This window comes from Crocuta crocuta, unplaced genomic scaffold, assembly GCF_008692635.1.
Source record: "Crocuta crocuta isolate KB4526 unplaced genomic scaffold, BGI_CrCroc_1.0 scaffold175, whole genome shotgun sequence".
In the NCBI taxonomy this organism is placed as follows: domain Eukaryota; kingdom Metazoa; phylum Chordata; class Mammalia; order Carnivora; family Hyaenidae; genus Crocuta; species Crocuta crocuta.
In genome coordinates, this window is record NW_027530988.1 from 915,685 (window position 1) to 986,375 (window position 70,691).

A 70,691-nucleotide genomic window follows, 5' to 3' on the forward strand; every position below is an offset into this window, starting at 1 on the left:
TTTATGGTAACATGCACTTCCAGAAAGTACCACCCGTGCCCACTTAACCTCTTGACTGCTCAAAGATTCAGAAAAGAACAAACTATTTTACTTCAAAGTATAAAATTTGTTATTGGAAACTGTATCCTTTCAAGAGGATCAGCTGAAAACAGACATATACAAATGTTATTGAAACACAAGATGGGTAGAAGCAGCTTAAAGTAAATAAGAAATCCCTTGAAAATAAAGTAACCAGAAGGCCTAAAATGAAAATCACCAACATAATTTTTGAAAATAAAAATTTAAAAACTGTACCATGGAGACATTTGTAAGACCCAAAGAGTCTCAAATCTTATAAAGAAACGGGAAATACACATCCAAGGTGAATGTAATCACAATTTAGGGTCAGCAAGGTATCAGGATGGAAGGACACAGATCATAAGAAATGGAGCTATTAACTTGGAGCCACTCAAGAGATTTCCTGAAGAAGATCAAAATCCTAGGCCATCTTCTATATCTTCACCATTCTCAATGCCAAATATGTGGCCACTCTTTTTGTTTTCCCAATTACTGAAGGAAAAAGCACTCGCACTTCAATCAGGGGTATGGACGTTTGGGGGCAAACATGGCTGGTAAAGTGAGCCTCTCTGAATAATCAAGGAAAGTAAAATAGGCAACTATAAAGGCTAAAAAAGCATGTACGTATATTCAGGGGCTAAAGGAGAAACTACAAAAATTATGTACTCATACGAAAGAAGCAAAGAAGAAAGGTAAGGAAGTGAGGGGCTGATTGAGAGGGAAACGCTACTGGAGGTGGGGGTGGCGGGGACCCGGGTACATTACCTGCTCATACTGCCGGGGTTGGTGCCAGTAAGGCCCATACAGCAAAGGGGGGAGACTTCAGGCAACTGGCGCCTCCAAAATGGAAATGAGGTGCATGCACTTGACGGAGGGAGCTAGCGGGGTGCCCTCCGGGGTGGGGATGGGCAAGAAGGGAAGANGAGGCCCGACAAAACCTGAAGGAGAAAAGGAGCTGTGCCTCACCCCAGCGGGGTAAGAGAGGTGCCTTTACCTGCAGTGGCCGTGGGGGGCCGGTTCGCCCCTCTCGCTGTCTCTCCAGCACCAGTTCCCCCCCTTCTCCTGCGCAACCTAACTTGATGCTCCCGCCCGCCCCACAACCTCATTGGCTAAACTCTACTGCCACTCACCAAAGGCGCAAGGACGCAAAACAGCGCAAAGGGCGGGACTAGAGAGAGTTTCCCCCTCCCCCGCCACCGCAGATCAGGTTGAGAACGCACGGAGAGGCCTATCCGGTTTCTAGGGCCAAGGCGAAGCCTGCAGCTTGCTTGAAAAAAAGGGGCCTGGCCTGAGGCACAGTCTCCTGCTGCGGGAAACTAGTCCTGGGGATTAAATTCCCTACCACCTACACTGTATTCTGCACACCAAAGAGCGTAAACTCGGGAGGGAGGTTTCCACACTATGTCAACTCCGCCTCCCAATGAATCCCCTACCTTCTAGCAGCCCTATCCTTCTCTTATAGTGACTGTACAGGGTCCCACTCCCCATAAAAGGGGCCAAATCGTCCCACCATAATGGAAATGAGTCAGCCCAGTTGCTGGAATATGGGGCCTTTTACATTGAAAAGATAAGCACTCTTTCTGCCAAAACCATAATGCTGGTTTGTAGTCTTCATTCACCAACCTTTGGGCAGCAGGATCACTCTCTAGAAAGTAATCCGAGGTGCCCTCTAACAATTCCCAGACCCCTCCCTTCCAAAACACACATCCACTCCTCACCCCTAAACCTGATCTCTGACCCCCACATCACTTCTCTTGCAATTCAAACTGTTTGATATATTGGTCAGTATCCACTCTGCAATGTCCCTTTGAGGCCACTCGAATTCCCAATGAAGCCAGTCAACCCCAGAAGGATGGTGCCCAAGCTTAAATCCCTCAAAAGTAAACGATTGCTAAAAACAGCTGCTTACCTCCTAACCACTAGTTTGCCCTGAAATGTAACCAGCCTCAACAATGAAATCCTATTTTCTGTACTCTAAGACACAACTGAGAAAAGAGATCAACTTGGCCTTAGCTCTCCTACTTCTAAAGATCCTAGCATTACTGGTATTGTTAGGAACACCCAAAACACTCCTGTAAATAGCAAAACTGTTTTCCCATTCGCTCAGACTTAAAACCTCAAAAGTTATCTCTGAAACCTCCTGTATCCACCATCCAAACATTTGCCAAGTCCCACTGACCTCTTGCAATATATCACACAGATTTTAGAGCTAGCAAGGACTTTGGCAATTATATCAAATCAATCCTCTTGTACAGATGAGATAACTGAGGCTTAAAGAGATGAGTGATTCAACTATGAAATTAAGAGGAAAGGCAGGATTCATATAGCTGACTCTCTTATCTCTGCTGCCACCTCTTTATTTATACAGTTGCTTGGGTAAAAAAAAAAAAGAAACTTCATAACAGATCCTTTCTCCTATGAATCCATTCTGCTACCAGATTAATTTCCTAAACTGTTTCCTGCTTAAAAAACGTTCAAAGGTTCCCTGTTACTTAAGATATAAATCTTAGGGTGCCCAGGTGGCTCAGTTGGTTAAGCATCCAACTTCAGCCCAGGTCATGATCTGACGATTTGTGGGCTAGGCCCCATGTAGGGCTCTGTGCTGACAGCTCAGAGCCTAGAGCCTGCTTTGGATTCTGTGTCTCTCTCTCTGCTCCGTGCCCCCCTGCTCGTGCTCTATCAAAAATAAGCATTAAAAAAAAGATATAAATCTTTAAGACTACATCTTGCTTTTCCAGTCTTCCCATTATTCTTCTACACGTATACTAGCTAAAATCTAAAAAACCCCAACTTACTGTTGTCATATATTTTTCTCATAGCCTAGCTAATGCCACTGCCTTCAAATTTTTCAAAAAAAGCTTCAAAAAAAGTTGTATAGTGAAAATTTGATTTTTTTCCTGATCAGCAACCAAAAGCCCCTTTCCTATATTTGCAGAATAGCTCAAGGTAGGCATCTCAATAGGAGGCTGGATCTTACCTCCCACTATAGGGGGTGGGCTATTGAAGGAGATGGGAGATTGGGGGGGCGGGGCGGGGTCCAACCTCCTCTTCCTGGCAAAGACAAAGTAACACATGTGACCCAGACTAGTTTAAGTGGACAGTCCTGTAGGGAATTTTGATTTTGCAGAGGTAATGCAAAGACTCAGAACGAACTAAACGATACTCAGCAATGGAAGACACTTGAACAGACTATTCAGTGGTGTGACCTTGAATGTTTCTAACCTCCCTTAGTTTTCAGATCATTTTCTAAACCAGACTGTCTAGCATTCACATTGATTTTGTGAGCCACACAGTATCTTTCCAATAAATCCCCTTTCTGCTTAAGTTAGCCAAAAGATGATTTCTGTTGTTTGTAACCAAGAACCCTAACAAGGTGATTAGTGCCCGAATCATAGCATTGTGGGTCATAAGGTTATGATAAGAAAGAAGGGACAGAGCTGAGCAATACTTAGGGAATAAAAATCCACAGAACCTAGAGTTTAGAGAAAGAGGAGTTCAGCCATGTTGAGTCCAACCATGTTGAGTCTGAGTTGCCTAGAGCAGTTTAAGTTAGTGATATTCGATGATAAGAGGTTGGGTTTATAAATCTAAAAGTAGGCTTGGTGATAGCTTTAGAGTACTCAGTATCTAACTAAAAGTGTTAAGAGTGGAGATTGCCCAGGGGGTATGTAAAGCAGAGGAAGTATACAAAAAACTGCATCAATACCATTGAGAGACAACAGAATGTTAGGGTCTGTGAAGGACTGAAGAATCTAAGAGAGAAGCTGCTAGTCAGCTCTAGTTAATTGTTGGCGTATGGAAATGCACATCCAAGGTTGAGAGAGAACTTCAGATTTTTCAAATGCCAGAAATAGAGTTTTATGTAAATCTAGGTTTTAAATGTAGACAACTAATTTTTTAGAAAACACTTTAAACACTCTGCAAGCTAACCAAAACATGTAGTTGGAAACACAAGTGTTGAGATTTTTGATTCAGAGTGAGAAAAATTAGGAGGAACCAGGAGAATATCAGGATTTAAGAATTGGAACAAGCGGGCAGCATACGACTCTTGATCTCAGGGTTGTGAGTTCAAGCCCCATGTTGGGCACAGAGCCCACTCAACCATTTAGTGGGGGTGTAAAATAGGTGATGGGTATTAAGGAGTACATTTGGTGTGATAAGTACCAGGTGTTGTATGAGAGTGTTGAATCACTATATTGTACACCTGAAACTAATATTACACTGTTTTAATTAGAATTTAAATAAAAACTTGGAAAAACATCTTTTAAAAGAATCAAATAAGCTACACCAACTAAGTAGGTAGAGAAGGAAAAGCTAGAGAAGCAGTGCAGGTCACAGAAGCAAACAGAGTAGAGAACTGCAGGGGGAAAGAATGATCAATTATATCAAATAAAGCAAAAATGTCTGACAATATAATAACTTTAAAATGTCTACCGGATATAACAGTTGAAAGCCTTCTTAATACCCACTTTTCATTGTCAAGCCCAAGTAATCAGTCCCTTTTGAACTTTCATGGCTTTTCTGTTAAGTACTCTTTTAGAATAAGGATCTTCTACTTTATTATTTTAGTTATGTTTGTACATGGAAGTATAATGAAGTCAGAGGGAAGTATAATGAAGTCAGAGGGAATGTGTTCAAATTTCTGTCCCACCAAATAAATTAACCTTTCTGAATCTAGTTCATTCTTCTGTACAAAGGAGAATCAAGTTACAGGACCATTAATGAGGATTAATGAAACACCTAATAGAGTATTTGGCATATAAACACTATGTCCTAGGAGGTACTCAACTAATGCTGCTGGATAGATCATTGGGAAAAAATTTTGGTTTTGCCAGTGTCTCCACCTACCTAGGAGATGCTCATCAGTCTTAGAGGGAATCACCACCCAGATTAATGGCTTCCAAAATAATTTGTTAATTTCAACAAGTTAATATCTATATTACTTGAATGTGCATTCAGGCTCTCTTCCTCTATATTAAGCCTAATTTAAGGCAAACAGGAACTAATAGTTGAGATTCTAGAGTCTGAAGATTATGTTCAACTAACTGGCTTTAGTCAGCCTAAACCTGCTCTAGACATATGTTCTAAGTCACTAGTATCCAACCTTGAGTGGTGAGAGACCTAAATTAAGACTCTCCGGGATCCAAGGAAGGTCACAAAGATTTTAGAAAAACCATCCCCACTCTCACACCCTTTTTTCAGACAGCTTCCAGAACATCAGGATGACTTTTCTGGTTTTCTTTCTACCTCTCTGGCCACTTCTGCTTTGCTACTCTTCTCCTCTACCAGCCTTTCATTGTTGAAGCTCACCAAGGTTTGATCCTAGGCCCTCTTTAATTCTCATTCTGTACTTTCTTTTCAAGAATGTCTAATTTATACATATATGGCCTCAACTATTATTATTTTCTTCAACAAAGGATCTATAAGCTTATATTTCTCATTTATATCTCTGGGCAAGAGGTCAACGCTGAACTCCAGATCTTCTACACCTACTTGCTCACTCAATGGCTTTTCTTGGTAGTGTCTCCGATCTCCTTGGCTGACTCACTTGTCCAACTCTCCCTATAAAAGGCTTATTACCTCAAGGAGGCTGATTCCTTGGTAGTCTGCCTAGTCTCCTTCACCCCCACCACCACACGTGCACACACACAGAGGGTAATCACCCTCCAGCAGTCAAAGCTGCAGAGACCAGAAATTCTCTTCCTTACCATCATATTTATTATTTTAAACTTCTACCTTTACCTCCTAAATATCCCTCAAATGCATCCACTTCTTTTTTTTTAATGTTTATTTTTTATTTTTTGAGAGAGAGACAGAGCTCTCTAGAGAGCTCGCTCTCTAGCGAGCAGGCTCCAAGCTGAGCTGTCAGCACAGAGCCCAATGTGGGGCTCGAACCTATGAACCGAGAGATCATGACCTGAGCAAAAGTCAGCCGCTTCCCCTACTGAACCACCCAGGCGCCCCTTAAATGCATCTAATTCTGTCTCTACTGCCTTTCTGGATCAATTCACCATCCTCACTTCCCTGAACTATTACTGCAACTGCCTTCTAACTGGTTTCCCTCCATTCTGCCGATTTAACTTATCCTTCAAAGATCATTTCGACATCATCATTTCAAAGAAAAGCTTTCCCTGATGTCGCAAACAAAACCAGCCAAATTTATTGAGTGCACATTACATGCCAACCACTCTTCTAAACAATTAAAATTCATTAACATATTCAATTTTATTAAGTCTGAATCTCTCTTTTTTAACAGACAAGGAAACAGGCATCAAGAGAGTAAGTAATTTGCCAACATCCCATAGATAGTAAAAAGTGCTACCACATTCAAATTTAAGCAGTGTGGCTTCAGAAGTCACATTCCTTATCACCTTACTGTAGTATGCTTTAGGTTATATGCTCCCATTATAAATTCTCCTGCAGGGGCGCCTGGGTGGCTTAGTCGGTTAAGCGTCCGACTTTCGCTTAGGTCATGATCTCGCGGTTCGTGGGTTCGAGCCCCACGTCGGGCTCTGTGCTTACTGCCAGCTCAGAGCCTGGAGCCTGTTTCAGTCTGTGACTCCCTCTCTCTCTGACCCTCCCCTGCTCATGCTCGCTCTCTCTCTCTCCTAGAAATAAATAAAACATTAAAAAAAAAAATTCTCCTGCAATATCCGTAACTTCATTTTTCTAGAGATTAAATAACTGATTATATAGTTACTTGATGTTCCTCCCCCCACCATTAGAATATAAGTTCCACAAACTTCCCTTTGATTCTCAGGTGGTAATGGGCATTTAATGCACTTTCCTTGAAGGACTGCATTTTCTTTCTTTCTTTTTTTTTTTTTTTAAGATCTTATTTTTAAGTAATCTCTACACCCAATATGGGGGCTGAACTTACAACCCAGAGATCAAGAATTGCATGCTCCACCACCTGAGCCAGCCAGGCGCCCTGGGAGTGCCTTTTCAACTTATAGCCAAAGGTGTGTGGGAGTAGGGCTGTGGAGAGGTAATGGGGAGCAAGAGCAAGGGCTTCTCTCGGACTGAAGACAATAAACGGGCAGAGGCATGTTTCCTACTGGAAACATTCATTCAGAAGAGGCATTATAAAATCTTACTTTTAGTACCTGGAGTTGACACAGCTTTTACATATAGTAAAAGGAGAATATACATAAAAGGCTATTTTCTATAGTGTCATAATCACTGTTGAAAGTAATGGAATTTTAGTTACAGCCTCACTGTAGATTTTTTTTCCCAGTAAAACTCCGGAGTTTTGGCCTAAGTCTGAGGACAGAAAATAAGAGCCTAATCTTTAAGGGTCATGGCCCTTAGGTCAAGTAAGACTGATCTGGGAAAGTACTTCTCCACTGGCACATGGTCACCAAGGTGAAAATAACATTCTGGGTTCCAGCTGAAGAATATCTAACTGGATCAATATATCTACCTTGTCTGAGGCCACTTCTGGGCATTTGGCATAAGTAACAATCTATAAAATTCAGGTAACGAAGTGCTGGTCCTCCGAATGCTCCTCCCACCCCCACACACATAGCACTCTTGCAGGTGCTTTTTCAACTAAGCCAAGTGTACATACATTTGTTCAGCCTAACAGAAAAATATAAACCTTTACTTAATTATTTATGAGGTATTATTTTCACTGCAACATTTATGTTTTAAAAAAAAAGCATATGTGGCGAAGGGAGGAGAAACATTATAAACCACTGTTATTATCACACTTGGGCCTCCAGGCACAAAAAATGACCTCAGTGACATGGGACTGATGAAAATTTAGTGAGCTAGTTTGACTTGCATTGGCTAAAAAAATGGAGTTATTTGGAAGACTGACCAAGTGAATTCCCTCTGTCGAGCTTAGTATTTCACATAATTTCATCTTCAAAATAACTTAGGGTAAATAAAAGAAACAAACTATTATTCTTTTACAAAGACAAAAATAAATTTTACATTCTCAAGGTTCTTCACTGCTTAAGGTACAGCTTTAACAAGCTACAAATGCCTATCTGTCTAATGTCATGGTCAAAGACAAGTTCTCTCACAGGAGTCAGCACTGAACTTTTCAATGGGAGGTGGCTGGCTAATGAATGGGGTTTTGAAGTCAGACAGACCAGAGTCCCACTCTTGGCTAAGTTACCTAACCTTGCTAAGTCTTATTTTTCCTCTTCTGTAAAATGAAGCTACTAACATCACATACATTTCAGGGTTCTTCTGAAGACTGAAAGATCATGTCCACTGTTTGGCACGTAGTAGGCAAATGAAAAGGGGTTTATTATTCCCTATCCAATAATTTGAAAGAGTACCATTAAAGGTTTCTCTCAAAGCAAAATCACTCCTTAGAGACTTGGCTGCGCTGGTCTACTAAGCAGAATGGTACGATACTGAAATAGATGTAAAAGTTTCACAATTAGAATAGCAGGACTGCTGGGCAAGATGAACTCTGAGAAAGCAGTGCAGCCCTTTAACCTTAGAACCACGGAACACACTTCAACCAGCACTGGTGTCTAGGGCAACATCCAGGTAATTCAATTAATCATTTTTTGTGTTCGTAGGAATGATGTCAGTGTCTTTCTCACAGTACTCCATTTACTTCACAATGCCTGTGGTTGGAACACATAGGCTAGCTGCCCCAGGATAGTTCACATGCTTCCATCTAAATGCCTCAACTTTTGACTCCCATGACTTTCAGGAAAGCAGTGAATAGAAGCAACCATTATCTATATATACTTAAGGCCTCATGAAGAAGGTACCCACCCACCCCACCCACCCCATNAGGCACTACATTTTATAGGAGAACTGATGTATAAATAAAGAGTTGACTCATGTGCTCCACTCCCCAGACAAGAGGAAAAAAGAACGAAATACTGAGTAGAAACAACAAAGAATGTAATGCTGAGTGAAAGGTCCATGCTCATGCAACTTGTAGCCCCTATTCAAAATTCCAGAAAAATCAGGGCACCTGGGTGGCTCAGTTGAGTAAGCATCTGACTTCAACTCAGGGCATGATCTCGCGGTGTGTGAGTTCAAGCCCCACACCAGGCTCTGTGCTGACAGCTAGGGGCCTGGAGCCTGTTTTGAATTCTCTCTCTCTGCCACTTCCCTGCTCACATTCTCTCTCTTTCAAAAATAAACATTTAAAAATAAATAAATAAAAATAAAAATCCAGAAAAATCTTCCTATTCAGTTTGCTTAGGTAGATGTTTTACTGATGTGTATCTAATATGCGTAACAGAAAATGTAATTTATATTCTATTAGGAAACTCTGTTATGATTTGGGCTCTAAATAGGCAGCTAAACTACTGAAATCACTGGTTTCTTCTAGAAGCAACCAAAATGAAATTCCCATGTCACTAACAGACAATGTACTTCTGAATACCCATGTCCCAAAGGAATAAATCCCAGTGATGTAGTATATCCCTAAAGTATGTCGTGGGGAGAAAAGAAATAAAAGCAAGATATTCCAAAGGTTTCTCTAATGACCGTGAGAGACAATTTGAGACCTGAAAGACTTTACAGCTCCTGAATGATGAAATTAAGAATTCAGTTAATATAGCCTTTCTCAGAAAGATACTGACAGAGTTTCAGGAGAAATGTAGACTCTCAAAACAAAAGGTGTTATTATGGAATACAAATTACTAGAATATTGCAGCATTACCAAAAGGATCAGAACTACTGACAAAAGGATTAAGTTGTTGACATACAGAGGAGGAAAAAAGCAGTCTATTTTCTAGTAATTTCAGTCATATGCCATTTAATTACCTTTTTCAAATGAAATAAACTCTGAAAATACCAAATGAAATGAAGCCATGCACAATACATTTCTATGGAAATGTACAGAAAAGATAATTCAGGGGTGTTTCATTCTTTCAATGATAAAGCCAATCTTTTCCTAAAAACTATGCATAAGAAATAAGTAATTTTTAAAATTCTTTGGTTTTGAAATCTTTTTGTACATTTACTTGACTGTGGGTGAGTGTGATGTTCTGGAAACTCTTAACAAATATACGAGTGAGAATATACTTGGGAGAGTCAGAATCTGAAGGGGCTAGAACATTGTCTAGATTCCCTGTGCTCCTCTACTGCTTGGAATATATTCCAATATATCCATTGCTGCTGACCACAAATATAAAGCAATTATCTATGCCAGTCTACTTTCTGTTTATGCCGGCAGGATTTTTATATTGTAACATACATGAGTGGGTAATAATTACTTGCTTTTTTTTTTAAGTCTCCTGCTGTAATCTAAAGGCAATAATTAAGATATTTTAAAGTTAGTCTAAAAAAAGAAACTGAACAAAAGGCATAGAATGGCAGTCTAAAAAAAAGATATTTTAAAGTTGACCACTTATGCTACATGTGACATTAAACAACCATGAGCCTAAGTGAAGGATAGAAAGTACTGGATCATGAAAGGGCAAAACAAATGTTATCTAAAGAGCTTAATGAGAAATCTCCCAGACTAATACACTTTGTAGTTTAAATGTAAAACATCCGGTAACCACAAAGACCTAGACTTACTTTGCAACATAAATACAATGAAAATCTTAAAGGCAATATGGAATAGAGAGAGAACAGACAAAAAAGCTAAATTACAACGTGAAACACTTGTACACACAAAACAAAACAGAGGTTAAGGTAAGGAAAGGTTATCCAGGACAAAATTTAGAATGTAATATAGGATTAAATAAACCTCGAGGCCAAAATAAATGGTTGATACAACTTTGTTTTATAAATATACAACTGTCACTTGAGTACCAGATACCAAAAGAACACATCTTAAAAAACAAGGGTCTCTTTGCATCTCTTAAAAGGCTTCAACAATGGGGCGCCTGGGTGACTCAGTCATTTGAGTGTCTGACTTCAGCTCAGATCATGATCTCATGGTTCATTGAGTTTGAGCCCTGCATTAGGCTCGCTGCTGTCAGCACAGAGCCTGCTTCAGATCCTCTGTCCCCCACCCATCTTTGCATTCCCCCCTCCTCCACTCTCTGCTTGCTCACTCTCTCTCAAAAATAAATAAATATATATATNGGCGCCCCAATATATATATATTTTAAAAAGACTTCAACAAGACAGAAGCAAAAAAGACACAATATGAATGAATTAAAACAATGCAAAGTTTACAAAATGGGAAACAAGGATGAAAGAAAGATCACCAACTCTGTGAGGAAAAGAATTAAAAAATTAACTGAAGAGGAGATATGAAAATTCAACCAAGTAAAATATGAAATGATACTATATCAAGGAATCGACTGCTAAACGTAGAACAGTAAATATCGGTTAGTAACAGTAGTACAAGGTAGGTCATGCAGACAGCAGACCAGGGATTTGCCCAAACGCAAGTCCAGAAGTAGAGTGACTCCTAGGGGTAAGGGCGGAGGGGCCAGAAAATATCTGTCTTGTTTATCCCCCAGGCATCATGCTCAATGTAGGCTCAGAAGACAAACAGTATCTTCAAAGCATTAACACTTATTTCAATGCTATGTTAAAACGTTACAGCCCTTCCACAGATGAGAATATCAAATCTCATTCTTTCAGCAAGCAAATACAGCCAGTTCTTGGCACCCACAAATTAATCTTAGGTAGTAATTTAGGTTAAAAACATCTCACCCTTTTCAAAGGAGATGGGTACATTGGTTTCTTTGAAAGACTGATTTCCCCCCATCATCCTACCTGACCTATCAGAACCTCTATCTTACCTATCAGACCTTTCAAATAAAATGTGAAGTTTTTTCCTGTTATAACCAAAACTCTGCAGTGGTGGTGGCCACAATGCCAAGATTCTTCCATCTCATCACCTGGCGGTGCTGCAGAGAAGGCTGTCCCAGAAAATACAAGATCTGCTTCCTAGGGATTCACAATTGGTTCAGTAGATTTCTCTCTATTTCTATCATTTTCTATCCATGTCAGTTTCCAAACTGACAAAATCAAAAGGCCAGATGCACAGGACAGATCGAACATGGGGAAGGTGTGAACTGCCCAAATACCCATACATTGCTCCATCAAATCCCCGATCCCAATCCATTACTCCTTCACTACTTCGCTTTTAAACCTTCCCCCAGACCTGTGCCATCACACTCGCCCACCCTCTCTTGGGGCCAATGTCCTTCAGTACGCCTTGCAGACCCATTTGTGTCTGCCATTCTTGCCACCCAGGTCTCAAATAGAAAATGTTTTCTTTACCATAACTCTTTTAAGAGGCAGGATGAGTCCAAAATACCACGATTTGTTCTGCAACCTACTGGTGACCACCACAAAAGAAATTTCTAAGCAGAGGCATGATCTAATTAACCAACAGAGGAGGAACTTACTCAAATCCCAAACTCCCCCCTCTAGCTTCTACAGTGTCCCACACCAGACAGGGCCTCAGCCCATTCTAAGGAAAACACTGTCAGAGAATCCCTGACTGAACGCAAAGGCTCGCCAAGTGTAAATAATCTGTGCATACTGGTGTGAGAGTAGGATGCAATAGTCACCAATAATGCAGCTCCTGTGGCTTGAACCTGGGGCGTTCCACTAGGACAAGACATAGAGTTCTAAGTCTCGACTCCTAGCTCACTATGCTCAGTCACTGAAAAGAGACTGGTCCGCCTGTACCCCCATACACCTTCACTATACACCTCTCTGAAGACCTTAATCACTTCAGAACTGTCCCTTAAGGGCAGGAGCCGCTGCACTTGCACAGCTGCTGCAATGGCTGGAAAATTTCCTGCGACACTAGAGACAGGTAAATAAAGAAACTGCACTCGCTCCGAGGCAGGGGGAGGGGTCTTCTGCTAGAGAAGAGTTTACATAATTCAACAGAAGACCAGTAAGCTCTGCAGACCTGTCAATGTCGATGCCAAATCTTGAGCTCCTCTCCCCACCATCTCGAAACACTCTCCAAAAGCCCGATCTTCCCTTCCAGAGCCCCAAGAAATCACACCTAATAATGTGTAACAACGTGCACACTCTCACCCTAAGCTTTCCTACCCCACTTTTGTTATTAAAATACAAAAAAAAAAGCCAAAAAAGAAAAAAAGGGGGGAACCCTAACCTCCCACTTCTGAGTCCAAAGTATGGAGTAACCAAACGGAGCCGGGGAGTTTTTTCTCCGCTTAAGGGGCAAGGAGAACAAGGAGCTGCCCCACATCGACACCACGCCCTGTACTGCAATGACAAGCGCTCAAAACCCCACAGCGGCAGGGCAGCCCCCTACGCGGCTCGGCCCAGCTCGGGCCCCACGGCCAAGCAGCCGCCCTCTCCCCCGGCCTTTCACAAAGGAGAATGGTTCAGTCCAGAGCATCACCCAGCACCTGATCCCTCACAACTGGGGGACGGGCAAGGAGCGGGGAGCGAGGAAGAGAAGGAGTTATTGAAAGCAATTCTAAGAGCTTTAGTTTTGCAAGGACTGCTGGACAAGCACTGATGAGCAGGCATGAGCGGGAAGCCTACCTGAACAAGTCCTGGTGCTTCCTTTCCAGCCAGCGTTTCAACTCACCCTTTCGGAGAACAAGGCGCCTTCCGGCGGAGCATGGCCAGCCCTCGCCTCAATCTAGCTTGCTGGTAGTCCATTCTCCCTTGGCTACGCCCACCTCCGCTCCCACCCACCAATGGTAGGGCTGACGCCCGACCTCTTCCAGCAAGGTAGTGTGAGCGCCATCCAGGAAGTCTCTGGAGGGTGGGAGGTCCTAAAAGGCTGAGAAGGGTACGTAGGCAACCACAGATATGCCTGATTGAAAATAAAATCTGGCGGCAGCTTGCCTCTGACTGCTCAGTTCACAGGCGTTCAGGCCTCTCGGCATCTTTTTTTTTTTTTTTTTTGACCCCTGTCGGTGGGGGCGCTCTAAACTAAAACACTTAGTTACCTGTTTCTGGGAAGCCATCTTGAATCGGGCCGGTGCCTTGGGGACCGGGAAGAGGAAGGAGTGCTTGAGGAATTTGAAGCCCTTTCCGGAGTTCTGTCCAACTACTTAGGTCCAGCTCCCACAGACTTCGCATAACCAGAATGTCCCCAGTCACGATGGGCTGGAAGGGAGCTTAATGTGGTTAGAGGCAACCCCCCCCATTTGAGATCTTAACAAAATCAAAGCAGCAACAAAAATATTTTTTTTGGAATGAGAGTGGGTTTTCCCAGTCTTAGCATAATCCTTTATAGACACCTCAGTTCTCAGAATATCAGCGTAAGACCAACAGGGGCTATATATCTATTCTAAGTGCTTCCTATCCTAATGCTTCACTTGTAATTTTTCCCGTTTGAATTTTACAGTACTAGGACTGGGAGTTTTTTATAAATGAACGGGATTTAGGAAATAATTTTTTTAAGGCCCCAAATTCATCAATAGGCCCAAACTATATGTGAATATGAGTAGAACACATGATAGAGGCCTTCCAGGAGAGATTATATGTGAGGAAGGCCATTAGAGAGGACAGCCTTAGACTTTCTTGTGTTTGCTAGTCTAAATCTCTATTACAACTTGCTATAGGAAAGTTTTCCTTTTTGAAATTGTGACTGAAGCCAGTTCCTCCAGATCATTAAAGGAATTTCTCAAGTAATAACATTTGCATAATCAAACATAGTAGGCACTCAGGGACAGTAAGGAATCACAGGAATCAATACTTTATCACCGGAATGGTAAGACTTGGCCAAAAACTTTTCCCTGTATATTGAGCAAAATCTGTTGGCCAAATTTCCTCTTGGCTACTGCCATCTTCATTATCAATTTGAGGTTAGTATTAGAATTTACCAAAACAATTTACCAGCTGTGCTGTTGGTGTTTGTCTGTAAATGCATATACAGCAATGATCTTAATTATTATGTTTCTGGAATGAAAACCAATAGGTTCCTTCTTCTTATTTGGACAAAAGAAACCTATCAAAGGAACTAGTTATAGGCATGGAAAAGAATGGGTGTGCCTGCTCTACTAACTTCTATCTGCAATGATCTAGAAGTAGTATGATTTACTGCCTGCTATAAATAACATTTCCCATGGTCTTGCCCCCCCCCCTTTTTTTAAGTAGGCTCTATGCCCAAGGTGGGGACTTGAACTCAGGAACCCCAGATCATGAGTCCCTTCCTCTACCAACATCCTGAAAGGTGTCCCTGGTGCTGGCCTTTAGGAACCAAACAACACCCTTATTATCTTATTAACTACTATTCTTCACATGGGAGGGGGGGGGAATCTACTTCCTATAAATCTTCAAGACCATTTCACTTTGAACATCAGCAATGATCAATACAGGTCATGAATTTGCCCAGGTAGATTTCTCATGCTTTCCTTACATTGGTGAAACACCCAAATATGGAAGGTTAAGAGTGGGATTTATTTTAAGTTCATTATTATTTTTTTTTTTTTAGTAATCTCTACACCCAACATGGGTCTTGAACTCACAACCCCAAGATAAAGAGTCCCATGCTCTTCCCACTGAAACAGCCAGGCACATACCACCCCCTCCATGTGGTTTTAATAATAAACAGGATGTAGGATTGCAAACTAAAACAACATGCTCCAGGGGCACCCGGGTGGCTCAATCAGTTGAGCATGCACTTTTTTTTTTTTAATGTTTATTTTCGAGAGACATACACAGAGTGTGAGCAGAGGAGGGACAGAGAGAAGCAGAATCAGAAGCAGGCCTCAGGCTGTGAGATGTCTGCACAGAGCCCAATGCAGGGCTCAAACCCACAAACTGCGAGATCCTGACCTGAACCGTCAGACACTTAACTGACTGAGCCACCCTGGTGCCGCGAGAATATGACTCTTCATATTAGCTCAGGTCATGATCCAAGTCATGAGATCAAGCCGTGTCAGTCTCTGTGCTGAGCATGCAGCCTGCTTAAGAGTCTCGATCTCGATCTCTCTCTCTCTCTCTCTCTCTCAGGGGCATCTGGGTGGCTCAGTCAGCTGAGCATCTGACTTCGGCTCAGGTCATGATCTCACAGTTCATAGATTGAGCTGTCAGCAGAGAGCCTGGAGCCTGCCTCAGATTCTGTCTCCCTCTCTATCCCCTCCCATGCTCATGCTCTCTCTCTCAAAAATAAACATACATTTTTAAAAACATTCTTTCTCTTCTTCTGTCCCTCTCCCCAGCTAGTACTCTTGCTCTTTCAAAAAAAAAAAAAAAAGCTCCAAACTATCAAAATGGTATGCTTTGATAACTGAAAGCAACAGTATCTAGACAAAATGCTCTTTAACCAATGCTCTGATGCCTCCCAATCACTTAAGATGTTTTTGGCTGCTCAAGAAAAACTGTACAGAAACTACAGTTTTATTTAGTTTTGTCTCACCTGTAAGGGGACAGGGTAACCCCAAACTCAACAGCCTCATATCCTTTTTGGAACAAGGTAGGATTTTTTTTTTTAATTTTTTAAATGTTTGAGAGAGAGAGAGAGAGACAGAGAAAGAGCACAAGCAGGGATGAGGAAGAGAGAGAGAGCGAGGGAGACAGAGAATCCAAAGCAGGCTTGGGGTGTCTGGGTGGCTTAGTCAGTTGGGCGTCCGACTTTGGCTCAGGTCATGATCTTGCAGTCCAATGGGTTCGAGCCCCACTTCGGGCTCTGTGCTGACAGCTCAGAGCCTGGAGCATGCTTCAGATTCTGTGTCTCCCTCTTTCTCTGCCCCTCCCCTGCTTGGTCTCTGTCTCTGTATCTCAAAATAAAATAAAGACATAAAAATTTTTTTTTTTAAAAAACAAAGCAGGCTCCAGGCTCCAAGCTGTCAGCAAGACCCAACGTGGGGCTCAAACTCATGAATGCGATCATGACCTGAGCTTAAGTAGGATGCTTAACCAACTAAGCCACCCAGGCACCCTGAACGAGGTTAGGATTTTTAAAACCAAAAACAAAAGCATAATCAAAGCACTATCCTAGGGACATTTGGGTGGCTCGGTCTGTTAAGCTTCAGACTCTTGGTGTCAGGTTAGGTCATGATCTCATGGTTGCTAGGATTGAGCCTCTCCTTCAGGGTCTACACTGACAGCACAGAGCTTGGGATTCTCCCTCTCCTTCTCTACCCTGTCCCACATTGGCACTCTCTCGCTCTTCTCAAAATAAATGACTTAAAAAAAAAGGACTACCCCAAATGTCTTCAAACTTCCTGTGGTGTAGTATTCACTATTATTACTACCACTGGGGTCAAAATACAGTATAAAATGAATGTATCTGGAACTTGTGAGGAGCACCAGGTGATGTATGGAAGTGTTCAATCATTATACTGCACACTAAAACTAATTTACACTGAATTTTAACTGGAACTTAAATAATAATTTTAAAAAATGAGTGTATCTCAAGGAGGATCCTTTCAATACTTTTGAAACAAGTCCCTAGAAGGAGAATACCTACACGTTTGGGATAAAATCAGAACACATGAAATATGAGCAGCTTGGATACATGCATATATTTAATAATGAAACAATTCGTTAACAACAAAAAAATTAGAAAAATTCATGAGACCCTAGTGCTGTGGAAGAGAATGGGACATCAAGGTAAAAGATACAAAAACTGACCCAGAAGGCTGCTTGATGAGTGAAGCAAAGGCAAACTAGCTTAGTACCATATGTCCTTGAAAAGAAAAATGGGGGGAGAAGTACCCACTTATTTGAGTGCTTGGAAGCAGACAGCCTTACTGTACAGGCTGCACAGAATGGAAGCAAAGGGAGAAAGAGACATGGGGGAAGGACAGTATGGAATCCAGGGTCAGCAGATTGGAAGAGACGGAGATAGTTACAAAGAGATACTCTAAGACCTTTTGTTTCCTCTGCAGTCTGCAATAAACCTGTTCCAAGTCTTTAAGTATGCCAGGCAAACCCAATGATCACATAATGAACAGCACTAGGCATTGTGAAGGATAGTGGAGGGCGTGGTTTACAGAAGTAAAGGGCTAACATGGTTCCTGCTCCCAAGGAGCTTACAACCTATATAGGAGGCAGAATCCACACACACAACAACTATGAAACAAATTTACAAAGTAACATAAATACAAATAAATATACATATGAATAAAAAACATATGAAAGCTCATGGGGGTACTGAGTCAATAATTACTTAGAAGTCCCTAGGTCAAAGAAGGCTTTCTGAGGGAAAAATTTTTGGACTGAGTATAATGTTAGCAGAGAGTAGGGCATGTGCAAAGGCATAGAAGTGGAAGTATATATATCATGTCCAGTAAGCAGATTAGCTTGATTAGAGTAGAAAGTCTAAATAGGTCTCATTACGAAGTGTGATGAAACAGTTAAGGGTTTAATTTGGTGAAAGACACTGCAGTGTTAGGTCTGGTCCCTAAAACAAAACAAACGGGGAAAGGGGTTTTCTTTAGGTAATGACAACAAGTAGCCACAGGTCCAGGAGCAACTCCACTGCTCTCTCGAAAGTTTTGTAGTTACTCTGAGACAGAGAAACTAGCCATGGGATGGTTGAGAAGTATTCAGCATCCTTGAGCAGTTCAAGCAGAAGGAAGCGCCTTCTGCAAGAACTCTTAGACAGAGTGGCAAGTACAATCAATCAATGAAATTCCCAGATAGGGGATCCACCATCCAAAGGTCAGCAAGCCAGAAACCAGGAAAATCAAGTGCTCAAGCAGAATGTCCTCAACCCTTATTACTAATTCTTAGTGGGGAGCAAATTGTGTATGCTTATAAAAGAATTTATTTTTCAGCTACCATGACAATCGACTCTAATCCTAACATTTTAGAAATTAAAATAGGAGGATGAGAAGAGCCCTAATCTATAGGGAATGCTCACGTCCCTGAAGAAGGACAGGTCAGTAAGGGCCCAAATTCTTCCCTGGTCTTTAAGTGGAAAGGCAAAACATCACACCTTGAAAAGAGGCTTTTCTCAGCCAAAGCAAGTACGACCTCTTTCTTTAAGCCTATTGATCTGAAGCTGTTCCAAGAAGGAAAAAAGAGTCCAGGCTTGATATTCAGCAGCAGCCAGAGTTGGACCCTATTTCACTAGAGCTCCGCTGGGAGGCGCTGGGTCCCACTGACGTTGAAATACACTGCTGAGGACCAATCTTGATGCCATTTGCCTGGAAAAGAAAAGAGGCAAGAGTTCCCACCTCAGTGCTAAAGTGAACTGAAGAGAAAGGTGGGTGGGGAGCTGAGCTAAATGGGTGATGGGCATTAAGGAGGGCACTTGTTGGGATGAGCGCTGGGTGTCGTATGTAAGTGATGAATCACTAAATTCTACTCTTGAAACCAACGTTACACCGTATGTTAACTAACTAGAACTTAAATAAAAACTTGAAACAAAATAATACTAATAATAAAGTAAATGGAAGAAAGGAGAGGGACAAAAAGAAATCATTAATGACATTTTCTAGAAGCAGATATGGATGGCTTTGGCTGGTAACCAGATGCCATAGGCAGACGGTTGTGGAACAAAAACTGTCAACGATAAAGAGGTGATGACCAGCTCAGGTACAAGTGACCCTTGTACCCATTTTTAAGGAGACTGTTCTACTTAGGTTTCACAGCCCTGTACAGCATCAGGATGAGGTTAGGTAAGAGTAGGAGGAGGCAAAAAGTAGACATTAGCATAGTATTTTTTGTTTTGCCCCAGAATTTGCTTTACAGAGATGGCCCTGTTGAGCAGTTAGGAATTACACCACCCTTAAACTCCAGGACACTAAAAACAGGGTGCGCTAACAACAGGGTGCGAAGAAATCCTCCTGTACTGTATAAACCTTTCAGATCACCAACTAATAATCTCTTTCAACATTCTGGGCCCCAGATGGGAGAAAAAACAGAAAATGACGACACAGGTTTTTGTGTCTCTACAATAAAAAAGAGCAAGTATGAATGGGCATAGCTTCAAATAGCATGATGTTAGAAAGAAAAAGCTTACATTCTAGGGGGGTTTCTTGTCCTCTTCTACACAAAGCAAAGTTAAACGTCGGGCCCCCACCCTTTCTCACCTCATTGTGAACATCAAATAAACCCTGCTGGATCTTCCTATATATTTCTTTGGCTGTGTTAATGAAGGCCTAAAGGAAACATAAATCATATTATTAGGGTCAAGTTTAGGTAGAAAAATTAAGAAAAACAAATATAAGTATTATTCCTATTTGGATTTCTAAAGTGAATTAGGAACCATTAAAAGACCAGAGTAAAAATACAGAAGGTCCCCCAAAGTCTCTTTCCAAATGAAAAAAGAGACTATATGGTATTTTGATACTGACCCAAGTTGTTCCTGATTGGCACCTTCTCCAAATAAAACATGCTCTGTTCTCAGTTATTAAAGATAGTCAACAGCAAGCTTCAAAATCACTACAATAGAACCCATTAGACCCTCCAACTAAAATATTTACAAGTAATGTGGTTACCCAAGGCAAAAGTAAAACTGTAGGAATCAAGGCATAAAAAATGCAACAATTCCCTTAAAGGGAGATATATGATCACTGTGAACATGAGACATCCTTCTCTTACCTATGCCTTTTATAAAAGAGAATTCTGAATAAAAGGATACAGGTACGGTGTCATCTCTGAAAAGGTTTCCCTACTTTTTCCCCAAGTAGTACCTCTTCAACATTGCAGGCTGTTTTGGCTGAAGTTTCCATGAAGATAAGTCCATGCTCCCGGGCAAAGGCCTCTCCTTCTTCTCTCTTCACATCCCTACGGGACTCTAAGTCACTACAAGAGATTAATTGAGGACAAATCTCAAAAAAGATCCAAGTGAAAGAAGAAACTCTTATTCTAAAAGAATCTACATAAAGAATGTAGATCCTATAGGACATTCTCTTGTACAGAGTTACTGATTTCTGTAGCCTCTTGGAAAATGGTTCTTCAAATTCATGACAGCGGCTGCAAAGTTGAGGCTAATACCTTACTCTATTACAGAGAAAAAGGTTTATGAAGGGATAGGCCTATGGGTGCCACAGAAAACTTACTCAGAATAAAAAGTGTCACTGAGGCTGTGGAGAAATTGGACCCCTAGGATGTGGCTGGTAGGAATGTAAAATCGTGCAGCAGCTAGGAAATACAGTATGGCAGTGCCTCAAAAAAGCAAACCTATCATTATGATAAGATGCAGCAATTCCACTTCTGGAATTCAAAGAAAGGAAAGCAGGGACCCAAACAGATATTGGTAAACTGATGCTGACAGAAGCATTATTCTCAACAGCCAAGACAGAAGCAACTGCAGTGTCTATCAACAGATGAGTAACAAAATGGGGCAAATAACATACAAAGGAATCCCATTCATCCTTAAGGAGGAGGGGTGCTTAGGTGGCTCAGTTGGTTAAGTGTCCAACCTTAGCTTAGGTCATGATCTCACGGTTTATGAGTTCGCCCCGTGTTGGGCTCTGCACTGACAGTTGCAGACAGCTGCCTGGGATTCTCTCTCCCTCTCTCTCTGCCCCTCCCCCAATCTTTCTCTCTCAAGATAAATTTCATTTAAAAAAAAAAGGAAGGAAATTCTGACACGTGCTACATTATGAATGAACCTTGAAGTCATGGTCAAGGAAACACGTCAGTCACAAAGGACAAATATTATATGATTCCACTGAAATGAGGTGCCTAGAGTAGTCACATTCACAGAGACAGAAAGTAGAATGGTGACTGCCAGGACCTGGTGAGATGGAGAACGCAGTCAGCATTTAACAGGTACGGAGTTTTAGATGGGATGATGAAAAGGTTCTGGAATCAAATAGTGGTGATCGCCACAAAACTGTATACTAGAAGATGGTTAAAATAGTATATTCTACATTATGTACATTTTATCACAATAAGCTTTTTTTTGTTGTTTTTTTTTTTACTAAGAGTACCACAAACCAAAAATGTTTAGGGACCAAATGATTCAATTCAATATCCATAGAGCACTTAGATGAATTCTGCTCATTATTTCTACTAATAAAATTTTACCTCTTATTCCCAATCAGCATGATAACCATGTTGGAGCTGGAGTGCTGCCGGGCATCCTCTAGCCAGGAGGTCAGGTGGTTGAAGGTTTCACGCCTATAGCAGAAAAGTTTAGAAAGTAGGTCAGAGGCCCGTTTCAAAATGCCAAAGTAATTCCAAATGCTTGGCAAGAGAGAAATACATGTGTAAAGGAAAATACTAGAGAAGCGTTTTCTCAGTAACATTCTTACCAGAATCAGTAGATAGGAAAGAAAAAGACTGCGAGCACATCGGGGAAAGTCTCCCTCCCGTCCACTTGACCCGACTCACCTTGTGATGTCATACACTAGCAGTGCTCCAGCTGCTCCTCGGTAGTAGGAACGGGTGATGGAACGGAAGGATTCTTGCCCAGCCTTTCCAACCAACAGGGTAACAAAAAAATCCGAACAAAATCAGATTATTTCCAGAGAAATGACTTGATCACATGCCACTCTAACACAAAAGACTAAATTTTAAAAAGGAACTTGAGAGGTAGAGAAAGGAAACCTGACTTTCTCTAGGGAGATGTCCAGTTGTGAAATAAACATTTTTCAATGAAAACGCAATAGATATTGGGGGCAGGCCAATTGTTCCTGTGACACTGTCCATCAAACTGATGAATGTTTAGCTTCCCAGCCAGTAACACTACACAGTCAGTATGACCATCGAAGACATTCCCATACATTTTCCAATATCCCCTAGGACAGATCTGGAAATATGACTAGAAACTAATCCCAACATGGCACTGAACATATCACATTAACTTATCTGTCTGCATTCTTTTACCTGTAAAAAAGAAACTTATCTTAGATTGCCAATACCCTAATGGAAGTTTCAGTTCAATGAGTCAATGTAGAATAGTAGTCAGATATAAAGCACTAATATATCCTAATTGACATTTAGTGTTCCACTACTAAAGGCAGGACTACCAATATGTCCCCTGCTGGGATCTTGTCATCGCAACTAAGAACCAGGAACAGGGAAAGAAACCCAGGGCCGAGGACAGAGTTTTCCTTATATTTCCAATATAAGGAAATATATTTCCAATATTCACACTCTAATCTCATTTCCAACAGGGGACAAGAGATTTCTAGCTGAGCTATTTATTAATGCCCCCATATAGTGGGTACTTTTGTTTTCTTGATGGAATAGTTGTATTTTTTCCCCTCAGAGAAAGCAAAAGCATCTCTAAATAATCACATTTTTGAAGTCACTTATCCTCATATCCCTACATAAAGGTTAAGAAGAAAGACTACTGTTCATATTTTAAAGATGGGAAAACTAAAATGTGAGGATGAGGAAAAAAATGGCTTTCTCACAGTACACTAACACTAACAGGGAATGCTAATAATAACACAAATGGGGAAATGGGGAAATTAAGGCTCAAAGGAGTAACTGGCCAAAAGTTATAAGATCTATAAATACTAAATCCATAATTAAACTTAGGATCTTAGTGCATCCTAGCATAAAACTTTGCTTTCCTAGCCATTACATCATATGATCTAAATTTACAGGTTTTGAAAAAGAGAAGAGAGTTCTAGTATGTTAATTCTAAAGTTACTTTTCCCACAATAAGAGACTCTTTTTGCAACAATAGTACAAATGTTTTAGTGAGTTATATAACTGTTAGAACATACAAATCAAAAATAATTCTAAAGAACTTTGTTGGTAGTATTAACAATACTTTCAAGATTTAAAACTTAGTTTTTCCCCTGCAAGAGCTCATTTAATGTCTTACTTAGTCCCTAATAGTTTTAAGTCTTAAATCATCTGATTCGCATTTTGCTTTTACCTTACTTTTTTCCCCTCTTCTTTTGTTGAAAGGCCCCTTCGTCTTTGTGGCCTTTTAGGAACTAAAAGGGAAATCTTGAGGCAGGCCTATGTGATGAGGCAGGCACATGGCAGCATTTAACTTTAGCAGCTAAAAATACTTCCAGGGGCTCATCAGGAAATGCTGTTTAAAACCAAATCCCTTTAACATTTCATCTCAGTCCAGTTCATGAACCTTTGTTGAGCTAATAAGCTAGAACGAGTGAGTGGATCAATTGGGGCTGGTCTGCATTGGTTTGAGGTATCTTTGTCCAACCCCATTAAATAAAATCTGAAGCAGGGGCACCTGGGTGGCTCAGTCAGCTGAGCGTCTAACTTCGGCTCAGGTCATGTTCTCACGGTTTGTGGGTTCGAGCCCTGCATCGGGCTCTGTGTTGACAGTTCAGAGCCTGGAGCCTGCTTCAGATTCTGTGTCTCCCTCTCTCTCTGCCCCTCCTCTGCTCACGCTCTGTCTCAGTCTTTCAAAATATAAATAATAAAACATTAAAAAAAATATTTTTAAAATCTGAAACAGCGAAGAATTAAGATGGAGCAAAGAATGGAGCAAAGAACAGCAAAGAATTAAGGTTTTTTAGCAGCACGGCACTATAAACGCATTTTTTCTCCCTTATAATTTTCTTACTAACATTTTTTCTCCAACTTACTTTACTAAAAGGAAATAGTATATAATACACATAACACACAAAGTATGTGTTAATTGACTACTTATGTTATGGGTAAGCCTTATGATCAACAGTATGTTTTTGGTACTTAAGTTTTTTGGGGGGTTAGCAAAAGCTTTACACAGATTTTCAACTGTGTGGGGGTTAATACTCCTAATCCCCATGTTGTTTAAGGGCCAACTGTAGTTTGAAGTATTAACTCCTACAAAGTCAGATAGGCCCATTTCCTAAAAATCAAAATACATTCTGAAGTAAAATACAAACGAATTTGGGATTGATGAGTATTTTATACTAACTACAGTACAATGCTTCTTCAATTAGCATCAGTTATTTGGGCAACTGTCTGTACAGAATGAAAAAAGATAATAAGTAATATGGTTCTATAGGTGCATCTGGCTGGCTCAGTTGTGAAACAGGCAACTCTTGATCTCAGGGTCATGAGTTCAAGCCCCAAGTTGAGCATAAAGCCTACCAAAAAAAAAAAAAAAAAAAAGTCATATGGCTCTCTAAATCCTTATCAATTACCAGAACAGTGACAACAAAAAACTTTAGATAACTTGATTTCTTTAAAAACACCCTTCATGGTAATCCCCAAATATTTTCATGTAGGATGGCTTTGGGAGTAAGTGAGAGAATGAGGTTGACAAAGTGGGAAGCCAAGGTGAGTAAGCAATGAGCAGATCAGGGCTGACAAGGGAGAAGTGATCAGGCTTACCCAGAGGCTAGCAGACAAGAAACACACCACATTATAGCAAGAATCTTCTTAAAACTTTCAAATAGAAAACCCCAGTATGCTGAAACCTGGTACCTTTCTGAGTCAACAAAGATTAGTTCAATCTCAAAACAATTATTAAAAGGGAACAGAAAATAGGCCAGTTGTATCATCAGGCCATATGGTCCTTGAGGAGCCTGTCAACAGAGCAGTGGGGCTCTCAACTTCCTCATTTTACGATCCAGTATGTCTCATGTTACACCAGGTAAGGGGGGGAAAAAAAGGCAAAAAAAAAAAAAAAAGCCAGCAAGCCAACACTTTGACATTCTCATAACCATGGCCATATTGCTAACTAGCAGCTACTGGGTCTCCTGGCATGAAAACATCCATTTTTTGAAATGGTAGAGGTTTAAGTTAAAAGGACTACCAGTCTTGAAATCTATAGGTTTCATTCTTTGTCATCTCCTCTGAATTTGTCCTGCGGCCTCTTTAGGAGGTCAAATCTTTGTGGGAAATATAAAAACCAGGAGATATTAAAAGGAGAGAAGAAATATACCCACTTGGGTTAAGAGTGACAACCAACCCCTGGGTCCCAACAAAAGAAAGAAGGGAACAAGTAACAGCTGTTTAAGAAATATATGAAGTTGGGGTGCCTGGGTGGCTCAGTCAGTTAAGCGTCCGACTTCAGCTCAGGTCATGATCTGCAGTTCATGGGTTCAAGCCTTGCATCGGGTTCTGTGCTGGCAGCTCAGAGCCTGGAGCCTCTTTCGGATTCTGTGTCTCCCTCTCGCTCTGCCCTTCCCCTGCTCATGCTCTGTCTCTGTCTCAAAAATAAATAAAAACTATTTTTTAAAAAAATATATATGAACTTTATCTTGGTAAAAAACATGGAATAAGATCTCTTAGGCTTAATTGGGTGGAAAAGACTAGAGGGGCACCTCTGCTCACACTCTGTCTCCTTGTCTGAAAAATTTTTTAAATATTAAAAAACAATTTTTTTAAAGGGAGGAAAAGACTAGAGACAAAACTAGCCAAAAAAACAAGTTTGGAAGATTTAGAGTTATGTGGATAGTGCTTCCACTAATAAAGATGTAAAGTTATTCACGTTCCTTTAATTAGGGAAAGCCACTAAGGGGAGATGAAAAATCTGTTCAGAAAGGCAAAAGGTTACTAAAATACTTGCAAATACAACCAAATAACGTACAGGAGAACATCAACCTAGTTACAAGCACCTAATACATCAATGTATCCGAAAGTGGTAACCCTGGAGACTACCCGAAAAGGACTCTGCATAAAGGGCCTAGAGTAGCAAGTTAACTTACAGTTAACCCAGGAGTTAGGAAGGCTGACCCCCATGCAGCTGAAACTTCTCCTACAATTGACTCCTCCAAACCTTAACTGCTAATAACCAAGCTACTGCTGATCAGAAGCCTTACCCAATACATGTCAGTCAACATATGCTTTGTATGTTACAAGTATTAATTGCTTCCTTAATGTTTATTCATTTTTGAAAGGGAGAGAGACAGAGTGTGAGCAGGGGAGGGGCAGAGACAGAGGGAGACACAGAATCCAAAGCAGGCTCCAGGCTCTGAGCTGTCAGACAGAGCCCAATGCAGGGCCTGAATCCACAAACCGTGAAATCATGACCTTAGCTGAAGTCGGACACTTAACCAACTGAGCCACCCAGGCACCCCTGTATGTTATGTGTATTATATACTGTATTCTTAGAATAAAAAGCTAGAGGAAAAAAGTTATTTTTTAAAATTTATTTTGAGGAAGAGTGTGCACATATGCACACACACACAAACAAGGGAGGGGCAGAGAGAAAGAAAGAGAAACAGAGAGAAAGAGAGAATCCCAAGCAGGCTCCATGCTATCAGTGCAGAGCCTGATGCACAGCTCAATCCCACAAACCACGACATCATGACCTGAGCTAAAATCAAGAGTCAGACGCTTAACTGACTGAGCCACATAGGCACCCTGAGAAAATAATTGTTATTAAGAAGACAAAGTACATTTCCGGTACTATAGTAATTTATTTTTTAAAAAACTGACATGTAAGTGGACTTGTGCATTTCAAATACATGTCGTTCAAGGATCAAATGCACTTTTAAGACAAATAGCTGCATGTGTTGGGAGGAGGGGAAAGGAAGAAAAAAAGGAAAAACCACTTGTGTACTTGTTTTTAGCTATAAGGACTTCAGCTCTCAGTTTTGAGAAAAAACAATCAAATAATAAGTAAACAAAAACAGGGAGAAACTTCGGCTGAAAATTAAGAACTCCGTGCTAGGGACCTTATTTTCCTTAAGGAAAAGAAAGATACAAACCAAATGCGATAATACACATATAAGCAATTTATCTGGATAAAGCAAAATTATACTTAGTCAAGTTAAATTTTGGCAGTACTACATTACTCAAATTTTAAAATATGCATAACCTTTGACCCAGAATTTCCATTTCTGGGCAGGCATTCCACGGCAATTCTCAAGTATCTGTATAAAGATGTAGTGAACAAGATCATTCAATGAAATTTTGCAAAGGCGAAAACAGGAAACCTCAATTTCAATCAATGAGAGGATAGATAAATAAATTACAGTACAGACTTTTTATGAGTCTATACAGCAGTTAAAAGCAATGAGGTAGATCTATATGTATCACCATAGTAGTATCCAAAACGTAGAGATTATTAAATAAAAAGCCTAATTCACAGGGTACCTGGGTGGCTCAGCTGGTTAAGTGTCCTACTCTTGATATCGGCTCAGGTTGTGATCTCAAGGCAGTGACACTGAGCGTGAGCACCAGGTTGGGCTCCAAGATGGGCATGGAGCCTGCTTAAGATTCTCTCTCCCTCCTCTCCCTTTGCCCCTTCCCCAACTCTCCATAAAACAAAAACAAAACAAAAAACCTAATTCCCACAGCTAGGTGTACTTTCCCATGATTCTATGGATATACAACAAAAACAAAATGACCACCATAGATTTGTGTATGTTTATGTACCTGAACCCATAGAACAAGTCTGAAAGAATAAGCACTGAAGCATTCATACTGGTTTATTCTGGTTAGGCAGAAACCAGGATTGGAAGAAGAGGTTTGTGCATTAAGAGGACCTTCACATTTTACTCCACATACTTGTATTGTTTGCTTTTCATTTTCTAGGACAAATACATTACTTGCGCAAATTAAAATAAAAATGCAACGACATGGCACTCAGAATTTATAACTGTAACAGATGAAAGTGAAAACTCTTTCCCTTCTCTCAACTCCACCATCAGCCCCTCTCCTAGCTCTCTGCCCAGGCATAAGCCTTTACTGTTCTGTTTGGATCTTAGTCAGGGACCAAGTTATCTTGTTCTCTCTCACCGTATCCCAGATTTGCAGTTTGATTTGTTTTCCATCAATGTTGACCATACGGGCCCCAAACTCCACACCTGTCAGTGAAAAGCAAAAGAAAGAATGTGATTTTCATGATCACCCACATTGAGAGGTTCGTGATCTTCCCCCAATGTGGTCACTCATCCTCTGTCTGCCCTCAGTACCACTAAACCTGTTACTGCTATTTGCTACAGTTAATTTTGTGTTCCTTGAGTTTTCATTTTCCTTCCGGAATTAAAAAACGTGTTCCAGCTGATAATGACCTCAGGAATGTAACCAAAAAGCAGATACAACTAATTAAGAAGTCAAGTAGAAAGAATGAATAAATTTTTAGTAATGTAAACACTTAAATTTGATTAGGTAATGTTTAATTTTGTAACTTAAAAGATATTCTAATGTTAAAAAAATACATATTTCCTAACATTTTCTCACTCTCTAGCCCAGTATTTCCAGTATTTTGCAATTCTATAATTTTTGTTTGAGAAAGGAGCCTACAGTGATATATTTCAGACCTCTAATAATTCCCAGAGTTCACCAGAAAATAGCTTTCCTTATAAGAGTATGGAAACTGACAGTGTAGATAAAGGTTTTAGCTTACCTGGCATTCACATTCTTTCTTTTTAATGTTTATTTTTGAGAGTGAGAGAAAGAGATAGAGAGACGGAGTGCGAGTGGGGAGAGGCAGAGAGAGAGGGAGACACAGAATCTTAAACAGGCTCTAGGCTCTGAGCTGACAGCACAAAGCCCAATGCAGGGCTCGAACTCACAAACTGTGAGATCATGACCTGAGCCAAAGTTAGACACTTAACTGACTGAGCCACCCAGGCACATCTGCATTCATCTTCTTTCAAGTAATGTTAGGACAAAACTTAAAATCAAAGGTCACTCACAATGAAAATACTTGATTGTAAGTCAGACAATTTGTCTTATTTTCTATTTTTATACAGTACTTTACTAGAGGAAATCTGTTTTCCAAGTAAGAAAGAGCACTAATTTAGGTTCTGCTAAAAGGCTGACAGGTGTCTACTCACTGGCTTCATGCACATTATTATCTGGAGTATCTCTCTCAACTCTAAGATGCTACAATCAAAAGAAAGATATTAAAAATGTTTCTTACTACTCTAGACTGCTTCCTCATGAACAGTGATAGTTACTGAAAAAAGTCATTGGATTTTTTTTTTTCTGGACAATAAAATGGAATTTCAATGGCAAAGAATTAAAAAATGAAACTTGACTTTTATGCAACTTCTGCAAGTTATGCACTCAGGGATCCTTGTATTTTGCATAAGTTTTCTATCCAACTGCCTTACCCTGACATAGAGGACTGAATATGGCAAGAAACAGAGCCTATGGATGACTCTAGCAAAAACTTGATCATGTCATTCCTCCGTTTTAAAATGTCATTAGGTCGCCTGGGTGGCTCAGTCGGTTGGGCGGTGAACTTCGGCTCCGGTTATGATCTCACGATTTATGGGTTCGAGCCCCGCGTCGGGCTCTGTGCTGACAGCTAGCTCAGAGCCTGGAGCTTCTTTCAGATTCTATGTCTCCCTTTCTCTCTGACCCTCCCCTGCTCATGCTGTCTCTCTCTCTCAGAAATAAATAAAAACATTAAAAATAATAATAAAAAATAAAATGTCATTACCTTCAGCTGTTTCAAAAGGTGGTCTCTAATTTATTCTCCAGCTTTATTTTTTGCCAGTGTCCACTTTAAACTTCATGCTGAAGCTATATTAAATTACTTTCAGTTTTCCAAAGATAGGCTGATCTCTGTCATGCCTGAGCATTTGCAAATATTATTCCCTCTTGCTCTGACCACTTTTCCATCTTCACAACCCCTTTGCCTGGCTCACTCCCGTTCATTCAATATTCAACCTTCCCAGATAAAAGCGATAGCTTCTCCCCACTGACCATAGGAATTTACTGATCAGTATCTGTCCCCAGCCCCTTCTACATCAGGGAAGACTATAAACTACTTAAGGCCCGGCACAATGTTTGCCTGGTTAATCTGTGTACCATTAGCACCTATTAGAGTGTGGCGGTTCACTTCTTATTAATTTACAAAGATATTTTCCTGCTGATGTTATCCTCTAAATCCTTTTCAGACCCCATCAGTTATTTGGCTCTGTGCAAGGCATTTGGGAGAAGTAGCTTCGGATTTCGTTAAGGTGGGATTTGGAAAGTAGCAATACTGTAAGAATGGGGTTAGGGATTTTAACCAGAAACTGTATTTACATGGCAAGAAGGTTTGTTTCATATATATTCCTCATTTGGGTAGGGTTATGGAGATTATACGGAAGGTGTTGTTAAGGCTCCAGCGGACCCTGCCTTAACACAAATGTGCGGCGGATGATTTTGGAACTCTACCACGCTCTTTTTAAAGTTACTAGTTTCATCTACCTTTCTAACTCTAAGTCTGGGATGGTTCTTCAAATTTACTTCTTCCTTTCCAACACACAACAATCTGTATGTTGGCAATTACTTTGAAAAACATACATGAGGTTAGCACTAATTTACCGCAAAACAAGGTCGGTTATTTAAGAAGTAGTTGCGTTTCCTTGTCATTTTCCATAAACATATTTAAGGGGAAACAAACCCTACAACAATGAATCCAGACCTCACGCCCATCTCTGAAGTTACCTTTCAATCATTTACTCCCCATTACACTACTCCCCATTTATCTGCATTGGGTCAGTAATTCTTAATTTAACGTAACTCTGGACTAGCTTAAAAACAAAAATAACTTTTTACTTCGAATACCGAAGGCTGCTAACTTTCCACTTTAGCTAGTCAGGTTTCGTTCTCTTCTGGGACAGGTAGGCAGACTTACCTATTGTGAGGTCGTGGACAGGCTGGAATCGCTTGTCCGTAAACTGCAGGAGGAGACATGACTTCCCCACACCTAAAAGAGGAAGACGTACGTTCTAAGAGTCACGCGGCCCAAGAACCATCTCGAGTCAGACGGTCGGGGGCTGGGGAAAAGGAGCCCCGAGCNTGATTTGTGAGCTTCAGATCCCCGCCCCAGCCGTGAGGGCAGTCGCCCGCAGCTTACCTGTGTCCCCGATGATGATGTACTTGAAGAGATAAGCATAAGTCATGGTCCCGTTTCCTCTGGATTCCGGGTCCGCCCGACTTCTACAGCCACTTACCTCCGGCCTCTCTAGCCGCTCAGTCTACCGATCTCTGGTCCCTCTAGCCCAGATCACGTCTCTATTGCTCTCCCCCGAAATCCTCTCTTGGTCCTTGCGACTGTAATACCCAGACGGCACCTCCAGGGACGCCTCTAACACTTCTACTTGCCATCATCCCACCAAGTTCCAGGGGGCGGTAGCTATCCTTCCCGTCCGCTCGGCCTTCCCGGCGCGACTCGCAACAGCCCTACGGCGCTCCTCCCAATCAGAGGAGAGCGACGCACGTCTTTGCGGAAGTGACGGCAGTTCGAGTCCGGTGGGGGCGGTGGGAGCGATGAGGGGACTGAGACGGTGGTAGGCGTTGTGTGAAGATGGAGGTAGGAACCTGAACATTAAGAAGGCTGGCCGAGAGAGCGCGGCCGACGGGTTTGAAGCAGAGGCGGGAAGCCGGGCTGAGCGGCGGCCGAGGGGAGGGGAGAAGAGAGCGGGGTTTGGGGAGTGTTGTCAGAATGTCGTGGACGGAATCCGTCGCTCCAAGCTAACTCCTTACTCCCCCTAACTTATCCTCGCGGCTTTCTTTTGGTTTACAGTTTCCCGGAGGAAATGACAATTACCTGACGATCACAGGGCCCTCGCACCCCTTCCTGTCAGGGGCCGAGGTGAGCAAGAGCTGCCGACGCTGCGGGGGGAGGGCCTGAAGCTGAGGTGGGGTAGGGCGGTGGGGAGGAGAGCGAGGACGCCGGGGGCTGGGAGCCAAGGGCCGCGATTGGTGGTTAGAGAACGGTGGCAGCTGCTTCTGGAGCCTATGAAGGCTCCAAGGGGAAGGCCCGGGAAGCCGCTGTCATCAGAAAAGCAGGATTTTGTGAAGAGCTAAGCCATTTCAGAGTGATTTAGAATTGGAAGACAGGGTAGAATTGTCTCCTTTCATTGGGGAGAATTGACCGTCTTGGGGGGATCGCAGCGGGAGGAAAATATTTCAGATAAGTCGGGGTAAAGGAGTAGCGTACTTAACTGGTGCGCATGTGTTCATTCTTGAAAACTATCTCTTGTAGGGTGTTGATTTCACTTAAATTTCCTACTCAGGGATTAAAAAAAAGAGTAGTTGTATTTACCTACAAGTTTGTTTTGCTAGTGACAGGATGAAAGGAAATAATTGCCAGGAAACATGAAGGGGGTTGAGTACAACATGTGTTTCTGTTTGCCAGTGACTCGGAGTTTGGGCAGGTTACTACACCTTTGTAACAAATTCCCTAGCTGTCAAATGGCTGTAATAATAGTTTCTTATGATGTTGTGAAGTAGAAATAATGGTTATGGTGAGGTGCTTTTTAGTATTTGTGAAAAGTTTTGCTTAAAATACTGTCGTAAGTTCGTATCACTTGTTTTAGGCAGGGGAAAAGAGAAAGATTTGGAACAGACTAAAGTAAATTTTCCGGTCTTTGAAAAACTGCAGTCTTGAGCTTTCCAGAATTTGTTGAGGATTTTAATATTTTTTCCAAAAATGAAGTGAATTACTTGCATCAGTTTTTCCAATTGCTGTCGAATATTTATCCTGTAGTAAACCTTAATATTTTCATGAATGAGAACTAGATTGACAAGGGACAGTTGCTAGTTTAATTTCTTTATTGCTATTATTGGTTATTATTATTCTCTTAAGGAGGGAAAAGTGAATCAAATGAACAACAAATTTAGAAAAGATAAAAAACTAAAATCTCTTTGGTGCTTTCCAGTCTCATTGCTAGTTTTTTGTAAATGATACCTCTGTGGTTTAATTTCATTATTTGGAGTGTTGTAAATCTCACATTGGCCTCATCCACATGGGAGTGCATCATTGCCAATTTCTTCTGAATCAGATTTAAATTCAGAGTGGTAAATTTCACATTGGCCTCAAGAAACATTCCAGGTTTAAGTGTATTCTTTGTTTTTATGACTTTCAGAAACAAGAAAACAAAACTATTTTGCCAAGAAGCTCATAATTAAATTTCAGTATCTTTCTTTAGCTTAGGTCTCTGTCATTGCTAACAGTTGCTCTCATGACAACTTCTTCACGTTCCCTTCCCCTTTTTAATAATTTTTTAACTACCCCAGGGGCACCTGGGTGACTCAGTCGGTTAAGCGTCCAACTTTGGCTCAGGTCATGATCTCACGGTTCGTGGGTTCGAGCCCTGTGTCCGGCTCTGTGCTGACAGCTAGCTCAGAGCCTGGAACCTGTTTCAGATTCTGTGTATCCCTCTCTCTCTGACCCTCCCCTGCTCACGCTGTCTCTCTCTCTCAGAAATAAATAAAAACATTAAAAAACATTTAAAAAATACAATTGAACTACCCCAAATATACCTTAGAAAGGTGATATTTAAAGCAAATTTTTTTTTTAGAAAAAGTGATACTTGGGAGTTTGCTTACAAGAAAAAGATAGGTGCCCGCAAAAATACCATTAAAAAACCTGAAAAATTGAACTTCATTGAAATTAGGAACTTCTTTTCATCAAAAGATGTCATTAAGACATGATATAGACACACCACAGAGTGGGAGATGTTTTAATACACATATTTCACTCATATTCAGAGTGTATCAAATACTTATGTAGAGTAAAAGAAAGAATGCAACTTAAAACGGGCAAAAGATTGAACACACAACCTCACAAAAGAGGGTATCCAAATTGCCATTATTAGGCATATGAAACCGTGTCATCACTCACCAGGGAAATGCCAGTTAAAATTATCATGAGTATGACTGTACACCCACTAGAATGCTTAAAATTAAGAAGACTAATAATTACAAGACTTTGCAAGGATGTAGATGACTCTTAACCATTGCTGATAAAAGTATAAATTGGTTCAATCACTTTGGAAAACTGGCAGTATCTACTAAAATATATACCTACCCTGTGACCCATTTTAGTTCTACTCATTGATGTATACGTGAGAGAAATGAGTACATATATTCACCAAAAACATGTATGTTTACAGCAACTTTACTCATAATAGCAAAGTGCTGGAAACAACCCAATGTCTACAAATGGATACATTTGTAAAAAGGAATACTACAGAGCAATAGAAAAGGACATCAACAAGGAATAAATGTACCTTAGGTGATATGAAAAATGTATTGTTGAGTATAAAGCCTGACATAGAAGAGTAGACACTATAGAAGTTCATTTTTTAATGAATATAAAGAATGGACAATGTCAAGCTAGATTTATAGAAATCAGAATAGCAGTACCTATTGTGGAAGGGAGAGAGTATTGACTCAGAATGAGCATGAGAAAATATTTTAGATAGAAATGTTCTGTATTTTTATCTGGGTGGTGGTTGATTGGGTATGTCTACATGTTTAAAAATTCTGAGCTATATACTTTAAATTTGTGTATTTAACATAAGTTATATCTCAATAAAATAAGAAATAATAGTAAAAATTTCTGATGAAAAGTACTTATAATATTTGAATCACTTGATTATTTCAGACTGAATATTTTCACTACTATAGCATTTTTTAGAACAGTTATTTTAATGATCCATAATACCAATGTATCTATGAGTAAGGTGTTGGATTAACATAAGTTTCTTTAAAATGAATAATCTACACAAACTATTTAAAGAAGACTGGGTTGTATGTCTTGGCATGGGGAAATATGAAGAGAGAGATACCACGTTTTTTATTTTTTGGTTCTCTAAATAGCTGAGCATCCTTGTTTGTAAGCTACAATTCCCAAACTGTTTCTTTCCTCAAAAAGACCCACAAATTCAACAGAGAGGGAGAAAGCTGAATGAGAGGGTAGCTACATCATGTTCCTGTTTTCTCCTTTTGTGTCCAAATCACTTGTTTTTATTTTAATATCTGCTATAGGTGTAGCTTTGTTTTATATGTGACAGTTGTGTAGTAGGCCCACTAAAATAAAATAACTAAATACTCATTATTGGTTTTTTCCTCATAATGTTATAGGTCATTTATGGTAGTAAAAGAGATTTAGAATGAATCTCTTGTGTTTATTCTAGCAATGTGGTTTACCCCTCTATGTTCTTGATCATTGCTATGACTTTACTTTTCTTACTTAGGGAAGAAACAAACACATAAGCAAAACAAAGCCCCCCCCCCCCAAAAAAAAACAACATTAAAGCTATGGATACTGCATAGCAAAGCTGTTTCCACATTCCAGGGGGTGGTGCATAGAAAGAATGCCTTGTTAATTCAATACAATGGAATCTCTGCATGTCTGGTTTTTTAGTGTTGTCCATGAGAGCAGTCCAGATGGTTTATGAAGGGTAGTCCTTTCCAGAACACTGGTCTCTTGTTTGGGATATGAATTTTTATTCTTTTTAGTTCTCTTTAACAAATAGTATCATTTTCATATCTTGGCAGAGTTGCCTTTTTATTTGTTCTGTTAGGCAGAAAAGGATAGGCATCTTTTGCTTTGCCAAAGCAATCTGTATCTTGTAAAAAAACAAACTGGGAACTACTATTACACAACTATTAATCTAGGATTAATGTTTCTGTGGATCCTTTTTCCCATCCTCATAACTCTGTTCACATGAAAATGTGGTAGAAATCTTTGTAGTCTCTTCCTCAAAAATCTCAAATGAACCTAAACTAAAATTTCAGAAGAGTAAGTTAAGAACTTTCATGCAATAACAAGAGTTATGAGCTGTGTAACTGAGAAAAGTTTAGTTTTTAGTTTTTCCCATTAAGAACTGTCTGTTCCTATGTTCCTTGTGCCTCTCTGATGTTATATCCTAGACAACTACCAAATTTTTACCATGCTACGTAAAATAGTAGGATCTTAGAAGATGAAAATGTAGAAATGTAGCTATATACAGAACTTTATGTCTTTTAGGAAACTTTTTTTCAGTTTGCCACTAAGAGTCAGAAAGATTAGGCATTTCACAGACATACTTTTTTTCTCCCTAGTTTCTACTAGCTGGAAATATTTTTTCTAACAATGTCTTCATTAAAATCAAAATGGTGTGGCACCAGGTTGGCTCAGTCAGAAGAGCAAGTAACTCTTGATCTCGAGGTTGAGTTCAAGCCCCACACTGGGTGTAGAAATTACTTAAATAAACCTTTAAAAAGTAAAACTAAAAATGATATTACTGAAACCCTTTGTGGGTCTATTACTGAAACCCTCTATTCCTTGAGGAACTTTTAAAGACTGCATTGTTTAATCATGAAAAAAAATGTGGGTACCTATCGAATTTGATTGGAATCAGTTGATATTTACAATGCCATGTGTGGGCTGATAGAATTTAAAGTTTCTAAAATTACAATTATCTATGATAACTGATTAGCAAGTCTAAAGTTAATAATAGGATATTAATATTGTTAATAGCTATGGCTAGTAGTAAAGAAATTATAAGGCAATGTGATAAGATTTTTGTCACTAAATCCCATTATTTCTCGTAATAACAATATAAGGAGATTACCATTATAACTCTCATTTTATAGATGAGGAATACCCCTTCAAAATCATATAGTAAGTAGCAGAGCTGGAACTTGAACCCAGATCTTCTCTGACACCGAAGTCCTTTGCAGTTATGTATAATGCTGTTGCTGCAAATGTCACTATTTTAGTTTTTTAATGTCAAAAGGAACTATGGCATTTAATATGTTTTAGTTCAGACATTAGCCTGTTAGTGCCATGAATGGTGGATGCATTCAGTATAGAAAGACTATATTACTATAGTTGAATTCAGAGGAAGAGATTGGGTTTTATAGCCAGCTATAGTACTCTTTTTCTTTCTATCTTGCAGAAAGGCTGTCAGAGCCAGACTAAGAATCTGTTAGAAAGGCAGTTTGCCTTTTGGCTGTTGCTCTTATGAAGGTTTTTTTCTTCAGTATTAGCCTTATCTTGGCATTGTTGGGTTTTCTAAAATTGCTGCACAAATGGGAATCTTACTGGTTGTTAATACCATGACCTCTAAGATGGATGGAACTCTTAAGTGTAGATATTTTAGAAGAGGATATCATTCCCATGACAGTACCTTTTAGGATTTACTTCAAAGGAACCTAAAACAGTCAGAAGTATAGTTGGTTGACAATGAATTTCTGTGATCTAATAGTTCAGGTATATAGTTGCAAAATAACTGCTGTCTATTAGAATCTTTTGAGAGTCTATAGGCATCATAGGCAAAACAATTTATAAAGATTGGGTCTTTGGACTAACAGTGCCAAGAGTCACTCAGTAAAACAATAAGCATGATAGGACAATTGATATGGCAAAGATAAAAACATTAAAAAAACTGAAAACTGACTTGTGTTGGCAGCCTTGTATATGTCATATGCCCAAGGATATGAGGAAGAAGAGTAAATAGGTCCAAAGAAACTGATAAAAAATAGGACCCAGGCTGAAGAGAAGTACACTGAGAAACTCCAGTACCCAGCCATGTTCTTCACTTAGCAGTTTGCAGTTCCTCCTCTTCCCACTAATTCTTTTTCCCTTTTTCCCCCTACAGACATTCCATACACCAAGCTTGGGAGATGAGGAATTTGAAATCCCACCTATCTCCTTGGATTCTGATCCCTCACTGGCTGTCTCAGATGTGGTTGGCCACTTTGATGACCTGGCAGACCCTTCCTCCTCTCAGGATGGCAGCTTTTCAGCCCAATATGGGGTCCAGACATTGGACATGCCTGTGGGCATGACCCATGGCTTGATGGAGCAGGGCGGGGGGCTCCTGAGTGGGGGCTTGACCATGGTAAGGGGCAAGACATTATCAAGCTTACCCAAGCTCATGGGCATGTTGTTAAGGGAGTTAAAAGTGACTCTCTTTTCCCTACTACACTTGGGTATTACTTGGTTCTCATTCTGTGGTTAAAGGCTCCCAACAAAGACTTGATTTCCCTTGAATGAAATTTATCGCTTAAATCAATTTTACTTGAAAAATAGTTTTAAATTATAAAATGTCCTATGTTCACCCTATGAGAAGGATTGTGGGTTGGGGTGGGGGGGGTTCCTTCTAGTGTTGCCTTCACAGCCTAGGATTTAAAATGTGATCGTGATAACTAGCATGTTGAGAGATTTATTCCAAAACAGTCTGAACCAAATGCGTTAATTGTGGCTTAGTATGTGTTAAAAATCAGTGTACTGGGCTTCCAGCACATTTCATCAGTAGCACATCTTCACACTATATTTGATGCCATACATCTCTAACATTGGCCTTATATAATCTTGATTGCCTGTGTATTGCAACTTTGTGTAAAGCCACTATTGTAGGAGAGTACAGGGAGGAAGCTTTTCTTTACCCTATGTGTCATCATCTCCTCCAGATGACTGAATAATTTATTGGTTCTTTAAATTATCCAAATTTGAGACTTATCTGGTTATTTTTTATTTTGGAACAGGCCTTTAGTACAAAGCAGTGACTTTAATAATTTCTGTACTTTATTTAAAAGTTTAGTTCATTTTATATGTAGAGGAAATTATTTGTTTAGTGTTTAAACGATCATACAGTTTGGGTAAGCAAGAGTTTATAAACTGTCCTGAATTCAGTGGGGGGTAAGAGTGGTGTTTTTTTATATTTAGTGTTTAATTAGTCCTTCTGCTTCTCTCAGGACTTGGACCATTCTATAGGAACTCAGTATAGTGCCAACCCACCTGTTACAATTGATGTACCAATGACAGACATGACATCTGGCTTGATGGGGCATAGCCAGTTGACCACCATTGATCAGTCAGAACTGAGTTCTCAACTTGGTTTGAGCTTAGGGGGTGGCACCATCCTGCCACCTGCCCAGTCACCTGAGGATCGTCTTTCAACCACCCCTTCACCTACTAGTTCACTTCATGAGGATGGTGTTGAGGATTTCCGGAGGGTGAGGCATTCCCTGCCAAAGTCTCAAATCTGCCATGATATTCTGGGATAAAACTCTTGGCATACAGAGCCTACTCAGTACTATTTGTTCCTGCCCTACCATCTCCTCTGCTCTTTTCTGGGTATGGGGTCCTGCCTCTCAGTCTACAGTTTATAATGCTTTTCCCAATCCCCATTCTAATTGGTCCTCACATACTTTACTAATGTCTTAATCCTATTGCCTCTTTTTAGCATTTCTGAAAATTACATCCATGTGCCTAGTTAGTACCCCCCATAAAAAAGTCCTTTTCTTACAGTTCTCCAGACAGTACTTCCTTCTTCCCCCTTGTAATTCTTTCTTTTTTCCCCTACAGCAAATTCCCAGCCAGAAGACAGTTGTGGTGGAAGCAGGGAAAAAGCAGAAGGCCCCAAAGAAGAGAAAAAAGAAAGATCCTAATGAACCTCAGAAACCAGTTTCAGCATATGCTTTATTCTTTCGTGATACACAGGCTGCCATCAAGGGACAGAATCCCAATGCCACTTTTGGGGAGGTTTCAAAAATTGTGGCCTCCATGTGGGACAGTCTTGGAGAGGAACAAAAGCAGGTGAGCAAAACATGGAGGAACTAGTGGGTAGTGAATGTTTTAGAAGTTTTTAAATAGGGTTAAAAACTTAAGTTTTTTCTAAGCTTTTTAAAATGTTCTTATTTTGTATCAACTCTTTGTTAATAGCATTCATAGATCATACTGTCTTAGAAGTTGCAGCTAGCCATCCACTTTATCCAAAATACCCCTCTAAAAATTAATAATTTTTGTAAAAACACAATCTAATTTTACTAAATCCCATTTTTTTTCTATCTGTAAAATCAGGCCATTTCCTAATTAGGCTTTTTTTTTTTTTTTTTTTTAATTTTTTTCATTTATTTCTGAGAGACAGAGAGAGACAGCATGAGCAGGGGAGGGTCAGAGAGAGAGGGAGACACAGAATCTGAAGCAGGCTCCAGACTGTGAGCTAGCCGTCAGGACAAAGCCTGAGGTGGGGCTCAAACCCACGAGCTATGAGATCATGACCTGAGCTTAACCGACTGAGCCACCCAGGCGCCCCGGCCATTTCCTAATTAGGAAATTTTACAGAGAGAAATCTACTACCCTAACTTTGAATTTAGGGTTTAGTTTACATTTTTCACATTGGTCTACTATAAACTTGAAAATTATAGTTAATCTCTTTAAATTTGTCCAGATTTTAAAAATAAATGAAAATTAAGATACTACATAAGATACAATTACAATTAAAGATGGCTTTAATTATCATTACCCTAGATTCCCCAGGTCTTGGGTCAGAGTGAGTCTGCTACTACTTAATAAAACAAAAAGCTGGAATGTATTACAACTTTTAGCAGTTGTCTATTGCTGCTCAACAAACCACAAATTTAATAGCTTTAAGTAGTGGCAGTGTATTATTTCTTGTGATTCTGTAAACTGGTTAGATGGTTTTCCTGATGTTCTTGTTGGGGCTCATTCTTATGATTGTAGTCAAATGACAGCTAGTGTGGCTGGCCAAGGTGATCTTGCTCTGACATTTGGTGCTACCTGTTAGCTTAGACACCTGCTGATTCTGATTCACATAGCCTCTCATCCTTTAAAAGGGAAATAGGTTTCACCCCTTGATGGAAGAAGTATGCAAGATGGGAGGAATTCTTGTGGCCATCATTGCAAATCATTTCCCACATTCCTTAAGGGACAGTGTACTCATTAAACACAATCCCAGGCTAAGCAGACCCCTGATCTTAGATAATTTTTGGATCAGGATTTTTTTGGTTATAAAAGTGAGCATAGCTGGTGTTGCTTTAGAAGCATGGTTGTTCTGGCAAGACTTGCTGATGGGCTGACTTTCAGATGCTCTGGAAAGTTTGCCATGGAGGTTGTCTTGATTACTAGCTTCCAGAAGTGTATTCACTAAAAAGAGTCGTCAATATTTAAATGAGATGAATTTGTCACTCATTGATTAAATAATATAGAATTACAGGTCTTTTGTAGGAGTATGGGGACTTTTTAAGCAGCCTCTCTTTCCTGTAGGTATATAAGAGGAAAACTGAAGCTGCCAAGAAAGAGTATCTGAAGGCTCTGGCTGCATATAAAGACAATCAAGAGTGTCAGGTAAGAGGCGTATTTATACCAATAAAAAGACTTTTAGAGCTATTTATTAGATATAAGAAGTAAATAACCACGAAAAACCTGTGTGACCTATTACTACTATGTAGTATTAAAAGCTCAAAAGTATGTAACAGGTTTCCTGTTGTTCCATTATAAACCTTGCCACCATCTTTCTTTCTGAGTCTCTCTCCCTTATTTACCATTACTCCCACAGTTGCTGTTTCTTTCTGCCAATCTGTGATGTGTCTTTTCTTGGGAGGTTATTAGAGTGAATATGTTCTAGGAAAGAGTAAATCTCCAAATGACTTTTTTGTTTGTTTTTGGTTTTTTTAGGCCACTGTGGAAACAGTAGAACTGGATCCAGTGCCACCATCACAGACTCCTTCTCCGCCTCCTATGGCTACTGTTGACCCAGCATCTCCAGCACCAGCCTCAACAGAGCCCCCTGCCCTATCCCCTTCCATTGTGGTTAACTCCACTCTTTCCTCCTATGTAGCAAATCAGGCATCTTCTGGGGCTGGGGGTCAGCCCAATATCACCAAGTTAATTATTACCAAACAGATGTTGCCCTCTTCTATTACTATGTCTCAAGGAGGGATGGTTACCGTCATTCCAGCCACAGTGGTAACCTCCCGGGGAATCCAGCTAGGCCAAACCAGTACAGCCACTATCCAGCCCAGTCAACAAGCCCAGATCGTCACTCGGTCAGTGTTGCAGGCAGCGGCAGCAGCTGCAGCTTCTATGCAACTGCCGCCACCCCGACTACAACCCCCTCCGTTGCAACAGATGCCTCAGCCCCCCACTCAGCAGCAAGTGACCATTCTGCAACAGCCTCCCCCACTTCAGGCCATGCAGCAGCCTCCACCTCAGAAAGTTCGAATCAATTTACAGCAACAGCCACCTCCTCTGCAGATCAAGATTGTGCCTCCACCCACTCTGAAAATGCAGACGACCTTAGTCCCGCCAGCTGTAGAAAGTAGTCCTGAGCGGCCTGTGAACAACAGCCCTGAGGCCCATACAGTGGAGGAAACCTCCCCTGAGACAATCTGTGAGATGATCACAGATGTAGTTCCTGAGGTGAGCTCCTGTTTTCAAGTCTTTCTCTAGACCAGTGTAAAGGTTTAATTTAGTTGATCCAGTAAAGGTGGAGGTTGCTACTAGCATTTAATGCCTGTCAACCAGGAGTACAGACATCCTGCAGCAGTTCCCTGTGACTGACCTGTCCTACCCATGACCATCTGTAGTGTTCTTAGTGAGAAACATTTAGGAGGGTCTCCTGTCCCAGACCACTTCTTAACTAAGTAGAAGTCATACTGCAGTTCTACAAGAGGGGATACAGCCTAAGCATAGTGTCTATCTAAGGAGCCTAAACTTTGGAGATAAAAGTTTTTCCATTTCTCCTACATTTGGCTTGCTTGGCTTGATAAGTTTTAAGTGAGAGGATGGATAGAGGATACAGCTAGAAAAAAATTGGTTCTTATCATGGAGTCTTTCCAAAGAGACAAAAACAGATGCCACTTATTCTAGTTTTAACTTGACATCACCAGTACTCATTTTAAATACAACATGGGTCTGGTTTGAGACTCTAGCTCCACAATTAATGAAGCAATCATTTTAAAGAAAAGATTCCTGCCTCACCTCCCCCATCAGCAGAAACTGTGAATCTCCCTTTTTCTAATGGCGCCACATTTTGTCCTCTCCTACCCCTCCCAATGTTAGTTGAGGTAACCCAGACTCCACGTACATTGTACTTTTCACATAGTGTAGAACAAAGTCAGTGACAGATACAATTAACAGAGTACTAGCATGTGGCCAGCATTCTACCGATGGGAAGAATCTTCACATCAGTCTGATTGGCAAAGTTCTAAAGCTGCATAAAGAAGGGGAGACCAAGGACTCCTATTTTAGAACTCTGCCTTCATATGTGAAGGATTGTAATAACCTGCTGCTCCACTGGGTTCCAGAATGAATTTGACTAGGTAGGTAAGTAGCAGCCTAATTCATCTTTGGTGCTCTCTTCCTCTCAAAGGTTGAGTCTCCCTCTCAAATGGATGTTGAACTGGTGAGTGGGTCTCCTGTGACGCTCTCACCCCAGCCTCGCTGTGTGAGGTCCGGTTGTGAGAACCCTCCTGTTGTGAGTAAGGACTGGGATAATGAGTACTGCAGCAATGAATGTGTGGTGAAGCACTGCAGGTGAGTTTATAGTCCCCCTGCGTATAATCCGGGTAATTGCTAAGTTAACTGTGTTAGACAACCCCGAGCATATGATCAGGATCACCTGATCATAAGTAGACTAGACTGCTATATAGATGTCTGATTGTAGAGGCTACTAGAAAAGTTCCCCTGCTTTAAAAAGAGCTTACTTAAATTTGCCATGTAGATAAAGATGATGATATAATTAACAGTTCTTGCTTTTTGGTTATATCACATTGTTATAGATGTTCTGTAACATTTAGTTACATACGCCTTTTTAAAAATGACACCACAATAAGCTGTTAGTGACTGTGGATATTACTTAGTTTATCTCCTTAGTTCAAATCTGACTTCTCAGGGAATTAGAATTTGAGGAGGAACGGGTAAGTGGTAAGTAGCACTATAAGGTGCTAAGTGTGGCAGGGGTGGGAGCAGGGGAGAGGTTCTGAAGATTTTGCCCATCTCCCTACTTTTCCTGGGATTTACGTATATCCCTGAAATAAGGCACTGGTATTACCTGAATTTCTTTTAGGCCCCTGACCCTTATATTCCTATTGGGTGATACCATCTCTTCTCAATACTATGGAAAATTATCCAGGAAGCTGTTAATGACGGAGTTAAAAAAGACCTTCTCTTTTAAAAAACTATCTAGGCTGTAATTCTGAGTTAATGTTTATTTTTTTCTCTCTTAGGGATGTCTTCTTAGCCTGGGTAGCCTCTAGAAATTCAAACACGGTGGTGTTTGTCAAATAGTCCTTCCTGTTCTCCAAGCCAGTGAAGACTTATCTGCTGGGAACATGTCTAAGAGCCTCTTTTTGGAACACAAGCTGGGCTTCTGGTAGTGCCTGATCTCAACCCATGATGTTCTTCATGCTTCTCCCCTTTCCTGTCTCTTCAGCAGGGGCCATACTATGGAGCAAGTCCATTGAGTCTGCTGTAATCTGGAATTGCTTTTTACTTTCAAGTACAAGCACACATAGTGATAACAGCAGAGGAAAGGGTGAAGGGTATATAAACAAGCAAAACACAGGGGTGGGGGGGAGGATTGTTTGAGGAAACTTGTTGGTGTAACTGTCATAGGACTTGCCTAAACAATTATTAAAATGATGGGAGACTACTCAGCTTTGAGCCTAGGATCATCCATTTTAAAGGAGATAAAAAAAATTGCATTAAAAGTTACCTCTTAAACAGGAATATTGCTATCACACTTATTTATATATGTTGCTTTGAGAACAAAAGTTCTCAGGCACATTGGGCTGTGGGGAAAATACCATCGCGTAAGAGTTTCTTACTTATTTCTCTTTACAAATATTATTTCTGTAGCCTATGATCCTCCTCACAGTTATCACAGTTTGAGTGTAAAAGGCAGAACTCTATATCCTTAATATAAGAGGCTTTACCAAAGTCTAAAATTGTGTTTGCCGTGATTGATAATCTTTTAAAAAATAAACTAGAGATGTTTTCACTTACATAATATATAGGTTAATTATCTGTACACCCTAGGTTTTCATTTAAATTTTTTTTTTTAATTTTTTTTTTTTAATGGTTTATTTATTTATAGGAGAGAGAGACAGCGTGAGCAGGGGAGGGTCAGAGAGAGGGAGTCACAGACTCTGAAACAGGCTCCAGGCTCTGAGCTGGCAGTCAGCACAGAGCCCGACGCGGGGCTCGAACCCACGAACCGCGAGATCATGACCTGAGCGAAAGTCGGACGCTTAACCGACTAAGCCACCCGGGCGCCCCAGTTTTCATTTAAATTTAATCTAAGATGTGCTTATCTCATTTTCCTTGGAAATAAGCTAAACACACACACAAAGGGACAAGCAAAGCCACAGCTGTCACAGAATAAGCAAATGTTTAGAGCAGGAAAGCCCTGGTGATGATAACCTTAAGTGAAATCAAATCTTACCTTGAGAAATGCTGTCCCAGAGAACCCCCTTCTTGATTACGACGTTCACGTAGTACTAACTGCTAATCACTTTGATCCTATACAGTATAATCAACATTTTAATGCTTTCCATACAATGATTTAGTTTGAACCCTTACAACAACCCACTGAGGTAGGTAGTATTCTTATAAGAGCTTACTTATAAGAAATATACTGAGGTAAGTTACACAAGATCACACACTGTTAAGTGGAAGAGCCAGATTTTTACCTTGAAATCCCAACTACAATACAAACTTTTATTTAAATAAGGAAACAAGCTATTGTACAAATATTACTTTTCAGGTGTGGCCTGCGGAGCCATGGCTGTAGATGCTTAGCTCTATAAGAAGTGCTTCTATAGATTTTTAGGTTTAGAGATGATACCATCTGGATACCTTTGCTTGAACCTGGCAACCACATCTGGGTCTAGTAGGTGGATCCCATCCAGTTGGTTTCCAAGGGTGATCCTGAAGCAAGGATAAAGAAGGAGCAAACCAAACAATCCTGGAATTAAAAGACTTAATATTGCTAAAAGATGCATACCTTTTATTAAGGCTGCCTACGATCTCCTCAAATATTCATGCCAATTCTTTTAAGAAGACTTTAGTATTAGAATAGTATATGGTAGTATGACTGATTAGGAGTTGGGCACAGATTGTGTCAAAACAGGCTGGATCTTTATTACTTAAGGGTTAATAACAGCTAATTCACAGAGTTGCTACCAGTGAGTATTCGGATAAGTGAAACACTAGCAGCATATCTTTCAAAGCTCTACAAACAGGATGAAAGATGTTAAAACTGTTAACAGATTAAATGGATTCTTATCCACCAGGGGGCAGGTTCAATATATCCCATAGAATAACTGAGGAAGAACTTTAGCGGGCACCCTAGAGAGCAGTGGTTTGAGTCCTAAAACCTGATGGGTTTCCAGTGAATGTTGCAGAGCCCCATAAAGCAGTTTAAATACAAGCTCAGGTGGCTTATGAATCCTCTGAAGTCACAAGCAGACTATGAGGTGAAGTTCTACTAACATCTGTCCTTCACCATGAACACTTTGGCCCTTGAGAGCTAGCAGGTCTCTCTGGTCACCTTACCAGTTGGGCTGCACATTGTGTGGTCGTCCAAATAACTCAATCTTGCGAGTGCCAGGGGACAGTCTCTCAATCATGCCATAGATTTCATCTGGTTTATGACTGGTAGAACGAACCTAGGAAAGAGGCCCTAATTACTTTTAGGTTACCAAAGATAGCAAGTCTAGCCCTTTCCATTTATGTTTATGATCAAATGAGAAAACCTAGAGCACTTCTGGCTTGAATAACATGGAAGGTATGGATGCCTAGAGAAGCACATACCTCAGCTACGATCACATCGCAATCCAGACCCTGGTTGAAGCCTTGGGGATTTCCTTTGACACCAACCTGCTCACCACAAAAAACACATTATCTTATGATACCCCAGCATTTGAGCTTCTTCTCAAAAAGAAGTCCACAATCAATTCCTCTTTTTGTTCCATCTCGAACTGGGCCCCCTTGCTGCTCACCAAGCAGTGTTCCTTCCCATGGTTCAGCCAGTGACCCGTACGGCCTGTCCGGATGATGCGCTGCAGTTGGTTTGTCTTCACCCAGATAATTTCATCTACTCGTTCATAACTATGGGATATACGAAAGAGAACTAGAGCTTTAATCAGGCTTTCACAGTTTAGGGGTGGTGCCATCTACTCTACAGAGGCAAAGACCCACAGGGAATGCTCAGAGAAGGGAACACATCTCAACTACGGCAATTACGTTTTTATTTCCTCCAAAAGAAAGCAACACAATGATACTACTTACCCCCAGAGGTTCAGACATTCTCTGCCCAACTCCATGGCCCTAAAAAGAAAGGTTAATCAGCTACTTCCAAGCCCATATATATTTATCCCTTCAAGGTATCTAAGTGCTTTCAGTAAATAATTCAGTGAACATTTCCATGCAAGGCACCATTAAGGCAAAAGGATGGATCTAAGAATGAAAAGATAAAACAGTATCTACTCTCAAAGGCCTTACCTTTCACAAAGAACAAATGTAGAGTTAAACAGAACTCGAGGTATCATTTGTGTTATAAGCAGGCATTAGGGTCTCAGGAAAAAAAGGCCAACTTAGTCATACATTTAACAGCAGGGCTAGGAAAACCCAGGATTTTAAACCCCACCCAGAACTCACTCTGTGCTACATCTGCCCATACCTACATATCTTTGAACTGCATTACCTGCCTGTGACCCAGAGGAAGAGAAAGCCATCATCCTGAAGTACTGGTATGTTGAGCCTGCGCATCTCATCATCTGTCAGGGTCCCATAGGGCAGCTCCATGTGAATATCCCAGGGTGGGTCAGCCATCACAACTGCAAACTTGCCCAAGATACTGACGTCCAGGTAGCGGATATCACAACAGATCCACTGCATGAGGTGGTATTTGGTCATCTTTCCTTCCTTCACTCTGAGATTCATGGCCCCAGTCCCTCTTTTCCATTTGATTTTCCTGTTCCCTTATAAATATGTATATCCCACACCATTCCCAATCAGCAAGACAGACTGCTGATTATACCTGCTTTTCCTACATGGATGGCTGCCCTACTCAGATGCGAGTTCCTAAGTTGAAATACGGGTACCTGAGGAGGGAAGAGTCGATCTGCATTTGAGTCACCTCCGACACTCTGTGTAAGAGCAAGCTCCTGGCTGGGTGTATGGTCTTTGCTCCCAGGAGCCTCAGAATCCATGCAAGCATCAATTTCATAGTGAACATATTTGCAGGTATCCATGTGGAAACACGTGTTAAGGAAAGAGCAGTCACCTAATGACTCATCAGTGTGTTTATTGATGATTCGTCTGGGAAAACAAAAAAGGGAGAATGAGAATCAAGATGTGTTCCAGGGGCACCTGGGTGGTTGTCGATTAAGTGTCTGACATCAGCTCAGGTCATGATGTCACAGTTTGTGAGTTCAAGCCCTGCATCAGGCTCTGTACTGTCAGCTCAGATCCTCTGTCTCCCTCTCTCTGCCCCTCCCCAGCTCATACTCTTTCTCATACTCTCAAAAATAAACTTTTTTTTTTTTAATTTTTTTTTTTAATGTCTTATTTATTTTTAGGAGAGAGAGAGAGACAGCGTGAGCAGGGGAGGGTCAGAGAGAGAGGGAGTCACAGACTGAAACAGGCTCCAGGCTCTGAGCCGGCTGTCAGCACAGAGCCCGACGCAGGGCCCGAACCCACGAACCGCGAGATCACGACCCAAGCGAAAGTCGGACGCTCAACCGACTAAGCCACCCAGGCGCCCCAAAAATAAACTTTTAAAAGAAAAAAAATGGTGTCCCAGAGTTAGATCCCATAGGTCAAGTTCCAAATTGTTTCAAACTTTTTTCTTTTATTTCCCTCTCCTAATTTTATCTTAGACCATCCTCTAAGTTTTCAGAGAAAGAAGGCAGGTGATATGGAAATCCATAATTCACACTAAAGAGTTACAATTCCTCTCTGAGCAAAGACAACTTTCTTATCTTAACAATAGGAAGGAAGGGCTTGCTGATTAGAACTGAATAAAATGCTGACCTAAGAGTCCAGGTTCCTCTTTCTCCTAAGATCATCCTCCTCCCAGAGAACTTTAACTTTCAATGGGGCTCAAGAGACAGAGATGCCTTCCTATTGCAAGAAAAGAGGTATTTTTAAAAAATCTCACATCTATTTGGGAGTGCAGTCAATTCCCTCCCACAGAACACTACTTCTGAAAGTACACCTTCAGAATCTGGGGGTCTAAGACAAATCATTAAAACCATTTAATAACAGGAGCACCTGGATGGCTCAATCAGTGAAGTGTCATCTTGATTTCACCTCAGGTGGTGATCTTGGGGCTCTGTACTGACAGTATAGAGCCTGCCTTGGACTCTCTCCCTCTCTCTCTGCCCCTCCCTCACTCTCCCTTGAGAGTTTATTTTGAAATAAACATTAAAAAATTAAAAACATTTAATAATAGAAATAAAGACAGAACTCCAGTAAATGGAAGGGATGTCCTGAAAAGGGATGACCGCTTCTAGGAGACCCACCCCATCTCTCCCCTTCCCAAGAGACCTGAAGTGCAGCTTGCGACAGGGCCGATCAGCATCACTGGCTTTCATGCACTCCTCCTTTGTTCCATAGTCACAGAACTCTTGTACTTGGGCCCGACCTCGTGAGCGAAACTTTTCAACAATGGACTGTTCCTTCGCTGTTGTTGTATTTAATAACTCTAGGATCTCCTGACTGACCTGTGACAGAAGAAGCCTTGGACTTAAAAGGGTTTGCAGATAAAATGACCCCTAAACCACCTCCCTAAATTCTACTTGACAAATGTCCTGTTGTAAGGGATGAATGAGCTAACCTAAAATGGGAAAAACTAGAGTCCTAGGAGAAAAGATCTGTCATGGGTTCAGTCCTTTCTCACATTTGGGATGGAATTAAAATATAAGAAGCCTGGTTCCTACTGCTAAGCATTAAGCTAACCTCCCTTCCCCAGGAGAGCAATCCTTCCCACCAAAACCACTTATATTTATATAATCAAGACACAGTGCTAAGCACTTTACTGTTCAGCTGAGTCTATGCAACAATTCTAGAAAGGAAGGTACTCTGGTTATCCTCATGTTATAGATGAAGACAAAGGCTCAAGAGAAGTTAAATTAATTTGTTCAATCACACAGCTAGAAGTAGGAAATGGATAAGAACTCATGTGGGTCCGATATTTATATTCAGAATCATGGTAACTGGCAATTCACACTCTTTAATCATCTGTTTCCATAATTAATGGCCCATGTAACTACCTTCTAGCATTCATCTCCATTCATCTCCCTCTTCTCTAAATTTCAATTCCTGTTCTCTTGACCTGTTGATTCTTCCAAACAGATCCAATGACAAACATTGTTTAAATCAGTTTCTCAATAATTGGCATTACTGACATTTGGGGCTAAGTAATTCTTTGTTGTGTGGGGATTATACTACTATGACTACAGGATGCTTAGCAGCATTGTTTGTCTCTACCCACTAGAATGCCTGCAGCACTCCTCTGTTGTGACAACCAAAATGTCTCCAGACACTGTCAAATGTTCTCTGGGGGAGAAGAATGGGGGCAAACATCCTCAGTTGAGACCCACTATTCTAAACCCTCAACTCTAAGAACTGCTCCTTGCTTGCCCTAGGGGTAAAACCCTCTCAATCAAACCTATAATTCAAAGTGTATGTGTGAGGGCTGGCTGGCTGGCTCAGTCGGTAGAGCATACAACTCCTGATCTCGCAGTTTTAAGTTCAAGCCCCATAATGAGTGTAGAGAATACTTAAAAATAAAATCCTAAAAAGCAAAAACAAAAACAACGTGTATGTGTGCAAGCATTTCCATCTACCCCTACCTTCTTGCTCTGTTGTTCCTTAGTAGACTGCTGGTTCAGAAGGCTCTCTATCTCCAGATCAACATCTGAGGCAGCATGTTTCCTTGATTTCTTGGCTGGCTCCTTGGCTGCTTCTGATGCTGAAGAGGCCAGACCAGAGGCCAAAGAGCTGGCAAAGGCAGCTACCGTGGTTGAGTCCTGCTCGGCTCGCCGCTTCTGCCCTGTGATAGTCCCTGCCACTTCCCCAGGGCCCTTCTTTTCTGCCACAGCGCCCATCATGGCAGAGAGCTTGGAATGATCGGCATAGGTCACAAGAGTGGGATGTGCATCATCTTGTAAGAGCCCTCGTTTTACCTCAATCAACTCCTGAGCTGCAAACTTCTGTAGGAGGCTTTCCACCCCATCCTGAGTGGCAGGGGCATCTGGCTAGGGAAGGAGGGGAGAGGAAGGCAATAAGACACTGACCATGAACGGAAGAAAAGAAGTGGTACATCCCAATACTGTCTTATCAGATCGTTACCGTGGAGATGGCAAGACGGATGGACACAGCATCAGTGGGCAATGTTAAGGCCAGATCGGAGAGGTGGTGTAGCAATTTCTTCTCTAATTCAGGGTCTGTCGCTAGTTCAGGAACTGCTGAAGCTGTACTGGGCTTAGGGCCACCAGAAGTGGGTGCAGCAGGCACTGGACTGTCACTGCGGAAGGTGGGAGACAGTGCTGCTTCTGGATTTCGTAGATCTGGGAGTGAAGAAAAGTGAAGAAAATGAAAAAGGGCAACCAAGTAGGTCTATACATTCCACGTGAGTCCAATATTCACAGCACACAGTTCTTTCTTTACATGCAGAAAATCCTCTGACCAAATTTAGCACTAGATAACTTTCCTCAATCATACTCAAACATTCACTGCTTTGTCAAGATAATCATGGATTTTCTGGGAGCCACTTACCCTTCCTCTACTGGTTGAGAGGTGTTTTCCTAATTCCTATTCCTGCTGTGCTTCAGAGGAAATTAGCAGCATGGCAGATTTCTCGGTCCATACCACCTCCCTTCAGCTGCTCTAAATGACAACTGATATAATCAACCCAAATTTATATATTTATTTATTTAATGTTTATTTTTGAGAGACAGACAGAGACAGGGTGTGAGTGGAGGAGGGACAGAGAGAGAGGGAGACACAGAATCTGAAGCAGGTTCCAGGCTCTGAGCTGTCAGCTCAAACTCACGAACTGTGAGATCATGACCTGAGCTGAAGTTGGAGGTTTAACCGACTGAGCCACCCAGGTGCCCCAATCAACCCAAATTTAAAAGCCAGAAATATTTTCAACAACCTAAAATGTGATCCAATCTTTCGAGGAATGGAGTTTGAATTTTAATGAATCAAGACCACTGGACATCGGAGGGTATATAAAATGAGGAGAAGAACGTGACTTTTTTTTTTTTTTAAGATTTATTAACTAACCTCTACATCCGATATGGGACTCAAACTTACAACCTTGAGATCAAGGGATGCACACTCTACTGACTAAGCCCACCAGGTGCCCCTAGAATGTGACCTATAACACTCAGACATAAAAATCTTATAAAATTTTGTGAAGTCCTGGTCACCAAATGATATTTCATGACTACATTTTTATCACTTACCCTACTACTTCCCAAGCTGGGTAGCCATCATAACCTTAGTAGAACTTTAGAACTCAAATTAGGGCAAAATATTATGTTTAGGAAAGCTCAAAACCTATGATTTAGTTAAAATACAGATGGGAGCACCTGGTTGGCTCAGTCAGTAGAGCATGCAACTCTTGATCTGGGGGTTGTGAGTTCAAGACCTATGCTGGGTGCAGAGATTACTTTTTTTTAAGCTTATTAATTTATTTCTGAGAGAGAGAGAGCATGCGCACATGCAAGTGGGAGAGGGCCACAGGCGGAGGAAGAGGGAGGATCCCAAGCAGGCTCCACACTGTCAGCACAAAGTCCAAAGCAGGGCTTGAACCCACAAACCGTGAGATCATGATCTGAGCTGAAATCAAGAGTCAGACGCTCAACTCACTGGACCACTCAGGTGCCCTGCAGAGATTATTTAAAATAAAATCTTTAGGAAAAAAATTAAAAATAAAATACAGATGAAATACTAAACTCATAACCTGTATCAAAACTCTGCTAAATTAAATATTACAAGCATAAGTGGGTCATTATTTTACATTTAGAAATATTTACGTTACTTGAACATTTTTACTCTAATGGAATTTTTAGTAAAACTGGGCTCAGAAATTCCAGGGAAGGGAGGCACCTGGGTGGCTCAGTTGGTTAAGCAACTTCAGCTCAGGTCATGATCTCACAGTTTGTCGGTTTGAACCCTGCTTCAGGCTCTGTGTTGACAGCCTAGAGCCTGCAGCCTGCTTCAGATTCTGTGTCTCTTTACCCCTCCTCCACATGCGTGCATTCTCTCTCTCTCTCTCTCTCTCTCTCAAAAATAAATAAACATTTAAAAAAAATTTTTTTAATTCCAAGTGAAATGGAGCTGAACTACACCAAACACATTGCTGGACAGATGCATTTTATGTAAAAATAAGTTACAACCTGTTTAGAAAACAGACTTCACAATTCCATACTACCTGGAAATGTTAAATAACTGACATAACCTTCCTCACTATGCTTATGCTTCCTTTATGTTCTGCTGAATCTTGGAGTAGAACTTTTGCCAGATGAACTGATACAAGTCCCTAGTTTTGTTTGGCAAAGAGATACTGTATATATGGAAGGACCACAGAAGCACTTTGAAGGTCTAGATGACAAAGAATTCAAGAGCAAGGAACCTAACTAAGCTAAAAGTACTTAAGGAAGAAAGGGGCACCTGAGTGGCTGTCAGTTGAATGCCCAACTTCAACTCAGGTCATGATGTCATAGTTTGTGAATTTACCCCCCACATCTCTCAAAAACAAAAATGAACAAACAAAGAAAGAAGAAATATAAGTAACAATTATTATTTAGTTTACTTGGAATCCTACAGGCAAAATTTCTACACTGAACAGGATTAAACTGGTGACTACTGAAGTCCTTGCAATTCAGAAAATCAAGGAGTCTAGTAAACTTGAACTAAAATACCCAATTACAATTTACACTAGGATAAAACTCTAAGAGGTTTTTTTGTAATATTTATTTAAAAAAAATTTTTTTTAATGTTTTATTTATTTCTGAGAGAGAGAGAGAGACAGTGTGAGCAGGGTAGGGTCAGAGAGAGTGGGAGATATATAGAATCTGAAACAGGCTCCAGGCTCTGAGCTAGCTGTCAGCACAGAACCCGACATGGGGCTCGAACCCACGTACCGTGAGATCATGAACTGAGCCGAAGTCGGACGCTTAACCGACTGAGCCACCCAGGCGCCCCATGTAATGTTTATTTTTGAGACAGAAAGAGAGAGCACAAGCAGGGAAGGGTCAGAGAGAGAGGGGGACAGAGGATCTGTAGCAGCTCCTCACTGACAACACAGAACCTGATGTGGGGCTCTAATTCATGAACCAAACACAGGAACAGAACCATGAGATCATGACCTGAGCTTAAGTCAGACGCTTGACTGAGTTTTANGTGTGGCTCTCCAGGTCTAACGTGGGAGCTTCTGCTGACTCTATTTCCCTTTCTAGAACTCTTCCACCACAACAAGCACTCAGCAATGGGCACAACTCCTCAGTAGGACTGGTTTGGATGGCTGCTGGGATGCCATTAAATGGATCTGAGAAGCTCTGAGCTTTAAAAAAAAAAAAAAAAAAAATCAGTTAAGCTTTAAAAGTTTTTGAAGTAACTAAAAATTTCTTATATTAAGCAACATAACTAAGCACAATCAATAATAAATATCTTTAAGGCAGATGAAACACAAAGGTATTTTAAAATTAGGATTTCAGGCATTAAATCCACAAATCGTTTTATATATTATATATTGATATAACTCATTATACACATATTTTTACTTTGTACATTATATACAAATATAACCCGCTATATATTTTTAACTCACAGAGTATGCCAAAGGGAGTAAATCAGATAAGCTACTAAACCAAAAACTCTGATAACAGAAAATAGGACTAAAGGAAGATATAGGCTCCCTGGATGTGTTTTGAATTATGTATAATTTTTCTTAAAGTAAGCAGTAAGTCTATGAAAAGAGCCACTTTAACATATATTTTCAATCCCTAGAACTGGATCCTGACATTTGTATTCTCTTTGGTAATTTTACTATAACCACTTGGGTTTTTTTTTCTAATGTTTTTTTTAAATGTTTTTTTATTTATTTCTGAGAGAGAGAGAGAGAAAGCGTGAGCAGGGGAGGGTCACAGAGAGAGGGAGATACAGAATCTGAAGCAGGCTCCAGGCTCTGAGCTGCACAGAGCCCGACACAGGGCTCGAACCCACGAACCGAACCGTGAGATCATGACCTGAGCCGAAGTCGCTTAACCAACTGAGCCACCCAGGCACCCCTATAACCACTTGTTTTAATACTTGCTCTTTTAATGTTTATTTTTTAGAGAAAGAGATAGAGCATGAGCGGGGGAAGGACAGAGACAGGGAGACACAGAATCTGCAGCAGGCTCCAGGCTCTGAGCTGTCAGCTGCACAGAGCTTGACGTGGGGCTCAAACCCACCAACTGTAAGCTGAAGTCAGACACTTAAGCAAGGGAGCAACTCAGGCGCCCCTAATGCTTGTTCCTCATGATTCTGATTATGAATCCTTATGTTGGTAATACCTCCTGGCAGTATTCTTTTCATGGCATTCAAGACAGTATAGCTGAAAATACCTTTTGAGGTTACTGGGAGGGGAGGGTCATATTTCATATTGAATTTCCTGAGGTCACATGCATATTTGTGCACGTATATACTCATTTGGGGAAAAGACCCCAATGTTTTATCATTCTTAAAATGGTTTATTGGCAGAAAATGATTAAGAACCCCTGGATTCCAACTCCTGAAAAGTATTTGTTCAGTTATTATTTCAGTACATTTACTCAGTGCTTCCACTTTGCTGGGAAGTATGTTAATACTCTACTTCTAATCCAATGAAAAATTCTATGTGCTGGATTCAACAAAGTAATACATAATACTTGAGCTTACTCTTGGGTTAAAAGCTCCACTGAAGATAAACAAAATACTATTAGCTCAAAGACAACAAACATGGCCAGTCTACTAATATAACATTGTATATTAATTATACTGGCATTAAGTATATATAGTCAGTCTAATTTGCTAAATTATGTCAACATATATATTCACATCTTCAGTCCCACTGATGAAATATATTGAGCAGTTCACATATTAACCATGTTCTAAGCCTGGCCAAGTCCATTCTGTTTTAATTAGAATAAAAATGTATTCACAGTTAACAATCTTTGTTTCAAAAACCTATACATTAGTTCTATGGAAAACAATGTGGTGGTTCCTCAAAAAATTGAACATAGAATTACCATATGATCCAGAAATTCCACTTCTGGGTATATATCCAAAAAATCTGAAGCTGGATCTTGAAGAGATACTTGTACACCAATACTCATAACAGCATTATTCACAATAGCCAAAAGTTAGAAGCAACCAAAGTATCCACCAGCAGAAAAATGAATAAACATTGTTCAGACATACTATGGAGTTTTCTTTGGCTTTAAAAAGAAATTACAACACATGCTACAATAGGACGAACCTTATGGACATTATGCTAAGTGAAATAAGCCAGTCACAGAAAGACAAGTACTTTACGGTTCTGTTTATATGAGGTATCTAGAGCAATCAAACTCACAGAAACAGAAAGTAGAATGTTGGTTGCCAGGGACTGGGCGGAAGGGGAAATAGAAAGTTATTGTTTAATGGGTACAGAATTTCAGTTTTGCAAGATGAAAAAGTTCTGGAGATTGGTTGCACAACAATGTGAATATACTTCAAGCTACTGGGCTNCTCCCCCACTTGCACACTGTCTCTCTCTCTCTGTGTGTCTGAAAAGTAAATAACCACTTTTAAAATTTTTAAATAAAAATTAAAATGCCACACTGGGGCACCTGTGTAACTCGGTCAGTTAAGCATCCGACTTGATTTCAGCTCAAGTCATGGTCTCACAATTGTGGGATTGAGCCCAGAATCAGGCTCAGTGGTGACAGCACAGAGCCTGCTTGGAATTCTCTCCCTATCTCCTGCTCTCTCTCAAAAAAATAAACAGGGGCGCCTGGGTGGCTTAGTTGGTTAAGCATCCGACTTTCGCTTAGGTCATGATCTCACAGTTTGAGTTTGAGCCCACGCATCGGGCTCTGTGCTGACAGCTCAGATCCTGAAGCCTGCTTTGGATTCCGTGTCTCCCTCTCTTTGCCCCTTCCCTGCTTGTGCTCTCTCAGAATTAATAAATGAATAAACTTTATAAATAAATAAACATTAAAAAATGCCAAACTAAGGAAGGTCTCCCAATAATTCTTTGTCCATGGTATTTTGCATTTGTTAATGATATGGATACATTTCAGTTCATTGCTATCCTGGTCTTTTTTCATTGAGCTTAGTAGTAAACAACTAAGTATCAGATCTCAGGGATGCTATCAAGAGGTAGTTAAGAAAGGTTTTATTTCCTCTGAGAAAAGAACAGAATGATCTGAATTTTTAGCAAGACTTTGGTTGTATATTATATGAAAAATTGATTAATAAACAGAGTGTATCTCATGATGTTTTCCTAAGAATTCTAATGTTCAAGTCAATTCTTTGGAATAACCAAAATAATCCAAAGAAGAAACAGTGATAGGCTGGTATATTTTGTGTGATTTATGTCTATCTTTTCCACTATAGATGGGAATATACCAAATGGGCCAGACACAGCTCTGGGCCAGAAGACAAGATATGTTCAAGCACAAACTTAAAGATAATTTTTATAGAAGTCTTAATCATATTATCAGGCAGAGGTACTAGGGATCTTCATCATATATTACTAAGGGGGTGTACAAGAGATATTTTCATCCAAAAAAACAACATTTACATTCAAGGGAGAATACAATCTTGTCAAAATTATTAAACATACTTAGTAGCAAGAACCTGTATGAAATATCGACACTCTAGTAGTTAGGTTTGCATATGGCACAAAGTTTGATTAATACCAAAGTGTGGTTATTACCATGAAAAGGTGAAGTGGAATTTAAAATTGACTATTAGGGGCACCTGGGTGGCTCAGTCGATTAAGCCTCCAACTCTTGGTTTCAGCTCAGGTCATGATCTCACAGCTAATGAGTATGAGCCTTGTATGGGACTCCTCTCTCCCTCTCTCTCTCTCTGCACCTCCCCTGCTCACTCTCCCTGTCTCTCTCAAAAATAAATAAATAAATAAACTTTTAAAAATAAAGAAATGACTACTAATTAATCCCTGATCATATGACTTGTACTTCTTCCTCTACTTGTCAATTTCTTTAAGTCCTATATAACCATCAAGATCAAATCTCAAGTGCTAACTCCTTCATGTCTTTACCACTAAACTCCATTCCTTATTTTTCCCTTCCCTGTACTCACTGTGGACTCATTCATTCAGCATTTTACATATATCATATTGTAGTTCTGACTTTTTAGAGGCATCGATCCTTTACCCCCAACTAGATTTTAAACCCCTTGAGAGCTGGAACAATGTGTTACTTATGTTTGTCTAACGAGACTTAGGCACACTGTAAATACTCCATCGATGTTTGTTTATTATGGTGTGAGTGCCCTGACAGGGCATCTTCTAGTTCCACGGACCGGAACATGAGTACGCGGACCTAATATGTACCAAGACAAGATTTAGAGATCGACTCCAGGATACGAATAAACACTGGAACCAAGTACCACAAGGATAGTATAGATTCACTATCCTTGTAGACCTTTATAACTGATTTGCTTTAAATAAGCCAGGGCTTGTGGTGGGCGTGGGGGTAGATAAAACTGGACAATCATCGGAGGTTCCTTCAGTTTGGAGGACTGATACAGGGTGGGCAACAGGAGGAAAGAAAAAGTTTAAAAACCGAAAATAAATGTCTTCAGACATCTGCTTGGGACGTGAATGGTTAAGACAATACCGGTTCCTCTACTCATTAAGCAACCCTGTGAGGGTCACTGAGGTAATAAGCACTGTGGATATAAAGGTTCAGTCCTTGCTCTCATGGAGCCCACAATGGCAAAGAAATGACCACTACAAGCAGTCGCTAAAACGGGGGCGTTGGGGGTGGAGAACAAAGAGCCATTGGAGCAATAAAAAAGGGGGACTTACTGCTTCAAGGGATAGGGGGCTGAGAGACCTAGCAAAGGCAATGTTCTCGCAGACTTCAGAGGAGTCGGCCAAGCGGACGGGGGTGGGGACCAGGCTTCCGTCCCAAGCAAGTGAACTGGAAGGAACAGGGCCAGCGAACGGAACCGCGACCATGTACAGGAGGACGAAGCTCTCTGCTGCTGAGGGCGAGGAGTACCGATGTACCAGGCATTAAAGAAATGGCCGCTTGGGGAAAAGCACCGACTGGGGAGCTCCTACTTCTCCGAGGTTGCCTCCCACCCTCCCTGGCTAAGCATCCGCCCGGACAGCCCCGCGCCTCACCCAAGTGCCCCGAGTCCTGCTTCCGCCTCCGCTGCAGCCTCTCCCGCAGCGAGTCCAGCTGCTTTTTGTGGGCCTGGATAGAGCTCCACGTGTCCGACATTCTAGTTTCTCAGCCCAGACACGTCTCGAATCAGGCGCGGCGGACTAGCACCTCCCAGCCCCAGCAGCAGGAAATCTCTTATTCTCACGCGGACACCCCCGAGGCTAACCGGAAAGAGATCTGGGGAATACGCTGGACGGGAAGTTATTGCCCGTTTCCCGCTCGTTTTGAAGCTGAAATAAGAGCCACCTTAGGTGTTGGCAGGATGGCGGAAACATTTTCTATCGGAGCTCCTTCGTTCTTCCGGGTGCAGTGAGGCTGTGGCTGCCATATTAGTGACTGGCAGAACGGCCATGTTGCTTATAGACGCGCATGCGGCCATGTTGAATATAAGGGAATGAATCCTGGGAGTTGACCCCTCCTGTTAAGACGGCGCTAAGTAAAAAAAAAAAAAAAAAAAAGGGGGGTCGCTAATAGAGCAGGAAGTGTAGCTCAGATTTTTTTTTTGAAGATTTTACTTTTAAGTAATGTCTGTGCCCAATGTGGGGCTCGAACTCATGACCGGAGATCAAGGGTCACATGCTCTACTTACTGTGCCAGGCAGGTGCCCTGTATCACAGATTTCTTAAAATGAGAACTAACTAGGGGCACATGGGTGACTCAGATGGTTTAGCATGCGACTTCAGCTCAGGTCATGTTCTCCCAGTTAGTGAGTTCCGGGCTGACAGTTCTGAACCTGGAGCCTGCTCTGGAATCTGTGTCTCCCCCTCTCAAAAATAAATAAACATTTTTAAAAAATTTTTTAATGAAAGGGGCGCCTGGGTGGCTCAGTGGGTTAGGCGGCTGACTTCGGCTCAGGTCATGATCTCATGGTTCGTGGGTTTGAGCCCCACATCGGCCTCTGTGCTGACAGCTAGCTCAGAGCCTGGAGTCTGTTTCAGATTCTGTGTCTCCCTCTCTCTCTGACCCTACCCTGCTCACGCTGTCTCTCTCTCTCTCAGAAATAAATAAAACATTTTTAAAAATTAAAGAAAAAATTTTAATGAAAATAACTGTCCTTTTGACAGTTAGATACTAACATACTCTGGTGGAGGTGTTGTAGATTTATGGGGGGGTTTAAATTTTTTTTTTTTGCATTTATTTGTTTTTGAGAGACAGAGAGAGACAGAACACAAGTGGGAGAGGGACAGAGAGAAGGAGATACAGAATCCAAAGCAGGCTGACAGCTCAGAGCCTGACGCAGGGCTTGAATTCATGAACCGTGAGATCATGACCTGAGTCGAAGTAGGATGCCTAACCGACTGAGCCACCCAGGCGCCCCGTAGATTTATGTTTTCATGCATTCATTTACAAAGATAAAACTATTACACTGATTTCCAGTCTATGGTTGTGTGTGTGGAGGTGTCTTTCTTTGAAAGAAATGGAGGACTGATGGTGCAGAGATATTATAAGGAGTCTACAAATACATATTCTCACTATCGTTTACTCATACCTAGTCTACAATATCGTGTGTAATACGTTAAAATAGAGTCTTCAAATATAGGGGGGGCTATAGAGGGACTTCTGGGGTTCTGGTTGCATGGTGTTGCTTATTCTGGGAGCTAGTTGCCTAACTATGTTGTTTGTAAAAATTGAATGAGCTAAACATTTTTGGCACATGCGTTTTACTGTAAGTGTAACAAACTTAAATACAAAAGGTTTTTAAGATTTTATTTTTAAGTCATCTCTATACCAAAAATGGGCTTGAATTTACAACCCAGAGATCAAGAGTCTCACCCTCCACCTACTTGAGCCATCTTGGCGCCCTTGTTGTTGTTAGTTTATTTATCTTTGAGAGAGAGAAACAGCAGGAGCAGGGGAGAGGCAGAGAGAGAGAGGGACAGAGGATCCAAAGCAGGCTCCACACTGTCAGTGCGAAGCTCAAAGTGGGGATCTAACTCAGGAGCAAGTGAGATCACGACCTGAGCCTAAGTCTGATGCTTAACCTACTGAGCCACCCAGGCACCCTGTTGTTTGTTTTTAATGAGGGTCTTGTGAATGGAGGCATTTGGGAACCACTGATTTGTCAAGCGTCTACAGTTGACCCTTGAACTGCATGGGCCCACTTGTATGTGCAATTTTTTTTTATAAATATACTACAGTACTGTAATTGTATTTTCTCTTTCTCATGAATTTAATAACATTTTCTTTTCTCTAGCTCACTTTATTGTAAGAACATGGTATATAATACATATAGCATACAAAATATGTGTTAACTATGTTATCAGTAAGGCTTCTGGTCTACAGCATGCTATTAGTTTAGTTTTGGGGGAGTCAAAGGTTATACACAAATGTTCAGCCAACTGCACAGGGCAGGGAAGAGGTTGGCTCCCCTAACACCTGCATTGTTCAGTGGTCAACTATACATGATACCAAACACTGTGTCAGAGAAAATAGCTTGAAAAGGCATGGCTCCTGTTTTCAAAGAGTTTCTGGTCTGGTAAAGGAGCTAAGATCGAGCTTATAATTATTGAACCATCTTTACAGCATAAAACAGCATGAGCATAGGCTCTAAAAATAAATGTGATTGGAAAGAAGAGGAGGACTCCAAGCCCAGGTGACCCAGGAAAGGCATTGGAAAGAAGGTGACATCAAGGCTTAAACTTGAGGGGCACCCAGCTGGCTTAGTCAGTAAAGCAAGTGACTCGATCTTGGAGTCATGAGTTCAAGCCCCATGTTGGGTGTGGAGCCAACTTAAAATTTTTAAAAATGTAAAAAATAAAAAAGGTACAGGCTTGAAATGACAGCTAGCTAGTGCTTCAACAGGTAAAGCCATAGGAGAGAATTCCAGGCTGAGGACATGATAAAAAGCAAAGGTCTAGAGTTAGAAAGGCATGGTGTATGTCTTGATATTCCAGACTGGTTTGCTAGAACATAATTGTATTAGAGAATTTTGGAGGATATTTATGTTTCCATATTTGAGACCAGATGGTTAAATGTAAAATGTTACCTTAGTAAAGAAGATGCGATTTATTCAGAATACAGCAGTGAACATTTTAGGGTTTGTGAATAGGCAGCTTTTTAAAGATTAATCTAGTGTTCTAGTTGGATTGAGATGAAAGGAGGGAAAATTTAGACACAAGGAAAATAGTAGCCTTTTTTTTTTTTTAAGTAGGCTCTATGCCCAACATGGGGCTTGAACTCCCAACACCTAGATAAAAAGTCACATGCTCAATCAATGGAGCCAGCAAAGCACCACAGTTTGTAGCCTGTTTTAACTAGCGTTTGATGATAGAGACTTTAATTAACTTAGAAGGTGGTTATGGATAGTAATGGAAAGGAAGGAGTGGATATGAAGGGGGCTATTAAGAAGAAAGATGTATGTGTATTGGAATGTGGCATTTTCATCCATTTACTCAACAAATATTTATTTACTGAGTACTATGTGCTAGGTACTGCAGTGATTTAGTAATGATCAAAATATTCATTTCCATCTCATTTTCTCAATTTAATTTACTTGGTAGGCAATGTCCACCATCTTTTGAGCTGTGTAACTTTGTATGTGAACCTTGAAGAAGAGGACACAGAAATGAATATGGGTTCAACATGAGCATGCCTGGACATTTAATTCTCATGATTACAGTTAATTAAAAGCAAAACTGTGATCTTCCTCAGCTAAAATACTCTTAGTAAGTTGGCTAATGTGAGATCTTGAAAGACTGTTCAAGGGGACTTCTCTACCTAAGGGTTTTTGCTTCCTTTAATGACTTGGGTCTAGCAACTGCCCTCCAGAATGTTGATGGAGGGTGGGGGGCAGGGAGTGCCTGAGTAGCTCAGTGGGTTGAATGCCTGACTTTGGCTTAGGTCATGATCTCACAATTCATGAGTTCCAGCCCCATATCAGGCTCTCTGCTGTCAGCACAGAGCCCACTTTGGATCCTTTGTGACCCTCTTTTCTGTCCCTCCCACACGTTCTCTCTCTCTCTCTTTCTCTCTCATAAATAAACATTAAAAATATTTGTAAAAATTTGACAAAGGATGCTTCTATACTTTCACTTGCTATGTTTAGACACATGTATCATTACTAAAGTAAGATAATACCATTATTGCTACATTACAGAATTGTTAAGAGTTCATTGTTCACAAATCTGAATTCCTCACTTCTTATGAGATCACTTTCTTTCAAGGTCCTTAACACAGAGAAATAAAATATATAGAAATTATATGGCCATGAAGTTAAATAGTCTTGGGGGGGAAAAAGAGTACCGGACATGGCCTTGTAGAAGATAAAAGGAGTTGATTCATCTCGAAGATGGAATTCCACAGGTTAACCCCTAAACAGTATAAGCATTTTTGTCTAAGAAAGGAAGGATTTTTTAGTGGAAGAGATTCCATCTCTGGTAGAATTCGAGATATCTAAGGCCTGAATTGCCTCTTTTTACTTACCGAGAAAGCCAGAGAAGTAGCACAGGTATTCCTGAAAGTCATCCAAATCAAGGGCAGCTTCCAGAAGTCTTTGCTTTCACATTCATTTTGGGTAAATTATTGCAGTAGTAAATCAGGCAAATTTTAGGAACATAGAGGGGCCACTCAGCATGATGTGCTTATAGAGGGATTCTTTCTAGACTCCTCATGACCAGTTTTCTGTCCACTTTTAGCCAGTCGGCATACCATCCTGAGCAGTGCACAGGGGAAGGAACCTTGCTCAGAACTCTTCTTGTCAAGACAGAGTGTAGTAAGCCTAGTTGTGAGCAGATGAGTGCACAGGCACTACATTTCTTAACTTCTCTTCATATCTGCTGTAGTAGACTGCTTCCAGAGTTAGTCATAATGCCTCCCATCTCTTGCCCTTATGCAGAGTGACTTGGCCACTCTTCCTTTTAAGAGGTAAATTGTGGGGCACCTGGGTGGCTTAGTTGGTTAAGCGTCCGACTTTCACTTAGGTCATGATCTCACGGTTCGTGGGTTCGTGGGTTCGAGCCCCGCGTCAGGCTCTGTGCTGACTGCCAGCTCAGAGCCTGGAGCCTGTTTCAGTCTGTGACTCCCTCTCTCTCTGACCCTCCCCTGCTCACGCTGTCTCTCTCTCTCTCTCTCTCTCTCTCTCTCTCTCCTAGAAATTAAAAAAAAAACAAAATAAAGAGGTAAATCGTATTGCCCCTCCTCTGGAAGCTGAGTGGGACTTCTGACTAGTTTTGGCCAACAGAATGTAGCAGAAGTGATCATATTCTTTGGGTTTAGAAGCCAAATCCTAAAGAGGCCTTGAAGCTCACAGTTTTCTGCTTTTACCCTCTTGGAGACCTGGGCATATCATGGAAGTTCATTTACTGAGAGAGAGAGAGAGAGAGAGAAACTCCCAAGCTGCACAGAGCCTGCTTCAGATCCTCTGTCCCCCTCTCTCTGCCCCCTCAGCCTCTCAAAAACAAACAAAAAGAAACAAAGACACTAAGTTTGGGATGGTTTGTGGCACAGCAATGGATTCCCAAAATATCCACAGTACTGACCAAATACTACTCTACTTCTTACTTGCTCTTTGGTCAAATGGTTTTTTACTAAAGTTTTTTCTTCCTCATTTTTAAAAAAAGTTTTATGTAATCTCTATACCAAATGTGGGGCTCAAACTCACGACCCTGAGATCAGGAGTCACACACTTGTTCTGACTGAGCCAGCCAGGCGCCCCACTCAATTTTTATTAACTGATCAAAAGCAAAATGTCCACTGCAGTTAATCTGTTATTAAATTAAACATTAGAAGGGCACCTGGGTGGCTCAGTCAGATAGGCATCGGACTCTTGATTTCAGCTCAAGTCACGATCCCATGGTTCTTGAGATAGAGTTCCACGTCGGCTCTGCACCGACAGCAGGGAGCCTGCTTGAGATTCTCTCTCTCCCTCCTTCTCTCAAAATAAATAAGTGAACTTTAAAAAATTACAGGGGCACCTGGCTGGCTTAATCAAAAGAGCATGCAACTCTTGATCTTGAGGTTGTGAGTTTGAGGCCCATGCTAGGAGTAGAGACTACTTAAAAATAAAATCTTAAATAATTAAACATTTATGAAAAACAAGGAAAAGGAAAGTCAGAGTTGGGCCTCCTTGAGAGTAATACTAGTGAAGTCTGTCTTAGGGGTAAGGAGACAGACACTCCGTGGTTTACTCAGAAGTTCCAGGGATGGTAACCAGATCTCAGGAGTAGCAGTTTGTGAAAGATGAAAGTGTGCCAGTAGCACTAGGCCTTTTTCAGGAATAATACAGGTTGAATCTCTGAGAAGCAGATGTGGAGCCCGAATTAGGATTCCAAAACTTTAATGAGGAGTAGCACCTGTTAAAGGAAAAGCAGGGGTGGGGTGTGGGGTGGCAGGATTGGGGAGGAAGAATTGTCAGACTATGGAGCAAACCTGACAGTCTCTGCCAGCCCAATGGGGAATTCCAGAACAAAAATGCTCATTAGAGTCCCATGTTCCATGGAAATGGCTAAGCTCCTGTATCATTCATCATCTTGCTCAGTCTTTGGCCAGAGGCCGAAGAATGTCAGTGAATTAGGCTTCTTGCACCTAGGTAGCCAGTTCTTTCCTGGTGGGGAGCCTCTAAAGCAGCACATCTCTGTATCAGCCAAAGACTTTGTGTATCTTATATAGGTGCTTAAATGATACCTGCATTGGTCCTTAGGCTGTTGTATGGATTGTTTATATATTTGAGAGTGGTTATTATGAAAGCTGGATTCAAAAGAATTATACACTCCCCCCTTGTTTGCGTTATGAGTTATTTCCCTGTAGGCCACTGTTTGCATTTCTCATACTATTTACCAACACCATATTAAAAATACGTTCATACTTTTCTTCATCCTAGCCTGAGATTCCACAGGGGCAGAAATGTCTTCTTTGCTTTAGGATCCACCCGACACTTGATCTCTGAAACAAAATAAATCCTCAGAAATTAACTGAATGGAGAAGCAAAGCTGTCTCTTGGGTCTTTTCATAGTGATGATCTTCATCCATCCAGTTTGAACCGGGTCCGCTATTATTTATTTCATGTAAAGAGTTTTTGCAAGCTTCATTTGTTTATATTCTCATTCCAGCAGGTTAGAGTTAATTCACCTTCCAAAAAGATGATCAAGTGAAAAGTGATTGAGAGTGAGAAATGGTGAGGCTGAGGGTGGGGATTGGAGGTGGCTACAAGAAGGAAAAAATTTAAAGGTTCTTAGAAGAGACAGAATAAATTAAAGGTGAAAAGAGAAAAGAGGAAAAAAAAACCCTGTCAGATAAGAGAGGTCAATGAAGAAAAAGCAGGACAGGAGAGTAAAAAGGAATAAAAAGGAGACAGAAGGGAAAATAAAGTAGAGCGATGAAGGAGGGGCGTGGGGAGTCAGGCGCAGTGCTGACCTGCCCGAGGAAGTATCCATGAGTAGAAGCCTTACAGACAGTTGTTACCATAATGGGAACTGGCATGTAAAGAGAGGGCAAGTCTAGTTTAATTAGTTAAATGGCATTATCTATGTCCAATGGGGGTAGGGGAGGTAAATGGAATACGATTGGTGACCTACCTCCTTCCACACGCTGAAAGGAGAAAAAGACTTAACAAAGCTTTGCTAGGAATTAGAGGCAGAAGCTGTTCCTTCCCCAGTTGACCTCACAAGATTCCATGTACTCCTGTTCCCACCAGGACCTTTTATTTATTTAATTTTTAAAAATGTTTTATTTATTTCTGAGAGAGAGAGAGAGAGAGAGCGTGAGCAGGGGAGGGTCAGAGAGATAGGGAGACACAGAATCTGAAACAGGCTACAGGCTCTGAGCTAGCTGTCAGCACAGAGCCCATCGTGGGGCTCAAACCCACGAATCGTGAGATCATGACCTGAGCCAAAGTTGGATGCTTAGCCGACTGAGCCACGCACGCACCCCTCACCAGGACCTTTTAAAGGAGACTGTTACTGGTCTGGTGGGGGGCAACTGGAATCTTTACTTTGAATGGAGCCAAGAATAGGTTCACTCACCTCCTCCTTTCTGTCTTCCAGCCAGCCTCACTTCAGGAGTCTTAAATGATGTAGCAAGAAACAAGCACCATCCCTGATCACTGCTGGTAGTACTAACTCTGCCATTAATTGGCTGAGTGACTTTGGACAAATCATTTTACCAGCCCTGTCCCTTTAGCACTAAGATTCAGTGATATTAGAATCTTACAAATGCAAAATAAGTTTGGGACGGTTCTCTTTAAAAAACTAAGGTCTTAGGGTCAAATCTAAACCTTATCACATTGTGGAGAGATAAGGTAAAAAATGTATGTATGTTTCATTTCACTCTCCCACCCCCCATGTACTTCCTCTACTAATAATCCTCCTTTAAATTATCCTGTCGAAAGAAATTATTAGTGTTGAATTATTTTTTATTTCTGTGTATAACACCAGATCTCAAGGATCATAAAGATTAATTCATCTTGGTTCTGCAGATTAAGATGTATCAGCTAGGCTACCCTGGGGTTCAGGAAGGACCAATAAGGAAATAGCTTCCAACCTCCAAACAAAACAAAACAAAACAAAACAAAAAACCAAAACCCCCCACAAAAGCCTAGTGGTGGAAAGTTCTAGGCAAAGAAAAGAATCTAGACAATGATTGCACACAATGGACAAATCCTTTACTTTCTGAGAACATAAACTCCATTTCCACAGGGAAATTACATTCACTGGAGGTTGTTTTAGGACAAGGCTGAATAAATTAAATATTTCAACACCATATGTTCAGCTTTGGCAGAAGATGTAGGTGGGAAGGGAATCTCAATGTTAGGGAATGCCCATATCACACCCCAGCTGGCTATTTAGTCATGAAATAAGGAAAAACACACAAATATTTGGTTAAAACACTTTTAATGAAAAGGGAAAGACACTATTATCTCCCTTGTCTGTTCTTCACATTTTACTATGTTAGGAAGCTCTGGAGCCTATACCTTTGGAGGAGAAACCATCATTCAAGTCAATCAATAGCAGAACCCTCACTCTCTCCCCCTCAGAACTCCTGTTCCAAATGATCCTATGTTAAGAGTACATACTACATCTCATTACAAGACGGAGAGGCAGGGAGAACACCACCTAGAGCTCATCTCCCAAGGTCTGGGACTCTAAGAACCAGACAGTGGCAAAGACATAAGCCCTGGTCCATAGACAGGCAAAATGGGGAGGAAACAGGCCTTGAGAAAGGAAGACAAGGAAAATACAAGGGGCCAGGGAACAAAGTAGGGAGTTATCTAAAACTAGAAGCACGCTAGTGCTAGGAAATCCCCAGGGGACCCAGGGGATTGCTGCACACTAAGTCACTAATAGTCCAAAAGAACATTCGTGAGACCCATCCAATCAAGAATTTGAGGTCCCCTCTCTCACATCATGCCCCTTTCTTAATCTCATATGTTCACAGCAAGCCCTATGAGTTACCAATGCTCTTCAACTCTCTTATTATTCCTTCAATGACCCTCACCAAAAATGCTTGTTAAAGGTATGAACAGTTCCTATTTCCCAAAAGATCCCACGGGAGACCTGCTGGTAAGACATCTGCTTGTTTCCTAACCTTGACAGGCCATGATGAAGGAACAGGAGAAGCTGGAGGTGTCTTGGCATGCTGACCAGCCAACACTTTTGCCTAAATGGCAGTTTACTGGGAAGAATGTCCTATATGCTCTTCATTTCTCCCTACCCCTTAGGGCTGAGCCACCAGATACAGATATTGTATCATCTTCCATTGCTGGCACCTTCCAGAGCAGGGGAAACAAGAAATGTACAGTTTGCTACTTTTCTTCTACGATGGGCTTCTCAGGCACTGCCTTGGATGCAGGAGACCGAAACAGGAAGAGGGGGGCTCTCTTCTCTTTGGCCTCTCTGGATCCCATTGCTGGAGGCACGTTCCCAGCCACAGTTCCTGGGCCAAACAGCACTGGTGGTGCCAGGCCTAAACTGGTAGTGGAGGTGGAGCTGGAACTCCGGGGCTTGGTGGGCAGGTCACTTGACAGGAAAGCTGTGTACTGGTTCCAGAAGGACAGGGGACCTACCCTCACCAGTTGGGCAGGAACGTCCTGGGACAGGAAGTCCTGCAGATTGACCTGGTCACCAGAGAGGAGTGGCACTGGGCCCTCCAGAGACAGCTCCCGGCCCCTTCGGGCTGGGCTGCAATTCCAAATGTGGGTGCTCAGGTGCACCTGCCAAAGGGAAAGGGAGAGGAAGAAAGGAGAGGGGGAGAAGGGTCACCCCAGGGAAGCTGGAGAGGGATCCCCTTGGGAATGTGAAAGCTGTAGAGAATCTAGTTTCCTCAGGTACAGTGAGTGAAGAGGGAAGAAAAAATTCATCAGGGGGCCATGCCCCTGTGAGCACAGCCATTTCCAAGCTCAGGGACTTAGAGAGAAGCCACTGGGGATGTAATCACGGAAGGACTCAGAGAAAAAGACAAATAAGGGCTCATAAATCCCGGCGGTCCTTCTACAGAGCTCTGGGTTTCTGCTCCCTGGGTCAAGGGGCAGCAGGTTCAGAAAAACAGGCTCATGGGATCGTGGGGTCATCTTTTCGGGGAAAAGGGGAGAGCCCTGGGGAAGTGATGGAAGGTGAACAGCCTGGGACCAAGGACAGAGCAGCAATATTCTGAGGGCCATGGGGAGCAAAGGGTTGTACCTGGTGGTGAGCCAGCAGCATATGCTTCTTGAGGACAGCCCGCTCGAGAAAGCTCTGCCTGCAGAACACACAAGTGAAGAGCGGCCCCTCCTTTGGGTGGGTCTTCTGATGCTCCTCCAGGGCTGCCTGGCCGGGAAAGGTCTGCCCACACACCTCGCAGGCCTTTCTGCTACTGCTCTCTCCAGGCTCCTTTCTCATCGCTTCCTGCATGCTCAGCTCCTCCACTGAGGCGCTGCCGCCACCCTCCCCTTCCCGGGTGTGTGCGGAGGCCGGGCTCGAGCTCTTCTCTGGTTTGCCCCCCTCTTCCACGCCGCCTCCCTCGACATCACTGCCTCCCTGCTCCATGGGCTGCGTCTGATCCAGGCTGTCAGGTGGTGGTGGCTGCGGTGGCAGGGAGGGCTGCTGAATCACTTTCTCACTGCTATCCATCTCCTTTCCAGATGTGGC

General features: G+C 41.3%; 5 protein-coding genes across 8 annotated transcripts in view; 1 reads left to right on the forward strand and 4 right to left on the reverse strand.

The window, feature by feature from the left end:
• Positions 1-13,563, reverse strand: part of CHD8 (chromodomain helicase DNA binding protein 8) — a 61,470-nt gene extending 47,907 nt beyond the window's left edge. For 3 of the 4 annotated variants that reach the window (XM_077770353.1, XM_077770352.1, XM_077770350.1), the window contains exon 1: positions 13,480-13,563. The gene's annotated coding sequence lies outside the window, so the exon portion shown is untranslated. Of the gene's footprint in view, positions 1-1,051; positions 1,113-13,479 lie in introns of those variants that run through there. The other variant, XM_077770351.1, reaches the window with a different exon arrangement.
• Positions 13,564-17,402: 3,839 nt separating this feature from the next.
• Positions 17,403-31,844, reverse strand: RAB2B (RAB2B, member RAS oncogene family). The gene is made up of 8 exons (XM_077770356.1): positions 31,520-31,844; positions 31,298-31,369; positions 28,459-28,526; positions 22,186-22,268; positions 21,880-21,972; positions 20,538-20,649; positions 19,935-20,003; positions 17,403-19,046 (listed from the first exon to the last, which is right to left on the reverse strand). The coding sequence occupies exons 1-8, from the start codon at positions 31,563-31,565 to the stop codon at positions 18,939-18,941; spliced, it is 651 nt and encodes a 216-aa protein (XP_077626482.1). The 5' UTR covers positions 31,566-31,844; the 3' UTR covers positions 17,403-18,938.
• A 21-nt stretch (positions 31,845-31,865) lies between these two features.
• Positions 31,866-44,917, forward strand: TOX4 (TOX high mobility group box family member 4). The gene is made up of 9 exons (XM_077770355.1): positions 31,866-31,975; positions 32,189-32,257; positions 38,040-38,282; positions 39,139-39,399; positions 39,752-39,982; positions 41,453-41,533; positions 41,864-42,607; positions 43,560-43,723; positions 44,416-44,917. The coding sequence occupies exons 1-9, from the start codon at positions 31,970-31,972 to the stop codon at positions 44,474-44,476; spliced, it is 1,860 nt and encodes a 619-aa protein (XP_077626481.1). The 5' UTR covers positions 31,866-31,969; the 3' UTR covers positions 44,477-44,917.
• Positions 44,918-45,854: 937 nt separating this feature from the next.
• Positions 45,855-59,824, reverse strand: METTL3 (methyltransferase 3, N6-adenosine-methyltransferase complex catalytic subunit). Its single transcript, XM_077770357.1, has 11 exons — positions 59,592-59,824; positions 51,548-51,765; positions 51,049-51,453; positions 49,742-49,917; positions 48,295-48,511; positions 47,895-48,082; positions 47,480-47,518; positions 47,191-47,299; positions 47,003-47,068; positions 46,745-46,857; positions 45,855-46,117 (listed from the first exon to the last, which is right to left on the reverse strand). The coding sequence occupies exons 1-11, from the start codon at positions 59,689-59,691 to the stop codon at positions 46,006-46,008; spliced, it is 1,743 nt and encodes a 580-aa protein (XP_077626483.1). The 5' UTR covers positions 59,692-59,824; the 3' UTR covers positions 45,855-46,005.
• An 8,618-nt stretch (positions 59,825-68,442) lies between these two features.
• The window catches only part of SALL2 (spalt like transcription factor 2), a 5,031-nt gene continuing 2,782 nt past the window's right edge, over positions 68,443-70,691 (reverse strand). Inside the window, exons 2-3 of the mRNA XM_077770266.1 lie at positions 70,245-70,691; positions 68,443-69,778 (exon numbers count right to left, since the gene is read on the reverse strand). The exon at positions 70,245-70,691 is cut by the window's right edge and continues 2,381 nt beyond it. Coding sequence (XP_077626392.1) covers positions 69,371-69,778; positions 70,245-70,691 — 855 coding nt within the window. The 3' untranslated portion in view covers positions 68,443-69,370. The remainder of the gene's footprint in view (positions 69,779-70,244) is intronic.

Bases quoted from the DNA above. Each gene is read 5' to 3' on its own strand.
- RAB2B (XM_077770356.1), bottom strand. From the start codon at position 31,565: ATGACTTATGCTTATCTCTTCAAGTACATCATCATCGGGGACACAG. The intron at 20,650-21,879 runs GTAAAATTTTAT...AATCTCTTGTAG, and splicing joins ATGCTGATTGGGAATAAGAG to TGACTTAGAGTCCCGTAGGG. The intron at 19,047-19,934 runs GTGAGAAAGGGT...TTTCTTTTCCAG, and splicing joins TATTTGATGTTCACAATGAG to GCAAATGGCATCAAGATTGG.
- TOX4 (XM_077770355.1), top strand. The intron at 39,983-41,452 runs GTGAGCAAAACA...TCTTTCCTGTAG, and splicing joins TTGGAGAGGAACAAAAGCAG to GTATATAAGAGGAAAACTGA. The intron at 41,534-41,863 runs GTAAGAGGCGTA...TGGTTTTTTTAG, and splicing joins AAGACAATCAAGAGTGTCAG to GCCACTGTGGAAACAGTAGA.
- METTL3 (XM_077770357.1), bottom strand. From the start codon at position 59,691: ATGTCGGACACGTGGAGCTCTATCCAGGCCCACAAAAAGCAGCTGGAC. The intron at 48,512-49,741 runs GTCTCTTGGGAA...TTGTTTTCCCAG, and splicing joins TGTCGCAAGCTGCACTTCAG to ACGAATCATCAATAAACACA. The intron at 48,083-48,294 runs GTACCCGTATTT...CACCTCATGCAG, and splicing joins ATCGACTCTTCCCTCCTCAG to TGGATCTGTTGTGATATCCG.